This window comes from Magnolia sinica, chromosome 3 (genome assembly GCF_029962835.1).
Source record: "Magnolia sinica isolate HGM2019 chromosome 3, MsV1, whole genome shotgun sequence".
NCBI classification, from domain to species: Eukaryota; Viridiplantae; Streptophyta; class Magnoliopsida; order Magnoliales; family Magnoliaceae; genus Magnolia; species Magnolia sinica.
Genome location: NC_080575.1, coordinates 104,476,299 through 104,548,387, shown reverse-complemented (window position 1 = coordinate 104,548,387; position 72,089 = coordinate 104,476,299). Strand labels below are relative to the sequence as shown.

Below are 72,089 nucleotides of genomic sequence, written 5' to 3'. Positions count from 1 at the left end.
GAAAGCGTTTGGAAATTTTGGCTGAGGCGATTAACTTGCACTACAAGGTCCCTTAGTTCTAATGACCAGTTCACCTCATTTTAATTATCTTAAAAGAGTGAAAGTTTCATTAGGGAGAAGAAAACCTATGGTATAAGTTGACATGCTTGAAGTAGGTACTGTACGCATGGTTGGCACTTGGCGTATTGTCAGGAAGTGCTAGATATGTTATGCTTCACATCCAGGTCCATCTAAAATGTCATGACACTAGATGGAGACAAAAGACACTGATATTGAAATGAAATTTTCATTTCAAAAACGTGGGTATTGATATGGTCTAATAGCAGATTTAAAACATGAATGTGAGAGTTGATAGTATAGTTTCCAATAGCCATGTATGTAAGATGCGGTGGCATGCATTCCTTTCCCAATCTATATAATATTGTATTAAAACTTAGCATCATAGAAGCATCAGGGAATCAGAGTATTACCAAGGTAATTAAGAATAGATGAATGACAGGGTCCTTACTCATGCCTCAGTGGTAGACTCGCAAGAGTTTCAACACAAGGTTATGGGTTCGAGTACCCATGGTGGTCAAATCCCACTGTGGTGTGACTGCGTGGGTGTGTGTGGGGTGTGAGTGCGTGTGAAAAAAAAAAAAGGGTACAAATGACTGACCATAACGACTAGAACGAGGACCGTGGGGCACCACAATCCTTGTTACCATCGTGAAAGAAGACGAACTACTAACATTCTCACTTGCAATTTGCAGGCGGTAAATGAAGCAGGGATAAGAGGAGATCAGAATGCTATGAAGGTTGAAGGTAGGAAATTATCAACTAAATACAAGGAGTTTATCAACATACAATGACCATGTTTTGAATGATTCAAAACCCAAAAAAGATATGTGCTACCATTAGTTTGATTTTTGGACCAGTAAGACATGAACTTATCTGGAATGCCGCCCTTCATTCAATCTAATAAGACTGAATATATGCTGGCCACATTCAGTGGCATAGTGATTTTTAAACTATGAAATGGTAGTAGGGCCCTAAAATGGGTAAATTGGTATTCTTATCTTCTTTTTGGCTGGGATTGATCACATGATGACTGAAGCATAAATAGACGAATAGCAACTTAATAATGTGAATAAGATCTGCTGAAGTATTCTTACATTTTTTATGCAGGTCATTGTTGCATGAAGAAAATAATAAGCTTCTCAAAGTCTAAGATCCTTAGAAGACACTGCGGCACCTTCACCAAGAAGATCATGAGAATTCATTCACCAATTAAGATTCAGGGATTTGACCGATTCCGTCGAAAATGGTTGAAGATTCCTAAATTCACTTCCTTGAGAAAATATACCAAACTAGACTGATTGTGATGTAGATTTATCAAGAATCCATACCTTTGATTGTTGCAATAATCCCAAGGTGTATGCAATGTTGGTCTAATTTTTTCAATTCCCATCATAAAACAGAGGCTCCTACTGTTTGTTTGTATCTAACAGTGCTGAAGTACTTAAAATGATCAAAGTAAGGAACATGACAACAACTTTGTTTAAAGCTATGATTTCTTCAAGTTTGGATTCCGACCAAGGGAAGTACTTTGCTATTATCCCCACTTCAAGCTGATGTTGGTACTTGCCACCATTGTTCGAGTTGTCGGTATCGCTACAAGTTTCGCTGGCCAGAGATAAAGATATAATATCGTTATCGCCGATAATATCGCCGATAACCGGAAATGCAGGAAAAAATGGGGAAACATGGAGAAAATGATGAAATTTTTCTGTGAAACTTCAGGACATACATGAATACACATATTTACAGATTCAGGAATAAAAAAATTGCAAAAAAAATACATTACATAATAAATTTTCATTTAATGGGACAAAAAAAGCATGTGATGCCATAAAAAATCACTTTAATAACAACTAAAATGAGTTTATATATTACAAATGAAGCTGGCATACAGAAATTAAGACATGTAAAAGTGAATGAATTCAAAGATGCCAAATCAAGGATGGATTGGATTATCCAATTAGTGTGGTTTTTTGCATGATAGAGATGTATGTCACAAATCCACTCCTACCATCTGTTTTGAAAGGCCACAATAGGATAATGTTCTAAAAGTTAGGCAGATCCAAAAATCTGGTGGTGGGCCATACCACTGTTTTTAATGGTGGGCATTTAATCACCACTGTTTCCCTTAGTGTGGTCCACCTGAGATGCAAATCTGTCTCATTTTGGACTCATGCCTTAAAATTATCTATCAAAATAAATGGACGACATTGATAAAATATTTATCATTATGATGGCCCCACAGAGCATCGACCCATCAATCCAAAGATACAAACAAGTGACACATGCGCACCATATAAATCAGTATGCTTATCGTACTGAGTCAACTATGTGGGGCCCATTGTGATTTATGTATTTTATCCACCCCATCCATCCATTTTACAAGATAATTTTAAGGCTTGATCCCAAAGATGAAGCATATCCAATGCTCGAATGGACTACACCACAGGAAACAATGTGAATTGAACATGCCTACCGTTGAAAAATCATTAGGGGCCACAAAAGTTTTGGATCCATGTCATTTTTGTATTTTAACTTCATCTATCTCTGTGTGATCTTATGAACAACTTGGATGACAAATAAATACCACTGTGGGCCATAGCTCTTAGGAAGGTTTCAACTTGGATGACAAATAAACCTCCTTGGTCCAGCATGATGTTTATATACATTCAAACAGTTCATGGTCCCCTTCCTGTTGGGATGAATTGAAAATAATAATAAAAAAAAAATAAAAATAAATAAATAATAGCCCCCTCCCACCCACTTAGTAGTGCAAGGGAGTAAAGTGGATTATGTGCAACCTTAGCCTCCAGTAAGACAGTACAACACTTATGGTGGGGCCTACCTTGATATATTTATTGTATATCCATCTTGTTAATCTATTTTTAAAAATCAATTTAGAGTATAATCTAAAAAATGAAGCAGATTCAAATCTTTGGTGGACCTTCACATGAGAAACAGTGGTGATAGGCCATTAAAACCGTCTCATGGATTACAGAAGTTTCGGACCAACCTAATATTTATTCTTTTTTATAGAAAGGTTTACGAGACCTTAGGTTGGATGACAAATAAACATTACAAAAACATAAAAACATTAATGTAGGCTCAAAGAAGTTTTTAATGGTGGAGGTTCAACCAACACTCTTTCTTAAAATATGGCCCAGCTTAGATATCAATCTATTTCATTTTTTGGGCCAGTGTCTTATAATAATCTGAAAAAACCTATGGACGGCGTGCATAAAAAATAAATATATCAATGTGGGGCCCGTCGTGAGAGACGCACCACTGTTTGTAAAGCCCCGTAATTGCACCGAGTTCATTCTCTAAAAGGGAGCTTTCGTCTTGGCTGGTGTACCAAGTATCTGGGTGTACTGATGTCAGCAAGTTCTATGAGTCCCATCATGAGGTATGTGTTATATCCAAACCGTCCATTCATTTTATGAGCTCGCATTAAGGCTTGAGCTGAAAAATAAGATAGATATAAAGATCAAGTGGATCACACCGCAAAAAGCAGTGGGGGATTGAATGTATACCATTGAAACCTTTTTTGGGGTCACATAAGTTTTGGATCAATATTATGTATTTTTCCTCTTAATCTAGGTATTTTTGACCTTATGAACAGATTTAATTGAAAATAAACTTTATGGTGGGCCCTACGAATGTTTTAACGGTAAAAATCATTAACCACTGCTATTTCTGGTGTGGTCCATTTGAGATTAGGTTATGATTTATTTTTTGATTCATGCTCTAAAATGAATTTGAAAAATGAATGAACGGTATGGATGTAATAAATACATCAATTTGGGGCCCATTTAATTTTGATAACCTTTGAACCGTTCGTACAACTCGGAGCTCGAGGAGCTTCAGCGCTCGTCATCGCATGACACGTACCCACGTGGATGCGGATTAGATACTGACAGGTTGAATCGCGAGTCCGCCACGGAAGTGACGTCACCAAGTTATGTGGGCCCCACTATGATGTATGTGTTGTATCCACACCGTCCATCCATTTTGAGATATCATTTTAGGGCAGGAGCCAATGAATGAGGGAGATAAAAATCTGTACCGGACCCCGCCACAGAAAGCAGTGGGGAGAGTGATTCCCACCGTTGAAATTATCCTACGGCCCACCATAATGTTTATTTGAAATCCAACCCATTCAAAAGTTAAAAAATACATGAAATAAGGGAAAACATAAATATAAGCTTGATCTAAACCTTTTGTGGCCTTCAGAAGTTTTTAATGGTGGACGTCACTGTTCCCACAGTTTTCTATGCTGGGGCCCATTGGATCATTGGATTTAACTCATTCTTTGGATATTGCCCTAAAATGATCTCTCCAAATGGATGGAAGGCGTAGATACAAAACATACATCATGATGGGGCCCACGGAACTTAGTGACGTCACTTCAGTAGCTAGTCTAGCTACTCAACCTGTCAGTAGCTAATCCGTGCCCCTTTCGTCTCATCTTCACCGAAAAAGCTTCCATCGTTTTTTCTGCCTAAAAAAAAATTCCGATTATCTTTCTCGAAATTTCTCTCGTTTTTCAAATCCCAACCCAAATCCCCTTCAACCTCGTCGAAATTGGGTTTCTTTCGAACCTATTCTTTTCAAAGAAAAAAAAGAAGAGATTTCTTACCTCTGAAAATCCGGCGCTATCAACCGTGGTTGGCCCACCAAATCCATCCAAAAGCCACTCCTGCGGGCAGATTTTGAGAAAAAATGGTAAGAGATTTTTTTTTTCTATATCTGTTTTGTTTTTTTTTTTAAATAATAGGGAGAGTTGTTGCTGATAATTATTTTTTTCCCGATAAAATTGAAAATATCGCCGATATTTCGTCGACATTAGGAAGAGAAACGAATTTTTGGTGTTTCGGTGTCGCCGGTCCAGTGACACCGATAATATCGGTGATATTATCGATTTTTCGTCGACAATGGAAACACTGCTTGCCACAGGAGATCCTTCTTACATTCTGATGCTCATTTACTTTTAATGTAATTATCCAAAGCACTTTGTAGTTGAGTTGCATATGAATGACCATAAAACATGAAGTTCAAGTGTTTAACTCACAGTGATTGGAGGTAGAAAAGCCCATTCACCTATTGATTGGATCCTTACCTATTCAAGTTGATCGGGGTGGTTTTTATCTTCCCATTTCCTGTGATTTCTCAGCTCTCTTTTCTCGATTAGACCAGCAAAGTTGAGTGGAGCAAATGACCTGCTAAGTTGACCCGTATCAGTAACAATGGTAAACCAGCTTTGTTAGCAACGTTGGTTTCACCAAGAAACAATAACTGGACAGAAGTCATTGTTACCAGTACCAAAGGATCCAGAAAGTCATTATGCTTAGTTCTGTTGTAGCAAGGTCATTCCTGCAAGTGACTACTACTATGAAAATTGCTTAGATTTGAGGCCAAGGTGCAAGCATGTGGAGCTTGAATTTTGTGTCTTGGCCTCAGCCATCTCTTCTAACCACATTTATGGATGGTATCATCCACCATCCAGCAATAGATGTGATAGGCCCAAGCCCTGCCAAGAAAAAACAGTGTCTACCCGGAAATTTTTCAAGAGATGTTATCATTGATTTGGAGTTTGTGGAAACAAGTTCAGTCACTCCCCGTATTTCAGTTAACACATGAACAAAACCAAGAACAGCGACTTTTCAAGCACTGTAGTAGCATTGAAAAAGACCTTATATAGAAACTTTCATTTTAGATGGATTCAAACATTCCATAAGAATTACCAAGATCATTGAGTATAAATGCAAGAGCAACAGTTCTGCTTTGCTCAGACCTGTGATATTCTGTGTAATTTGGTCATCATATTCATTAGTTCCAATAAAAGAAAAATTCAAAATTCAGATGACTGCATCATCATTAAATCCACAAGCAAAACAGAATTTTTGGAATCAACACTAAATATATGAAAATTACACAGTAACTGTTGAGAATGCAAAAGATCAATCTGATCATTTGACTCAAAACACAGTTTGTAATACAAAACAAAATTCTCACTCTATTTCAAAATCTGGAAGCGAGCGCATAAGCATACTCTCTGATTCAATCTCCGCTGTCAACAGATTGCCAGCACCACTGGCCCTCAAATTCCTCTTGTAAGACAACACCCCAAACAACAAGAAATTCAAGATAAAGATCATGATTGCGTGCACAATGAACAAAAGATCAATTAAAGCCACACCCCTCAACCGATCCTCCTCGAGAACACAATCCAAGTCGCTTTTCCCATCGACTGGCAACAGTGGCATCTTATGACACCCTTTGGGTGCAATTGCATCTGAGAACAAATACAACCCTGCTTGCAAAACCCATGTACCTTTAAAAACGAGGCTCATAGACAGCACCACATCGGCGAAGAACGCTGTCGGTTTGATAGAAAGGACAATGCAAGAAGCCGCGGACACGAGCGTCAAGGCACCCAACAGCTCATACGTGCGGCCCGCCAGGCCAGTGTATCCCTGATCCGTTATAGAATATTCGATGAGGAACGAGATTCCGGCAAAGAGAAACAACAGATTCTCCTGAACGGCAAAGAAGTCGAAATTCACGTGAAGAACTACGGAAATGATGACGACCCAGAGGAGAAAAAGCACGGAGGATTGCAGGAAGAAGGTAAAACGGTAGGTGGGGTGGCCAGAGAAGGTGATAAACCAGAAGAATTCGGAGAAGGCAGCTATGGGGAGGGCGATGAGAAGGACATAGAGATCGATGTTTTTCCATGCGGGTTGGGATAGATGCCATGGCTGTGATCTGAAGAGATGTGGGGATTTGAGATAGAGAGAGAATGAGGAGAGGAGGCGGCGGATTCCTATTGGGAAGAGGAAAAGAAATGCAGAGAAATGGGTTGCTAGAGATCCCATGGCTTTTGGGTTTCTTTCCTTCTCCTCTCTTCTTCGTTATTTATTTATTTATTTTGATTTTGGGTTCGTTTGGTGGAAGAGGAAATCGAGAGAAATTGGAATTTTGGGAGATTGAGAATAGTGTTTGGAATGAATTGGGAGATTGAGATTTACCTTCTTGTAGGATGGTGGAGAGAGGGTGATGGAATGGTTTGAAAACATTGGATTGGGGGTTGGAAATGGCCTACTGGTGGGTTGACTGTTTCTTAAAGAGCAGGTGAGAACAGTGATGTGGGCCCCTGATGATGGACGGTCACAGATAGAGGTTATGTGGTGCCCGGTTGGGTGTGGCAAGCTTTCAAGACTCTACATAAAATCCTTAGCTTGAGGATGTTCTCAGCATTGGTCAAGTGGGCCACATGGTCCAGTGATCAAGAGTCCAAACCATTGGTCTGTTGGGTGCCTTTGTAGATGGACCGTTGAAAGTTTTCAAGCACGCAGATAGGTCGAGATGAGAAATGCAGCAACAGTCTACGAACGCCTGAGACGTGGTTTAAGATTGGTGGCTGGGATATGTGACCGTCCCCGCTCCGACTTCATTTCTAACTATTTGGTGGACCCCACAGTAAGGGCCACACCAAGAGTGAAGGCGGGGGGCACCTAATCCACTCCCTCTAAAATACTTCAATTGAATTTATTTATTTATTTTTAAATTATTTCTTCTATCCTCAACGGTTCCATCATGTAAATGATTTTCATTAGAAAAACGTACCTTTCCATTCAAGAATACTTAAATTACACACATACATTGAGTTGAAACTATCCAAAAGCATACTTAAACCATCAGTTCCTTTCATCCAACTAACTTGTTAGATGATTCGGGCGGGCCATGCGTTGCAAGGTCAGACAGTCGGGACGCGGATTAGATACTGACAAGGTCAATAACCAAATCGTTACCGAAGTGACGTTACCAAGCTGTGTGGACCCCACTATGATGCATATGTTCTATCCATACGGTTCACCCATTTGGAGGGATCATTTTACGGCATGAGAAAAATAATGAGATAGATCTAAAGTTCAAGTGGACCCCACCATAGAAAAAAGTGGAAACAGTGACATCCACCTTTCAAAACTTCTTAGGGGCCACAGAAGTTTCCAATCAAGCTGATATATATATATATATATATATATATATATATATATATATATAGGAACGCTCAGCTACGCATCGGTTCGCACGTTATTATGTGCGAACCTTTCTATCAACCATTGGATAAGGTAGACAGTTTGGATGAAGGCGCTCTTAGCGCAAGCTTAAAAAAGTGAGTTTCCTTCTCTCGCACGTCTCTTCACATCCTCTCCGAAGGATGCGGCGAAAGCCTTTCCACATAAAATTCTTTCGCTGGGATGCTAGGTGGGTCCCACCAAGATGTTAATGATAAATCCATGCCGTCCATACATTTTTAGAAATAATTTTATGGTATGAACTCAAAAGTGAGGTAGATCAAATTCTCAAGTAAGCCACACAATGTTGATTGAACTCTCACCAATAAAAACTTCCTGGGGCTACCGAATTTTTGGATCAAGTTGATATTTGCTTTTTTTTCATCATTCAGGTTTGCATGACCTAATCTACAGGTTGGATGTCAAATAAATATCACAGTGGGCCCTAAAAAATATTTAACGGTGAGAATCATTATCACCGATGCTTCCTGCGATGTGATCCACTTGAGATTTGGATCTGCCTCAGTTTTGGGATAATGCCCTTAAATGATAAGGAAAAATGGATGGATGGGGTAGATTTCTCAAAAAGATCATGGTTAGCCCCACCTAAATTTTCAACAAACTTTGCAAATTGCGAGTGTAATTAGGGGGCATATTTGATTTCCCGTGAAAGCCTTTCGCAAGACGTTCCTGCGCAAGGATGCTGGGTGGGGCTCACTACCATGTTTTTGGGAAATATACTCCGTTCATCCGTTTATAGAGCTCATTTTAGGAAAATCGACCAAAAACGAGGTGGATCCAAAACTAAAGTGGGCCACACGAGAGGGAAAATTGGAGAAAGAAATACCTACCGTTAAAACCTTCCTGGGCTCTGCCTTGATGTTTATATGCCATCAAAACCATTTATAAGGTGATTAACATAGGGATGAAGTGAAAATATAGAAAATTTATCCTAAAAAAAAGCTTTTAAAAATGTTTCAACGGTTCTCACTGAAACCCCACTGTTTCCTCTCGTGTGGCCCAGTCGAGTCTTGGATCCACTTCATTTTTTGTCGGTTATCCTAAAATTAGCTTGCAAAATGGATGAACGGAATATATTTTCCAAAAACATGGTGGTGGGCCCCACCCAACATCCTTGCCCGAGAACTTCTTCTGCCGAAGGCTTTCGCAAGAAATCGGCGTCACCACAGAGGTTGACGCAGAATGGATACTGGCGTAGGTCGATTAGCCAGAGACGACTGGAGTGACGTCACCAAGTTCTGTGTGCCCCACATGATGTATGTGTTGTATCCCCACCGTCCATACATTTGGAGAGATCATTTTAGGATATGGTCCAAACAATGATGCTCAAGGCAGTACAATGCTTGATGTGCAGGCACTCGAATGGATGAACATTCCTTGTCATTAAAGTAGGACCAATAAATATTTTTTCAATTCAAAATGTCATACTGTGGAAAAAAAAAAAAAAAAACACTTGAATGTGGCTAATGTAGGTAAAGTTAAAACAGACAAAAAGAGTCAGACAAAAGAGTAAAAGCGGAAAAGCTAAAACAAGAGCCAAGAGGTGCATGGATTTCTAAACATGGGCCCACTTATGAGAAATGAAAACCTGAGTATACTTTTCAAAGCCTCTATATCTTGTGAGATAGAGAGAGAGAGTAAAAGGATTAGTGCGTATTACAAAAGAAATTACCGCACGCAGATTAGCTACTGACCGGTTGAGTAGCATGATGACGTCATCAAGTTCCGTGGGATCGATCATGATCTATGTGTTATATCCATCACGATTTTATATATATATATATATATATATATATATATATATATATATATATATATATATATAGAAGGCTCAAGTGGACCACACCATAGGAAGCAGCAGTGATAATAATTCTCACCGTTGAAAATTTTTTAGGGCCCACCGTGATTTATATTTGCCATCCAACCTATTCATAAATTTACATAGATCTGGATGAAGAGAAAACACAAATATCAGCTCTATCCAAAACTTCTTTAGCCACCATGAATTTTTCAACGGTAAGAGTTTAATCCTCACTGTGTAGCCCACATCTATCTTGGATCTGCCACATTTTTGAGCTAATAGCTTAAAATGATGGAAAAAAATGGATGGACGGTGTGGATAAGACCGTAGAAAACATTACCGTGGCCACTCAAAGCTAACTCCTGTTCCAGGGACGGGCAGAGGTGGGACGCGGTACGCGTCCACAGACTCCCTGACGAACTGAAAGTCACCAAGTTCTGTGGGCCACTCCATGATGTATGTTTTGTATCTACACCGCCCATCCATTTGGGGACATCATATTAGAGCATGATCCAAAGAATGAGTCAGATCCCAAGATCTAGTAGACCCCACCACAGAAAGTAGCGGGGAGAGTGACGCCGCCATTAAAAAGTTCCAAGGGCTACCAAGATAATATTTGTGTTTTCCCTTCTTTCATGTCTGCGTTAACACATGAACAGATTGGATCTCAAATAAAAATGATGGTGGACCTTTTGAAGGTTTCAACAGTAGGCGTCACTCTCACCACTGTTTTCTATGGTGGGGTCCACCTCAGCCTTGGACCTACCTCATTCTTTGGTCAATATCCTAAAATGATCTCTCCAAATGTATGGACGGTGGGGATGCAACACATACATCATGTGGGGCACACAGAACTTAGTGACGTCACTCCAGTCGACTCTGGCTACTCAACCTACGCTAGTATCCATTCCGCGTCAGCCTTGTGGTGACGCGGATTTCGTGCGAAAGCCTTTGGCAAAAGATGTTCCCGGGCAAGGATGTTGGGTGGGGCCCACCACCATGTTTTTGGAAAATATATTCTGTTCATCTATTTTGCAAGCTAATTTTAGGATAACCGACAAAAAAAGAGGTGGATCCAAGACTCGACTGGGCCACACGAGAGGAAACAGTGGGGTTTCAGTGAGAATCGTTGAAACATTTTTATGATCATAAAAGCTTTTTTTTAGGATAAATTTTCTATATTTTCACTTCATCCCTATGTTAATCACCTTATAAACGGTTTTGATGGCATATAAACATCAAGGCAGAGCCCAGGAAGGTTTCAACGGTAGGTATTTCTTTCTCCAATTTTTCCTCTCGTGTGGCCCACTTTAGTTTTGGATCCACCTCGTTTTTGGTCGATTTTCCTAAAATGAGCTCTATAAACGGATGAACGGAGTATATTTTCCAAAAACATGGTGGTGAGCCCCACCCAGCATCCTTGCGCAGGAACGTCTTGCGAAAGGCTTTCACGGGAAATCAAATCTGCCCCCTAATTACGCTCGCAATTTGCAAAGTTTGTTGAAAATTTAGGTGGGGCTAACCATGATCTTTTTGAGAAATCTACCCCGTCCATCCATTTTTCCATATCATTTCAGGGCATTATCCCAAAACTGAGGCAGATCCAAATCTCAAGTGGATCACATCGCAGGAAGCATCGGTGATAATGATTCTCACCGTTAAATATTTTTTAGGGCCCACTGTGATATTTATTTGACATCCAACCTGTAGATTAGGTCATGCAAACCTGAATGATGAAAAAAAAAGCAAATATCAACTTGATCCAAAAGTTCGGTAGCCCCAGGAAGTTTTTATTGGTGAGAGTTCAATCAACACGGTGTGGCTCACTTGAGAATTTGATCTACCTCACTTTTGGTTTTATACCATAAAATTATTTTTAAAAATGTATGGACAGCATGGATTTATCATTAACATCTTGGTGGAACCCACCTAGCATCCCATCGAAAGAATTTTATGTGGAAAGGCCTTCGTCGCATCCTTCGGAGAGGGGGTGAAGAGACGTGCGAGAGAAGGAAAACTCGCTTTTTTAAGCTCGCGTTAAGAACGCCTTTATCTAAACCGTCTACCTTATCCGACGGTTGATAGGAAGGTTCGCACATAATGACGTGCGAACCGGTGCGTAGCTGAGCGTTCCTCTATATATATATATATATATATATATATATATATTTCAATTCATCTATATCTACATTAACTCATGAATAGGTTGGATCTAAAAAAAAAAAATACATCATGGTGGGCTCTATAAATGTTTCAACGGTGGGCATGACTGATCCCACGGTTTTCCGTGATGGGTCCACTTGAACTTTGGATCTATGTAATTCTTTTTCTCATGCCATGAAACTATCTCTACACATGGTTGGACGGTATGAATATAATACATGCATTATGGTGGGGTCCACGGGGCTCGGTGACGTCACTTCAGTGGCCATTTGGCTACTGACCTTGTCAGGATCTAATCCGCGTCCGGTCAGACATAGCGGAGGCAGAACACAGGACCTTGATTTGAAGCCCCAGCATGCCAAGTTCATCTGCACGAGCCTGGGCCTGGAGGCCCTCATCTTGCGTGCCACGACTCACGATCGAGCGTGTAACCACCCATTGTGGCCCACATGCTAGATGGTCGGATGATTTGAACTGTCCATGTTCCATGTACTACTGTAAATAAGCCATAATGAGCGCATTTCCTTGGTGATCCGCGTCTCGAGTTTTAGATTTGAATGGAGTCGTTGAAAATTCTCTTTTCATTGTTCCAAACTTATCTACTGGTAATGATAGTTACAATCACAATTTTAGGGTGATTTCTTGAGGGGATCTATATTAGAATAGAACCAACAACATGGACGGTTCTGATCATGGAGCCACTCAGCATGTAAGCCCGACTAGGTGGTGACACACACCACACGCGCGATGGATCCTCAGTCTCAATAAGCGCGAAACATCCTCGGATCGAGGAATCTCGATCCCGAGTGATTATTACAGGAATCAGGACCCCAGGATATCCACAGCATACTTGAGTTCTTATATTCTATTAGTGGGGTCCACAATTCGTTGATCCAGGCCATTAATACGTTAGACCGCGCTGTAATGAACATTCCACTTCAATAATTTCTTCCATTGGACGGTTCTATCCTTTCACTCTCTCAGCCACAGATAGACGGTTAATTTAATAACAGAAATACAACAACCGTCCACAATGAACTGAAATATCATGCGTCGCGTGATTCTTCTTGATTCTTCAATCACATATAATCATGGGCCCACTCGTACAAACTGTATATTCTGCGTGTCCACGACCACTTATGAATGAAATGGAGATAAATCCACTGTGCGTCCAATGCCATTTAGTAAACGGCACTAACACTGGAAATAGGGAATTGGTGCATTCTGGAGATGAATCCGGACCGCCCAATTAGTAGACCACTTTGTACATGGGCTGTATCCTTAAAATTAAATTTAATGGAAGTTCATAACTTATTAAATCGATCATGCATTTTTAGGCAGTCACAAAATCTAGGGTAGCGGTCTAAAAATAGTCCTTAGATTAAATGCTAGAAACAGACAAATTCTTAAAAATTTTGGCCGTTGACTCATTAATGAGCTGGCCTCTCAGTTGGTCGGCTCGGATTGATCGATACCTTTTTCCAGTAGTCTCAGTTGTACAGCTGGACCTTGTCCTAGATGGTGGGGTTCAAGTGGTATTATGTTAAATGGAGTGTGTGTACTGACATGGGTGTGTGCTAACAAGCTAACCCAAAATAGATATATATATATATATATATATATATATATATATATGTTAAATGATCCAAAAACGAAAAAAGAGAATCCATGGTAAAGAGTATATGGTGAGCCCCACTTCAAGAACACAAACGACTGATTATTATTAATAGAAATACGCAAGTGACTCGAAATTTGTAAATGTGGCCCACCTAACGATTGAGAACTAGCCGATGCAATCTTATACACGTGTGCCGGTTGTCACGTGTGAATTGCTCAAAGTGCGCTCGAGCGAGTGCGATGAACACTTCTCCCTGCCTAAACCAGCCCACGCGATGTCAACCGTTCGATAAGACTCATCGAATCTCCAAACGGTCTTTCCCATGAGCAACCCATGGGTATACATTTACGTTGGCTCTGCACAAATAAAAAATGGTGGAGATTCTTCAACGGTAAATATATAATTGTTTTCCCATCAGTGATTTTAGGGCGTGTTTGGCTGGACCGATCCCATGGGATTTGGTGGGATGGGATCAATTTTAAGGTAATGATGATGGTGTCAGTGGATTGTCTCATGATCCATCGGATGGAACGAATTCCACGATGAAAAGCCAACGTGTTTGGGATGGTTGTTGGATTCGGTTCAAACCACCGATTTGTAGCCGTTCGTGTATGGGATGGCCGGACCAATCCCATGGAACTAGACGTCTGCGGTTTCCAACGCCCGCCCACTTCTTGCACAGTATTCCATGCAACGAGGGAAATGGATTGGGTCGGTGCTATGTGGGCCCCACCATGATGTTTGTGTCTCATCCATGCCGTCCATCATCCTCTAAATACATCATTTTATAGGATGAGACTGGATCAGAGAGATGGCGTCGGGCCTAGTGAGAAATGCATTGGAGTCTGATCGGATGGTCAAGGAGAAAGGGGTCAGGTTGCGAGTTTGACAGCACTGTTTTACAGTCATTCTCCATCTTAGCTATTTTTTTGGGGTGTTTGGTTTTCTCCATGAATGATAGAGTGCCTGGTATATATTCTGAACATTGGTGTATACAGTCATCATCTTCCTTCCCTTTTCATTGGGTCTACACGTCCAACATACACCCATGTTTAGTGTATACATTGTATACATTCTATCATTCCTTGGTTTCTTTGAATCTGATTAGACTCCTGTGATAGTTTATCACCATCTAAGAGTGACACTGACTCGTCCAAGTTAATTCTTGTATGGACATCCAGACCGTCCAGGTCGTGAGGCACATTGTTGATGGAGCGTATGTCAAAAATTGGACTTGTTAAGCAATCCTAACCATCCAGTTTATAGTTATAAATTGGATGGTTGGAGCTAAACTAGTTCGTGCAGTTACGGTGATTTTGAGAAGTTGTGGTCCATCAATTGGGTGGAGAATTGGGCTGTCCAGATTTCGGAACAACTATGGTAGTGTATGGTGGAAGAGGCATTGCCATTTGTTAAACATGCGGTGAACGGTCACATGTTCTCAGATGAGGTGTGGGGTATAACAGTGTATAGCTTTTTTTCTTCTTTTTTTTTTTTTTTTGGTTTTCATTTTTGTTTCTAAAATGAGACGAAAAAAGAGAGATGGCGTCGGGAGTTGTACTCCATCCATAAGGATGGTCCTACCTTCTATATGTTTTTTCAAAAATAATATCTGGTTCAGTCTATGTGTATGCCACAGTATTGGAAACAGGGGAATGAGTTAGAAACCTTCAACAAAGTGTTCTACTAACATAGATTTGCTTTGCAAACTTTGGCCTGAGACCTATCATGCCATGCCAATCCATGTGTAGTGCATACATGAGCTTTATTGAACCAACACATGGGCATAACGAAGGTCTCTTTCAAAATAAAGAGATTTAAACATGTGATCAACTCTTTCAAAATCCACTCCATCTATCAGACATACTCCTGCGGTCAGGTCTTGGGTCCAAGAATCATCCAGATGCATAAACTCATATGAGCACCAACACAGGGAACAATTAGGATGAAACACCAACCATTTTTGTTTATGTGGGGCTACCATGGTGTCTCTTTTATCATATCTGAATCACTGGGACTGACTCTTCACGATGTAGGGGAATATGAATTAAAAATCATACTCTAATCCAAAATACAAAACTCAGACTTGTTCGAGCATGCTATACTATAGGATGGGTGGGACCCATTTTCATGCTATCCAAAACTAGGCTCCATGGTGTCGGTCTGGACTTACTAACTTTACTCGCCATCTATTTCACGGCAACATATTACTGTCATTCAATTGACTTTAATGGTAGCTGCATCAATTAAGATAAGTATATCAGCAAAAAGTTGTAGAGCAGGAATTGCATTCCATGTAACATAGTATCATGGTATGCTTGATTAGTACTGAAATTGTTTACTAGGGAAATCAAGTGACTAAAGTTTGATGACAATATACAAAATAAAAAACACAACTACAATACCCGTTAGCAATGCAGCTAACGTTTCACCCCTTGACACGTCGGCATCATCCGTTGAAGTCGCACGAGAAACCACTGTTCGGGTCGTCTGTTGGGTCGACGACCATGACGTCATCCGGGAGGCGAGCCCTTCGTTTGAATGGGATGCAGGTGCCTTGGTGTGTGGTGATACTATACTTGCTTGAGCAATGGTGCCAGAATGATAACTCTCCCAATAAGCTGCAGCTTCTCTCCAGTTTTTGAAGGCCCGGAACCTACTGTTTCTGTATCCTTCTACTTCCAATCGGGCCTCTTCCCAAGATAGATAAATCCCTGCACGACGACCAACTAGAACAACGTAATATTTTTCCTTCTTCATCTACAGAAACAAATAACACTCAATCAATTCAGGAGATCGCATAGTGAAATGAAGATAGCGGATACAATAAGATACATGTAGATACAAATGTCTATATCTAATATTGAAGAAAGAGAAGTGAGATGAATTTCTTATTTACACTTGCCTTAGTGGGGCTATTGCATTGCATTGAAACCCATATTAACACGTACCTTGCTCCCTTGTCGAAGACCTGTATTAGAGCTTACATGTGCCAATTTTTGGGAGTTTAATGTCATCCACAAAATGTTTAATGTTATCGATTGTAAGCAGTTTAATGTCATCCACAAAATGTAAACCTACCAGGATCAAACCAATCCCAAACCAGAAAAGAAATCCACACAACCAAGCCAAAAAAAAAGAAAGGAAAAAAATATTAGTTATTACAATTCTAGAAGCATAAACTGTATCATCATCGGACGAAGCCCATCAAACGGAACCACTAGCACCATCACCAAACTTCTCTCGGAGGGTTTGTTTTAACCAATCCACGCGGCGCTCAGGGCGTAGGCTAACAAAGAAGGATGCCATGTTCTCGTCTCTACTTAAGAGCTGACCAACTTCAATGAACTCAGAGTTGGTTAGGCCCTGCACCTCTTCGAGGACATCCAAAACTTTGCTAGTTCTGTTGACCTTTCCTAGCCCAAAGTCGCGCATAACGTTCGCAACAGACCTTAGAGAAACGCCAAGTACATCACATGGTCAAGGTGGGCGTTGTCGTTTTTTGGTGCTACTCCCACTCCCACTGCGGCCATGATTTGTAGCAGATGTCTGAGTGGGAGTGCCGCGATAGCATCGATTTGGCATGCTCGGTGTGTCCGAGGAAAATTGACCACGCATGGTCCCTATAGAATCCCCTAACGTATCATCAGAGAGGTCAACATGATCGTCAAGATCGTCATCTAACTCCGTCCAAGTCTCATTCAGATCTCGATTAATCCTAGATGACGATGCAGCCATTGTCATGGATCCCTTTACATAACGTCCGGTCGCTTGATTAGAGCCGACGATAACCCCTAGGTCATCCATTCTCTCGATCCTCTTGCCCCTTAGTCTTGCAGCGCGTGGGTGTGACTACAGAAACAGAACACTACGCATTATTTCCATGTATTCAGATTTATATAATCAGAGGTTTGGGTTGAAAGCTAATACATGGAATATACAGATATAGAACAACTAGATTTAATAGTACCTTGAGATACTCTTCCCATACTTCATCTGGCGCAGTTACCACCATACGCTCATTGTCCCAGCCGAATCCACTAGCAGCAAGCATGTCCCTGACAACATTGTACTCTCTTTTGTGATATCGGAGTCTGTTTTGTACGTTCTGCCAGGTGACAGGCACCCCTGTTTGTCTTGTCACTTGCTCGGCCGCAACTTGATATGCTTCTCTTCTGAAGCTATTGTCGGCTTTCCTTCCCAGCGCGATTTGTTTCAATAATTTGTTACATAAAACCTGATCCATTTGAGAGCTCCACTTGCTCTTTGCTACCCGGAAGAGGGGTTCTGCAAGGGATTTGACTGTCTTTTCTCGCGGTGAACATCGCGTAGGTATAGCAGGGGACCGAACGGGCGACTGTATAGGTGTGGATGTATCAGATAGACAATTGTCCGACATTTCACCTACACAGAAAATAAACTATTATATGCCCTGTTATTCAAACAATCAAACCACCTAAGTTCATGTGTAAAGAAAGTCGCAAAGTTTTAGACAAATTATACGGTTGATTAACAGGTCGCAAAATAATCCTTGTCCGCTCCATTTAGTTACAACACGTTTGGTGTAATATACTTTATACGTCAAGACAAAACTTGCAAAAAGTAAATAATAATGTAGCGACTATCTACTGTGCTATCTTATCCTACTATTACATTGCGCATCTGCCCACATTCGCTCTGCGATGGCATCGCGCGCCCTAATCCACGCTTCTTTCTCCATTTGATTCGATCGAAATAAACACTATTGCTCGTCATGCGTGGAGACCTCGGTGGGTGTAGGGTTACCCTCCACCTCGCCTACTGATATACCAGCAGCGTGTAGATCTTCACCGCAATCAATATCAGATCGAATGAAATTATGTAAGACAAAGCAAGCAATGACCACTTTCACTTGTGTTTCAAATGCATATTGGATCGCTGTCTTCAGTATCGAAAATCTACCCTTCACTAAGCCAAAACAACGTTCAATTGCATTCCACACCTGGGCATGACGATAATTAAACAGCTCCCTCATGTTCGACGGTGCTCTGCCACTTCGATACTCTTGCAAATGGTATCGAACACCGCGGTAAGGAGCCATAAATCCTGGCGAATGGGCATATCTAGCATCGACTATGTAAAATTTTCCTACACATTAGAACTAATGTTACATTAAGCGTATCAGATTGAACCATTAACTATCAAAATGTATTCCAGTGTAACGATTATAGTGATCTACCATTTGGGACCGTCAAAGGATCATCGGTTTGAGTCAATGCATTGTGTAGCACCCTCGCGTCTGATGCAGAACCTTCCCAACTGGCTAACAGATACAATATTTTCATATCAAATGAGCAGGCTGCAAGAACATTTTGGGACAAAGCCCCTTTTCGGTTTCGGAAGCAAGCATGATCGGGTGCTGGAACATGCGTTGGAATATGTGTACCGTCAATTGCACCAACATAGTCCTATGATGTGTTACATGTGAATTAAACCGGCGTGTATTTGTAAATAGTTGGACAAAACTGAACAGTATAGTAGGTAAGAGACCTTCAGAAATACTTATACCTGGAAATATGAAGCCCAATTTTGATTTGTTTGGAGGTCGGTGGGTGGCTCTTGTCCGGCCTGTTTCACGTAAACAGGGTACAGTGATACCACCGCATCAAGAACGCGATGAAAATGCCGGCTAACCGTTTCGCCCGAACGAATGAAACGATGTCCTATGACACGATTGCGAACATTATAGCTCACCGTATGAAGAAAAATAACGACTTGTTCTTCAAGACTGACGTTTCGACTATCACGAAGAAGTGTCTTCTCACGGAGTTGAGAACATAGTAAGAAAAATGCTTCTCGACTCATCCTGAGTTGGGTAACACAGTCCCGATCAGTGGCCCGAATAATCGAGTTGATGAACCTTGCCCGCTCATCATCCCCAAAACGTGTCGGTTGTTTAAACATGTAAGCTCGGCAGTATTCTCCAACCGCTGCCACACAAGTTGCCACCGCTTGAACGACCACGGCCCTACGTTCGTCCTCCTCCTCTTCGCTACCCATTTGGCTAGGTCACCTACACCTAGATGTACAACGTCGATGGTTTAATAAATATCTTCACAACTCCTACTCTATTTCTATGTGCATTGTTATTTTGTATAGTTACTTGCAATTAAAATAATTTTACGTATATTGAAACAATCAAACCACCCAAGTTCTAGGTGAGAAATATCTATGATTGATCCGATTCTTCTTCTTTTTTAATAGAACACAAACTGTATTATAAGAAATTAAAAAAGAGCATGAGTACTAACTGTAAGACCCGTATCCTAGTCCGTTCTGTTCCATCGAGTCCCGCGATCCTTCCTGTCGAATTTCGACATCCTGTGACGTATAATTGACGTTGCGATCGACCCTAAGTCGTATGTTGTAGATTTGAGTCGGCTTAAATCAAGACTTGTACCATTGCGACCGCACCGTCGTCGCGGTTCCGACGCCGCGTCTCTCGCACCGATCCGATACCCTGGTAGGAAGATGTGAGCCGGCGTTTATTTCGAAGAAAACGCCGCGCGTTTGCAATCCCAAGAGAATCTCTACAATGTGTCAAATCAATCCCATCAATCAATCCCATCCATCACCTCATGTCAAGTACAAGCAACCCATGCTTTCTCTCTCCAAAGTCAACCCTTTCTCTCTCTCTCTCTTACACACCCATGCTAGTCAAGTACACATCACCTCACCCATCACTCACATCCATCACTCTCTCTCTTTACATCCCATCTCTCCCTCTCTCTTTCTCATTTCTCAACTCAATTCCAAGCAACCTAAGAGAGCTCTCACGTCCAAGCTTCTCCATGTGAGAGAGTGCTTGTGTGTGGCCCACTTTCCCATCCCAAACCCTCCATCCTAGCCTTTCATTCCCCATCTTCCACCATTGAAGTGAAGCCCAAGGAGGTCGGCTTTCCATCGGACCAAGAAGATCGGACGGTGGGTGCTTATTAGACTAGATTTTTCATGTTTTATGATGGGCCAAGTGAGGCCTACCGATCAATGGTATGGATCTCACTTTGGACCCTAAGATGTGGCCGATGGCCCATCTTGATCTTCATGATCATTCCATGATGGGGCCATTCTCCATGGACCCCATCATGATGTTTATTTTCTAACTTGAAAAGAGGTCATCTGGACCGTCCATTTGAGTGGAGAAGGGATCTCCACCGTTGATCCTTGATTTGGTAGGCCCACATGCAATGGGACCCACTCGATGTATGATTGCTTGTAAGGGAGGGCTCATAGTGGCGGAGCCCTCCATCATGCGTGTCCCATTCCTCTCTCTATCTCTCTCTCCTTCTCTTTTATTTATTTCTTTATCTTTGTGTGTGATGGGGTGGCCATGTGACCCACTTGAATGGGCCCCACCTTAAGGTATGTTTTATCCTTACCGTTCATCCATTTGGTGGCCCACAGGAGCAAGGCCCACCTTGTGCATGCAACATGCATAGGCCGTCCGTGTCCAGGGACGTCCCTGGACTGAAATGAAAGCACAAATATCAGCTTGGTTCACACCCCATTGAGGTGGTCCACTTGTGTGGACCCCACATTGATGTATGTGGCTAATCCACACCGTCCATTCCATTTTCCAAACCATTTTAAGCGTTGAGCCAGAAGATGAAGCTGATCCAAGCATCTGGTGGGCCATACCTTTCAAAACAGTGGTTTTCACCGTCTTGCCCTGATGTTTTTGTACCCCAAACCATATCCAATATTGGACTTGATGGACTTGTCATAGGATACAGAGTCCAATGGCTGGGGTGGATTTTGTTGATGCGGGCCCTACCACCGAAAAACCACACAAAAATGTGATTTTCAAAAAATAAAAATATATATATAAGGGCAGCAGCTTTCGCTGCTGCCGCTGACAGCGCCAGAGGCGGAGGCGCTGCCTACGCGTGTAGGCGGGCGTCCGTGCAAGGACCCACGGCCCCTCATGTGGGCCCCACCATGATGTATGTTTTGTATCCACGCCGTCAGAGGTGGACCACCCCTTGAGGTGGGTCCCCTCCAAAATTCAGCCATCCAAGACTCGGTTGGCCCACGCCAAAGGAAAGCAGTGGGATTGAACTCTACCATTGAAACCATTTTTGGGCCACAGAAGTTTGGATCAATCTGAAAATTGTTCTCACTCTTCGTCCAGGTCTATGTGACCATATGGGACAGATTGGATGGTGAACAAACATTATGTTGGGCCCCACATGGGACCCACAATGATGCATGTGTTTTATTGATATACCCTAGTGGGGGACGGTTGGAGCCCACAGGGACGTGTGTGTTTCATGGGCACCGTCCACTGTCCCCCCTGCGGTGGGACCTGCAGCTGCTCCATGTGTGTGTGTGCGTGCGTACGTGTGTGTATATTGCATTTTATATATATTATATATATTATATATATTATATTTTTAATATACTCAATGGTGGGCCTTCATGTGGACCCCCCACCATGATACATGTCCAATCATTTTGAAAGCCCCTTTTAAGGCTTGAGACTAAAAATAAGATAGATCTGTAGTTCAAATGGACCCCACCTTGGCATATGTTTGGGGCACATCTTGATTTACTTATAGCCGTCCATTGAGGCTCACCTTGGTATATATCTAGGGCCCATATGATGAGGCCCATTTGGCATGAATGTAAGGCCCATGTGATTAGGCCATCTTGATGTATTTATGGCCCATATTTATGGTCTGTTGTTGAGGCCCATCCTGATATATGCAAGGCCCATTGTGATGTTCTCAAAGGCCCATGGGATATGGCCCATTGCAATGTACATAAGGCCCGTTGGTAAGGCCCATTAATGCGGCCCATTTGATGAATGTAAGGCCCATGTGATACGGCCCATTTGATGTATCCAAGGCCCATGGGTCAAGGCCCAACGGGATGTCCTTAGGATCCATTGCAATGTGTGATTCCCTATGGTTTGCGTAAATATTTTATGGCGGGCCATGCCTCGGGAGCGATGTTGGTTTGACGTCCACATTGTAAATACAATGTTGGTTAAATGTCCGCATTGTAACTCTCCTTAAGGCCCATTGATAGGCCCATACTTGTTAATAGTTCATCACTTTATAACATGCTTAGTGTAACTCCATGATTTATGCCCATACGCATCATATGTATGCTTGATATGAGGAATGTTTGATCATAGCATAAGCCGTTGGGCTGAGACATTTACGGGACTCCTTATGAGACGGAGTGTCCCACATGATCGCGTGGTACGCGCGGGATTGCTGCATGATTGTACGGTGTGACTCATGCATCTCGCATTGTGTGTCATGATCACTGCACGCCCTAGCGACATCAGGGCCGTGGCTCCACAGACACATCGTGGATGGCCGTATCGGATACCAGAAATGCTTGGTTCTAGCACTGTGGGCACTTAAGATGTCCTTGAGTGAAAGTCCCAGAATCTTTTTGGTATCAGGAGATGCTCCAACGTCTAAACTGAGTGGATACACGAGTGCCCGAGTGCCGAATACCAGTAGGTCGCGTCTCCCACTATGTCGTGGTCGGTTGGAAGGGGGTGTGGCCTTATCCGCCCGAGTGAGGGGGCTATAAGCTAGGCTGAGTTTGACCAGCTCGTAAATGAGTCCGCTATCGACGAGCCGGGTAGGTATTGGCAGACTACTGGTCAGGCAGATGGTAAGGTCTCTTCCACTTGCTTGACTGTGCAGCTAGGGAGGAGGCAGTCAGTGTGAGGTGTATTAGACCCCGGTGATATCCAGAGAGGAACTGTACTGATATGTGTACTTGATGAGGACTGACATGCTTGCTTTACATCTCGCATATGACATTTGGCTACATAGGCCTCGCATCGCATGGCCTTGGTATGGCCGATAGCATTCATGTCTTGCACCATATAGCGTGGTACAGTTGATAGCATCCATGGACTTATCGCTTATTTCCGCATAACTCTGATATTGTACACTTGGCGCTGGCCTTGCACACACACTTGCACCACCCTCTAAGCTTTTGTAAGCTTATGCACGACTGTTGCGTGCAGGTAGTGTTGGCGCTGAGGCAGGAGTGCACATCAGTTTATTTTGAAGCTTTTGATCACCCTGTATTTCCCTTTCTGCATTGTACTTAAAGTTTTTGATTTAGTGGATATGTGGTGATGTTGTTTTGTGACTTGGTTATGCTTATGGTTATGCTCTATTACAAAAAAAAAAAAATTTCTACTGAAAATCCTCCTTGTAGGATCCCAGGATCGGAATCTGGCATGAGAGTGTCGGAATCCGAGAATGGGGGCAATCCGATTCTTCTTCTTTTTTAACAGAACACAAACTGTATTATAAGAAATTAAAAAAGAGCATGAGTACTAACTATACTAGAAGGTAATGGATAGCTGTCAGTTATTAAAAATCACTCTAAAAAAGGTTTGCCCAGCGGAAGCCGTAGCCTTAAATATCATATACAATAGAGTGCATACAGCGTATTGGTATGCCTATTGATTTGCATGTGTTAACAGATTAGTATTTGATGGATTTTCTATGGTGGGTTACAACAGACATGTCTCCTTATCATGAATGTAACATCTACAACAACAACAAAGTTACCTAATAATTTTTGCTTGGAATGCCTATTGATTTGCATGTGTTAACAGATTAGTATTTGATGGATTTTCTATGGTGGGTTACAACAGACATGTCTCCTTATCATGAATGTAACATCTACAACAACAACAAAGTTACCTAATAATTTTTGCTTGGAATGCCTATTGATTTGCATGTGTTAACAGATTAGTATTTGATGGATTTTCTATGGTGGGTTACAACAGACATGTCTCCTTATCATGAATGTAACATCTACAACAACAACAAAGTTACCTAATAATTTTTGCTTGGTATGCCTATTGATTTGCATGTGTTAACAGATTAGTATTTGATGGATTTTCTATGGTGGTTACAACAGACATGTCTCCTTATCATGAATGTAACATCTACAACAACAACAAAGTTAAATGATAATTTTTGCTCAGTGAGACAAACATGCTACCACTCTTAGATAATATATAAATGATCGTCTATATTTTGCACATGAGCTTGTTAATATATGCGCACATGAAAAACACATCACGCATGTTAACTCAGTGATTGCAATGCATAGCTACTTATGTCACACACGTTAACTCAATGATTGCAAATGCATAATTATCTGTTTCACCAAAGCCAACACTATCAGTCAAAGTAATTTAATTTTAAGGTAAATGTTCCACTGTTGAAAAAACGATTCAACATCTACCTAATGGTTGCTCCAAACTAGGTCATTTTCCTAATTAAAATATTTACTAACCTGTGTATTAGGTTTAATGCATCTTAACACTACCCAACCAGAACAGATGGTGACAAGCTTTTTGAACCAATTATCTGTTGACAGTCATCAGTATGCTACTACAGCAATTTGAAGTTGCTTGATCTTCTAACAGAAATTGGATTGCCGTTTATTTAACCAGCATCACCAAACTTCAATCTTTAAAAGAAAACAGCAAAGAAAAAAGATGACAAGGGTTTGAACCATTTCACATTTAATAGTTAGCCTTCTGTATGTTGCGTGACTTATATCGTGTTTACATTGCCTTGCTTGAAAAATGCAGTTGTGTAGGGCCTATTCCATGTCTGTATCATTTGCTTGAGAGATTTGTGTTGTAGGAAACTAAAACATTGATGTCAGGATAAACATTGCGATTATCAGTAATATCCACCATGAGAAGTTATCATGTTGGCCCAAGAGTTTGGGAGACAGAGATGCCATTCCAATGGAATGTGTAGGCCGAGGCCTGCTTTCCATCCAAAAAGGTTGTTTGATGAAAGCAAGATGGCATCTTCATGGGAATCCAAAGCCATAGCACAACTGTGGTATTTGAATGGAGGATGTCCTAAAGGCACCATTCCCATCAGAAGAACAAAGAGTAGATATTCTAAGAGAAAGCTCCGTGAAAAGATAGGAAGAAGCAGAAAATATCATTTTGAAGCCTCTTTTTATTTACTTTGGTTTGCCTAATTGTTCTGATATTTTAAAATTTTAGTTTAAGAGTAGCATGCAATTGCATATGTAGAAGAAGAAAAAGACATAGAATACAAAGTTTTTTTTGGTTTCCCCGATAATGCATGGGTACACATTTCCATAAAAAATATTATAAAGATTGTAAAACAGAGAAAATTCATATGTATTGTTCTGAACTCCAAAAATTAATTAGTAGATGTATTGTATAGGCAAAGAGCTATTTCACGTCCAGGTGACAAACCATTGAAATACTTCAAACAACCAAGTTCAAGTTTGAATCCTACTTTAAGTTTTTGAAGGTCATTGACAACGGATTAAGACCACATACTGTGAAAAGTACAAACAAGGAACTATACATTGTTTCATGTTTTGTGCTTTGTACAATTTACCAAGAAGAGAAATATTAACAGCTGCAAATATTAAGCAATCAGTGCTTTCAATCAAGATTAATTGACAATTACAGATTGATCAATTTGAAGCAAAGCTTCTTTCACTTTATGTGATTATTAACTATAAAGTAACACTCCATCTAAACTTGAATGCAGTTACAAATGCATTTCAAATAACCATATGATCTTCCAAACAACAAATGCGTTCCAAACAGCATACCCATTTAATTTCATATCCAATGAATTTCTATATGTCCAGCCTTGCAGTTCATATTCATTGGCCTAAAAACATGCCACCTTGTTCCTCACACGGGCCACACCATGCAAAAGAATGACGACAACAATTATTTCTATCAAGAATTTCTTGTACATCCAGTCCATTTGAGGATACATCCAGAACGTCAGGCATACCGTTACCCACCTGATGCAAAGCTTGGCAAGCATTCCTGTACATCCAGTCCATTTGAGGATACATCCAGAACGTCAGGCCCACCGTTACCCACCTGATGTTAGCATGCGTGCTTGCATGTGGATGGACAGGGCTCCATAGGCGTGTGGGTTTAGGAAAGTTGTGATGGGCAGCGAGATCGATTTTTCCAGGGATGAAAAATGGTTTATGAAATCCGAAGGGTAAATCAGTTATTGTGATTTACCCAACGAATCCACACAACCTCAATTATTTTAAATTGGGCCATCTTGGTCATGTGGTGCATTTTCATGATAACTGGTTTCCTCTTCCTCAAGAGAAGCTAAAAATCCCAATCCAACAGTGAACCCATTCAAAAAATGATTTGAAGACATGTTCATCAGCAACAATAGGGAACAAACAAAACAGAGGTTGGAAAAACCCATTTTCTAAGAGTTGGTTCGGTTACCTACCTGCAAACGCTGACCGTCAATACTCTGCCTACAAACGATGGGGAAGAAGAATGAGTTGATCTCAACCAGCGCGCCAGTGCCCGTCAACACCCAAGCTAGTGAAGGACGGGAAGAGGACTCACCTCTCGATCTCTTATCTATCCCCACCAACCAGCACCTCTCGATTTATAATCAGCTGCACGGCAGCTGTCGATTGGAGTCGTCGCTTCCATCACCCGACCAGTCTCCTGCGCCCGCCGTCTAAAGACTGTCCTTCCATATCCATTCATGAATCCCATGGGATATGGAGGGATGGCGAAACTGGCCATGGGATTTGCCGAATCCGACTCATGGATAACCCGCATGGTTTACGAGGGCGGCGCCAGTTGACTGTCCAAACAGTCGGTGAGATGGGATGTTAATGGATAACCCTCGAAAGTCATCGTAATCCCACATCCAGCGCCCGGCCAAACACGCCCTTAGAGTCGTGCTCCTTCCACGTGGGGGCCCACAATTTGGATGGCCGCAGCTTTGGTGGATCCAGCATCCCTGACCGTGGGGCCCACCGTGATATATGTGGCTTATATCCATTCATCCGATTTGAAAACTCATTTTAGAGCTTGATCCAAAAAATAAAGCAGATCTAAATCTCACCTAGTGGTAATCGACAGTTAAAACTTCCCAAGCAACAAAAGTTTTAGATCAAGCTGATATTTGTGTAGTCTTTACATCTAGGTTTTTGTGACCTCATCAACGGGTTTGGATGGCAAATAGATATTCTGGAAGCGCTCATGAAGTTTTTAACGGTGAGGATTCGATCACGACTGTTTCCTGTGATAGGATCCGCCTATGATTTGAATCTGCTTTATTTTTTGATCATACACTAAAATGAGCTGTCAAAATGGATGGGCTGTGTGGATGTAAGGCGCATTCATCACAGTCGGCCTCATAGTTGGGGATCCACCCAAACTGCATAACTAATGCAGGAATCTATTCATCTACTAACTCCCAAGAAATTGTACTTCGCGCTCGGGGTTTGTCACGTCCCAAAATTCGAGTGCTTGAATAAGGTCTTTGGGACCCGAATCCTAAGGTTCGTGAGTTATAATATAATGACATTTATTACAATCCAGTTGATTTAATCAAATTCAATCAATATTCAACGTCATCTAAAAGAAAATATAACTGAAATGTTTATTAAATTCAACTCTTTTGATAATTTTTCATTTTTATATCGAAATTTGAACATAAACTAAACCTAAATAAGAGAAGAAAAAAAACCCGAATTGAATTAAAACTAAACCTAATTTTCTAGAAAATAAAGCTAATAGTAGAGGCCCGCTTACTCGTAGTATTCCAATTATGCACTTGGGCATTTTTTTAAGTAGGATGAGCATAACAGCCCAGTAGAGTCATTTCTTACCCAAAATTTAACATGTTCAAATAATATAAATTTTATAACAATGAAGAAAAATAGAATACAGATAATGAAATTTAACAACAGAATTATGAAAATGCAATGCATGTGATATTTCCATGAATACTCGTAACATTTATATCATTTCTTAAAACACCGTAGCCAAGTGGATGGTCACGTTGCATTAACGCCTACACATTGGTACCTCATGGTGATGGACCCATTTATACGTTAGCTGGTCAGACTAATGCTGCAGTTATACCTTTGACGTATGTCTACGCACACAATTATATTCATACGCCATACATAAAGGAGCCTCTAAAGGATCCAGTGGGTTCTAAGGTTTTTCACCCAAGGGACACGATTGCCTTACTTGTTGGCTTTAGGGTCTCTCACCCAAGTGACACGATTGCCCTACTTACTAATTTAGGATCTTTCACCCAAGGGACACGATTGTCCTACTTGCTTACATTACATCCAACATATTAAAATTGATGTTCAATGAATGATAGACATACATGTAAGATGAATAATTATTTCACAATCAAATATCAACAATATAAATCTAATTAATAATTCTAGATTTAAATTTTATTGAAACTTTAATAACTCAAATACTTAAATAAAATATTATTTTACTATTATTTAATTTAGGAATTTCTGTGAAATAATGTATAAGAAATTTTAATTTCAATTTCAAATTTTTAAAAATTTTCTTAAACTTAAGTTCATTTAAATTTAATTTAATTAACTCTTTCAAATTTTAGAATTAAAATTTGGATTTTAATCTTTACAGAAACAAAAATATTACACTGATTTCTATAATATAACATTAATAATATAATTAAATTATTATTTAATAATTTAAGTTAATCTATCTTTAAAAAATTTATCTAATTATTTTAAATCTAAATTCAGGATTTTATTATTATTTATTTCTATATCTAAATTTAATAAGTTTAAGGAAGTTATTAATTTGGACTTTGGATATTATTATTATTATTTTTTTTACATTCAAATTTTAATTTTTTTAAAATTAATTCTAAGTATTATAAATTATTGGAATTTAAATTTTTAGTTTACTTTTTAAGTTGAATTTATATATTTTAATTAATTATATTTATATGTATATATATATATATATATATATATAAAATTCAGATTAATTAAACGATTAAATTTAATAACTAACATACTCATTAATTAAAAATATTTTAAATTTAATTCAAATTTACTAATTTAAATAAATTCATAAATTAATTTGAATTTAATCTATTTTTAATAATTTACTTTCATATTAATTAATTTTAAAAAATTTAGAAATAATTCATATTTAATTTTTAATCTTAACAAAAATTTAAGAATTATTAAGTGAAAATATAAACTTAGATAAATTATTTATTTTATTTATATATAAATATATATATATATATATATATAAAAAAATTATTTTAGCATTAAATATTAGAAATATATAAAATAGAAATTGATAAATGAGGAGGATTTTCTACATAAAAATTCAACTAACAATAATATTCCTATCAAAATTTTGAATTAAATAAGCATAATAAATAACTGAAAATGATAAATTTTAGGATAAGATCACCTAACTTAAAAGTCTGATGATTCAGCCCCGCTTTAATCTCTCTCTTGATCTACAGAGCTCTCTCTCCCTCTCCCTCTCTCTATTTTTGATTTGATTATTTCCTCTGTTTCTTTCCTTTTTTTTAAAATTTTTTTATAAAGGAGTGCGTAATGGAATGGAAGAGTGGGGATTATGGGACGGTTTCGGCGCCCATTACCATATGAAAAGGAAGGAAGAATGGAGAAAGTGGTTTAGTCGGCGTGCAGAAGATATTTTTATTTATATTTTAAAATTTTTAATTTTTAAATGTGGTGGGTCCTACTAACGATGACATAAATCTACTCCATCCATCATCTCGGCCTGGCCAAGAGAAGATATAAGGCCAAAAATGAGGTTTATCCAAGACTTAGGTGGGCCACATAGAAGCGGACAGTGGGGTTAGTTCCCACAAAAAAATGGGTTATTACAGGCTTCCTCCACAGTCGTCCTGAGGTCGATTCAAATCCAACAGCCTAGATGGCCTATCTTTGTTTAAGTAGCGATCAAGGACTGGAATAGTCTGCAACATCATATGTTAAATCTACTCCATCAGATTCTCTTTTCAATATCAGGTCTTCTGCGAAAGCCTCGGGAGGAAGTCACCTAGATGTTTGAGAAATCTTCACCGTCCATCCGTTTTGCAAGCTCGGACTAGAGGTGGGCATCGAGTTGAGTCGGATCGTATTGGGTCCAACTCGACTCGATCCAAATTTTTAAGTAACTGATTCGAACTCGATCCGATCCGAACCGAGTCCAGGTCAGTTAATGTAACATTCCGTCTTTTTTTAAACGGCGAGTTCCACTGTTCCCTATGATGTGGCCCACTTGAGCATTGAATTGCCCTCATTGTTAAGCCCTTGCCCTAACTTGACCCGATAAGATTGATGAACGGTGTGGATTTGTCACATCATTCCTGTGGGGCCCATTCTCTTAAAAAAAACAACAAGTGACGTGCCGAGGCACGTCACCTTAGAACCAAATCTCCTCTACAACTCTCTCCTTCTTCTTCGGGTTATAGTTGCACTAGTAAACCCATCTGACCACTCATGCCATCATCATGGTGGGACCCACTCCTCAATTTAAACCGTCTAATGAACCCAGACCCTTAAGTAACCCTAGCCCTTGAAATCTTTTGCCTAAAAACCTTTGATGCGGCCCACTAAAGATTCAGATCTTCTTTGTTTTTAAGCTCACAATCTATCCTTATCTTGCAAAACTGATGAACAACTTAGATCTCTCTAACCATCACTAGTGAACCCTGCCTAGCCTAGCCATCAAAACTGGAAACTTGAACATCCAATGCAAGTTCCGTTCGAAGCGAAAACTCGTTCCGTTTTTGCAGGCACAACCTTCTTTCTCCATAATAGTTTTTGATCTCCACCATTCATAGCCTCAGATTTAACCTACATTTAATGGTTTGTGATCCTCCAACACTCCTCATTAACAAGCAGTCAATCCTTATCATCCACGCAAAATCAAAATGAAAGAAAAGTAATCGATCTTGAACCTGCCATTAACAGTCAATCATCTTCCACACCAAGAACCCATCACAGGCCATTATTTGCGAAACTTGTTTCAACATCCAAATTATCACATGAGGCCCATCTAATCTGAATATGATCATTAGATCCATTAGATCAATCTCTTGTTGGAGATATACTATTCACAAGTGCAACTTAGTTTTGTCCGCAAGACGTTAAAGACTCCTATTACCACCCAACTCTAGAGCCATGTTTTCCAAAGACATGTGTACGTCCATTGAGACTTTAGATAGCCTCCATCACGAGAAAGAGATTAGAGATAGAAATAAAAAGAAAAATGAAAAATGAAAGAAAGCGAATCAGTGAGAGGAAGAGATAATCAAGCTTTCTGAGTCACCTGGCTCATTGTTTTATCCCATCTGAGTTGTTATTCAAGCATATTTTGGACAAGATCAGAAGAATGAATCAGAAGAAAAAGATAGAGGAAATGAGAAAAAAAGAAAGAAGGAAGGTAGTTCCATCAAGTTAACTCAAGAAGTCAACCAGATGACTTGCTGTCCCGATCATCCGAACTGATTCTAGGTTCCAACTTCGAGCCATTTATCAGCTAAGTTTTCTATCTCAATCCTTTGATTTTATACATTAGAATAGCTTTGATTCGAGTCGACTCACTGAGTTAACTCAGTGATTTAACGTGTTATATTTCTTATATTTTAAATATTAGATAATTAGAAACCTTAGTATAGGTCTTAATAAATCAACATGTATGATTTGTGTAGGGACGCAATCATTTTACGTTAAAAACATTTACCGAGTGATACTAGTTTAAATGTGTCGAATTGAGTTTATGAGAAATCGGATTCAAACCATTCACATGTAGAATCCATCACCATATCAAATCTATCATTCTAAATCAGGTAAGTGATCTTCCTTGTTGAAAATTTTATATTAACATATCGATTAATTTGATTATTTATTATCTATTAAATTTATTTGAACATTGTCATCAGTTGCATATTATTTTATTTGATTTCTTGGTTGCATATTGTAGAGATAATTTATTTGAGTTATTAATTAGCTTTATTTTATTTATCATGGCGTGCTTAGATTATAACTATTTCCTTATTATTACATGATGAAGAATGTATTTCAATTTATGAGTGCTCTGCCCCAAAATGATCACCATGTTACTTGTTTATGGGTGCTCTGCCCAGGGTCAAACACGAAAGGATCGGCACGGGTGCTTTGTCCTAGGCAATTTCCTAAAATGATTAAAACATACGGGTGTTCTGCCCTGGGTATTTACCTTAAAAGTTTATTCACCAGGTGCTCTGCTGAGGGTCATTCCCTAAAAGGATCAACACTAGTGCTCTGCCGAGGATCATTCCATAAAAGGATCAACACACACGCGTGTTCTGCCCTAAATTGAACCAGAAATGATTTTAGATGATTGTATTATCTTATTTTGTTATATGAAAAACAATTTGTTATTGATGTCACGTAAAATGCCGATTTAATATTCGTAATTAATCTTATTTATTTTATTGAGTTGTATTGGTGTTAAAGTAAAATTTTCAATTTTGGGAATGATTTTACCCTACGAGCCGTCACGCTCATACCCATATAGACTGTTTTGTAGGATCTGTATATGAAGAACCGATTGGGCAAGATTGAAGACTTTTATCTTTGTTTATTTATAAATTAATTAAAATTCAATGTGCGTTGTTATTATTTATTTTTGAATGTGAATGTAATTAAAGATTCAAGGATTGATTAGTGGACAATATTTAATAACAATGATTAGTATCCTTTTAGTTGCTTTGATTGTCCTGAAAATGCATGAAATAATGTGGGTTGTGATATATATTTTATTTAAATACAACTCATAGTCCTGAAATTTGGGTTCGAGCCTGGCCAACTCGGGTTCTGATTTTCGGGGCGTGACAGTTAACTCGATCCAATCCGATGTACTGCTAGCCTAATTCAAACCGAGTCTAACTCGGTTAGGGAAACTAAATCGGATCGGGTTGGGTACCATTCGGATCGGGAGAGAGAAGTAGGTGATACCAAACCGAAAGCGGATTGGTTGGTGGTGTATTGACATCAGCAAATTCTTTGGGTCAAACTATGAGGTATGTGTTATATCCAAACCATCCATCCATTTAGAGAGCTTGTCTTAAGTCTTGAGCCGAAAAATAAGACAAATCTAAAGATCAAATGGACCACACTACAAAAACCAGTGGGGAATTGAACGTTTACCATTGAAACCCTTTTGGAGATCACAAAAGTTTCGGATCAATATGAAATTTGTTTTTCGTCTTCATCCATGTATTTTTAACATTATTAACAGATTAGATGAAAAATAAACATTATGGTGGGGCCCATGTAACTTTGATATCATTTGAGCCATTCGTATAACTCGGAGCTCAAGGCGCGTTTGTGCTCGTCTTCACACGACATGTATCTACACCAACTATATAGCTTGCGTGTGATACACGAAATCAAATTAAGGTTTATCCACAGGACCAGTATAGCTAGCGTATGATACAACGTGAATGCATGTGGGCCCACAGTGAATGCATGTGGTTGATCCACGCTGTCTATTCATTTTTCTAGATCATTTTAGGGGTTGAACCCAAAATTTATGCATATCCAAAGCTCAAGTGGACCATACCACATGAAAAAGTAGAAGTACTGATTTCCACTGTTGAAAACTTTATAAGGCCCCGGTGATGTTTATTTGTCATCCAACCTGTTTATAAGATAAAAAAAACATGGACGAAGGGAAAAAAACAAATATCAGCTTGATCTAAAACTTCTTTGGCCTCCAATAATTTTTCAACAGTAGATGTTCAATTTACACTGTTTTTGGTGGTATGCTCTACTTGAGGATTGGATACACTCCATTTTTGCGATGAACCCTAAAATTATCTGTTAAAAGAGATGGACGGAGTGGATAATTTGCATGAATGACATTTGGGCCTACGAAGTTTACTTAGATCTGCTTTCGTGGTACACCAGTTGATTCGCTTTTGAACCAGTTTCAAGGCCTGGTGTGGTATACCTGCCCAATGTTGGCCTCATCAATACGCCACCCAGATTGCCCTCACGTCACCTCTCTTAGGAAATGGTTTAACCTTAGCTCTTTATTTCTCGACAATTAAAGATGCAAACATCTAACGGCTCTATTTTAACTTCATACTACATGACCGGATCGGATTCTGGATTGGATCGGTCCGAATTGACATTGATCCGAACTCGATTTGATGAATGGTCGGATCTAACTGATCCTATTCCAACCACGCAAATCCAGAACTTTGGTTTGGTTTGGATCAGGTCGATTTCTGCCCAGCACTACTCAGGACATGTGAAAAAAAAAAATGAGATGGATCCAAGACTCAAGTGGGCCACACGAGAGAAAAAAGTGAACCACGTTGAAACATTTTCATGGCAACCGAAGTTTTAGTTTTTTTTTATTAGGATAAGAGTTTGTTTTCAATTCAGCACAGTAGGAATGACCTTAGAAACGGTTTGGATGGCATATAAACATCCAAGTGCATCCCATAAAGTTTTCAACCGTAGGCATTTCTTTCCTTACTTTTCCCTCTGGTGTGGCACACTTGGGTCTTGGATTCAGTTCAATTTTTTTGAAACGTCTTAAAATGATCTGGCAAAGGTATAGACAGGGTGGATTTCTCACCAACATCAAGGTGTGCCCCACCTACATTCTCAGCGCACGAATCCGGGTCTCAGGTCCTCCGGACAAAAATCAGATACATCACAGCGCAGGTGGGCCACACCGTAAACAGGGGGAGTGGGATGCCAACCACAGGTTTATTTGTGTGCCCACTATAGTTTTTACCTTTCATCAAATTCTGTTAATCAAGTGTATCTCACCGTATAATAAAGAGATGATCCCAAAATCAGCATGATCCAAAACTCAGGTGAGTCACACTACCTCAACTTCGAAGTTTCAATGGAGTGGCCCATCAGACTATTCTACAGGGATGATGTTGTATACGTACAGTGAAAATAACGTTTTTCACCAAATAAACAGAGTGGATTTTACATATACACCATGTGGGGCCCATGGGGTTGCTGTGTCACGAGCTGGGGGTGATGTAGACGATTCCGTTCCCGCGAACGATGAACATACCGCGCACCGTAGCAAAATGCCAATCGCTTGTCTTGTAAGAAGACGCAACAAAAACGAAAAAAAAAAAAAAAAACAAAAAACAAAAAAACCAGAGGTGCCGAGTTTTATTGGATTCGATTTCTCGTTTTCTTTTTCGTTTGATGCTTTTTCTATTTTGAGAAATTCTCAAATCTTAGACGATTCCAATCCATCTTTTCTTAATCGATTCATCGGCGATACGATCTTATTTTCTGTTGAATTTGCTTTTCGTTTTTAAATTTTCTTTGGTTTCAGACGGTGAATGTGTAGGAACGTCGAAATTTTCTCTTTAGATCTTTTCCTATAATTTCTCCCCCTTTTCATCCTTCGATTGATCGTCTCCGTCTCAATCACAGCTAAAAACCGCAATCGAATTCAAAGTCTTGAAGAAAATGCGGAGATTTTACGGTAGAATTTAGAGATCCACCTTCGAAATGGATTTCCTGATCGTTCATCGAATTCAATTCTTGCAATCTTGATGGGTCGAATAGGCTTCGAATTGAGCAATTGTGTAGCGATCGAATGGATCTGGACGTTACAAACCCTAATAAATACAAGAAGAACCCAGCGAACAATGCCGTTGCTCAGAAGGAGGTCGATTTTGGTAGGGAAGAAGATGAGGAATTGAAGTCGTTGTTGCCGCCTCGAAGGGGCGGAATATCAACAAGACCGAAGAATATGCGGCGGAAAGTGCAATGGAATGATCGGAATGGCAACAAGCTTACGGAAGTTTTCGAATTCCAGCCAAGGTAATATCCGGCGACTTAGATTTAATTCAATTCTCGTTTAAATTTTATTTATTTTCATTCATTTCATTGCTTGAGAACAGTTTTCAGAATTTTGCTGTCTTACCGTTAGTTTAGTACATTTCTCTTTCCTGCTCATGGTCTTGTGAGGAAAGTTGTGGTTGAGGAATGCTCATTTACTTATTGCGTGCATTTTGGAACCCAAATTCATGGGGATATGCAGCACTATATGTGTGCAAGATCTGGACCGCACATCCAGCAGGACACACCATATAAGAGCCATGACTCAACAATCAGATCGATCAGATGATCCTAAGTGCTTTGTTGGAACAGGTCTGAAAGATGGGTGGTTGACCTTTTTTCCTCAAATAGAGCTTAGGATCTCCCCAACCACTCTGATTTTGGGCCATGGCCCACGTACATTAGTACTTGCTGGAAGAGTGGTGTTCCGATGGGAACTCTTATCTGAAAAAAACCTGTACAAGCTTGCCTCGTTGCGGCTATTCTATGAAGAAAACATTTGTTCATGTATTCATTTGAAGCCAAACAGAAATCGATTTAGTGGGGTAGGAGTATTGGGTTTAATGTCAAGTTAAGGACAAGAAAAAAAATGCATATCATGTTGTTGGCAGGTGGAAAACAGGGGGGTAATGAGACTATCTCAAATCATGTCTCAAAAAGTTCAAAGGTTGAAACAATGGTTGTGATATGATGTGGAAAGGCTCTGGTCCTTAACAGCGATGAGTCGTGGTTTCTCTCTGTTGAAAACAATAAGGATATGATTTCCCCATTCTCCTTCTCAAATGTCTAAGTACCTCATGATCTTTTTTCCCTTGACTTTCAAGGGCTGGTGCCATTGTAACTATTGCCTTTACGTATTTTGCCCTGCCATTTTATTCTTCTTCCAGAATACTCTTCTATAATTCGTTCTTGATGGTGAATGTATACTTTGTACCTGCAACTATAACACTTTAAACCTTGTACGGTTCCATCTTTCATAGTTACCTGTGGACATAATTTACCAAAAAAGAAAAATAATAATTTCAGCCTTTTGAAAGTTTTAAAAAAGAAAAAGGGCCGTCTCTTCCTGGTGTATAGCTTTTGTATTTGGTGTCAAACCTGTACCAATGCATTATGTTTTAATGATGCAGGCCCATGATCCACCATAGGGCCCAACATGTGCTGATTTTGGACTGACTATTTATAGATTTGTGGGCCTAAATAGAGATGCAATTTACTATTTATGTAAGATGTGGGAGTTGATTTAAAGATATGGTTGAAGATTTTGAGGATTATTTCGAACATTTGCTTTTACTATTATTAGGCCTGTTGACATTTTAGGTAGATGAGATTGATTTGAAATAAATTATGATTGATTTGAAATCAATCTCTTAGTTGGGGGAATTTTCATTAGAGATTCATTTAGGGGTTATTAAAGGGAGTATAGAAGTTAACCATTCCAAAGTTTTCTAAGCGTGATTTTTTCTTAAATATTATAAAAGGAGGTTGATATCAATAAACTTCTCTCCCTCTTTACTCAAATATTCTTGTGAGTGTACTCTTGTCCGCTTCTTTGCGATTTGAGTATGGAGGTCTCATTGACTCGATAATCAGGTTGCACCATTTTTAGTATCAGAGCTGGCCATTTTTGGGGTTTTCAACTCTATTTCATCTCTTAATGGCTTCTAAGGGGGTGACTGACACATGAAGAGTTTATGCAAGTAACCCAGTTGATCTGCGAACTCTAATGATCGAATCCTTTAATTGTTGGAACATCGTCGAGAGCTCATAATTAAGGTTGAAATTCTAGAATTCTATGGTTGGTTGCATGCTGACAACTTCATGGTTAAGTAAGGTAGAAAAAGTGTTCGAGTACAAGGAAATCGTGGACAATTGGAAGGTGAAGTTAATAGTTATGAATTTTTCTGGTTGCGTGTTAGCATAGTGGGATGATCTCCTGGCTAAACGAATCTGTCAAGGTAAGGAGAAAATAAATTCTTCGAAAAGATGAAAGAGAAGGAAGAAGAAGGAGAGAAGGAAGAAGAAGGAAAGCAACAATAGCCCAAGAAGGAGAATATCTGAAGCAGGCCCCCCCCCCCCTTCCCTTTTTTTTTGTTTTGTTTTGTTTTTTTTTTTCTATAGGTTTGTTGTGCGTAATAATTGTTACGGAACCATAATAGCCATTATGGCCCCGTAATGGCCTTACCATTTAAAACAATTGGGGGTTCCCATTTCAAACCCGTATCACGTAACGGATCAAGCCGATACATAACCGTTTTTGCACACCCTGGTCTTTTCACTTGGAAGGCGAAGCGAACCATTGGATAGTACCAATGCATCAATCTTATGATGACATAGGTCACATTTGCCAAGACTTTGCTTGTGTGATTTGAACCGTCGAATTATGAAGAATGTGATGAGGCTTTGTCAAAGTTGTGCCAAATGGGGATGGCTTGTGAGTATCAAATGCAGTTTGAGAAGTTAGCAAATCGTGTGGAAGGATGGCTTGAGAAGGCATTGGTTGGGTGTTTTTTCTTGGGCTTGAAGTTGGAGATTTATGCAGACATTAAGCTTTTTTGTATAATCACGATGCTGTCTATGGTGGATTTGGCTCGCATATAGAAAGATTGATTACAAAAATTGCGTTGCAATTCCAAACCATTTGTGCCAAGGGTTGCCACACCTCTACTACCTTTGGCTTGTGTTATAGTTGTGAATTGTAACGAAAACTTTGCACTGGGACACCAATGTAAATCGCAACAATTATTTTTCTTAGAGGTAGACTAAGAGTGCAAAGCCATTCCTAAAAATGAAAAAGCGGAAGAGGAGGTGCCTAAGATCTCCATACCTACCCTCTTGACCCAACTATCCTATTAAACCTTGCATGTGGTCGGGTATATCAAGCGACATAAGATTTCCATCCTCATTGACAGTGGGAGCACTTACAATTTCATCAGCGGAGGGCTGGCACTACGATTGAGATTGCCTATCCATCATTCCCCATCGTTCAGTGTGTTGGTGGCCAATGGAAGCAAGCTGGAGTGCTTGTGTGGATGGAAAGATATAGAGATCGGCATCTAAGGCTACTACTTTAAAACCGACACATATTTACTACCCTTAAAAAGGGTCCGATATGGTGATTGACATCTAATGGCTGCAATAACTTGGTCTTGTTCTACGGGATTTCAACAAACTTATCATAGATATCTCAATTAGATGCCGAAAGTATCATCTTGAAGGCAACCCCAGTATGCCACTAAAAAAGGCAAGTGCTTACTCTATGGAGATAATGCTTCAACAACATGTTGGTGGCATACTCATGTAATTGATATAACAAAAAATGTATTGAATCTTCAATCCATCCTAACATACAACATTTACTTAATGATTTTTACCACCATGATGATCGAAGGACCACCAAATTGAGATTTTACTGGGGGCCACACCAGCCAAGGTGAGGCTGTATCAGTATCCACACATTCAAAAGAATGTGATCAAGCACATCGTGAAGGAGACGCTTGATATGGGGATTATTCAACCTAACAACAACCCTTATTTATCTCCGGTCTTGCTCGTGAAGAAGAAGACAACTCTCAGAGGTTTTACGTTGACCATAAAGCACTCAATTAGATCACCGTGAATGACAAGTTTCCTATTCCCGTTATATATGTGGTGCTAGATGAGCTACATGGGGCTCATTACTTCTCCAAGCTTGACCTTCAGCTGGGCTGTCATCAGATCCATGTTCGAAAAGGGGACATAACGAAGATGTTGTTTTGTACGCATGAAGCCATTACGAGTTTCTAGTGATGTTGTTTAGGTTGATAAACACGCCATTAACATTCCAATGCATCATGAATGTTGTGTTCAGGTCCTTTCTCCATTGGTTCATATTGGCATTCTTGATGATATTTTAAGTCAGTCCTTTATGGATGGATCACTTGTCTCATCTTCAAATGGTTTTGGACGTATTACGCCAACATCAATTATTTGTGAAAATCTCCAAATGCACATTTGGTTAAACCATAGTTAGTATTTTGGCCACATCATTTCCCATCATGGGTCGCGCCCCGATCCTAGCAATCTGGGATTGACTGATTACTACTGACACTTTGTTCAGGATGATGGAAGTTGGTTGCCCTACTTACCACCTCGTTATGCAAGAACTAGTGTTGTTGGACAGAAGAAGTGAAATTGGCATTTCAACATCTCAAAAGTGCAATGACCTCTACACATGTTTTGGCACTACGTCATTTTTTCTAGACATTTGTACTTGAATGTTGATGCAGACATCAGTGGTGCACTCTTTAGAGTGTATTAGAGGAGGAGGCGTCGTCGACAGAGTACCGGAGTGGAGGAGTTGATGTGGATGGATGCCGGGTCCTTTGGACCTATTTTCTGATGCGTTATGAGTGCAGGAATAGCATAACTATACTCTGACTGCAGGCCTGTGGGGTGGATTTCACATCTTGTTGTGCGGGTGTTTTTAGTTTTAGGTGTTTTTTGTTATTTTCCTTGTTTTCAGGGGCTTTAGTCCACTTTTTTTTTTTTTTGCCTTTTTCGTCTTTTTGTTAATTTTCTTGTTTTCAAGGGCTTTAGTGCACTTTTACTTTTTCCATGCCTTATATATACATCATGAGAAACTTTATTTTATTATTATTGAATGAATGAGATTCGTATGCTTTCTTCCTCTTTTACTAAAGAGATTAAGGTATTAGGATTGGCCTTTGGGTATTAAGGATTCCCCCCAGTTTCAGATTGTCCTTCTTTCCAGATCTTTGAGATGCAGGAAAAGATAAGAATCAACCGTCTTTTTCTTTGATGCCCTAGATTTCATATTCCCTCTCATTTTGAACCCATCTCTCTTCTCCATCCATTTTGTTCCTCATACCCTTTTGGTTTGAACGGAAAAGAGAGATGACTAGTCAGGAGAATCGGATCCCAACTTGACTGTGGACTGACTTATGCTAGATCTGGGATATCCTCATATCCCCAGATCCTCCATTTTTACCGTTTACGTGATTTTATGCTAAGGGGCATGATCCTGACGGAATGACTTCATCTTTATGTTGAGATTTGCTTAATTGATGTGATTAATAACATTTACTTAATTTTATTATTTGAATCTCTTCAAACTGATTATACATGCATATATTGTTAGGCCATCACATGTCCCTGCATCAAATGTGATGCATCATGAGGTGGGATTGGGGTTGCCCTCATGCAAGACTGATGATTAATTGCTTTATTCGGGGGCAAACATTGGCTTTGTTAACCTATGAGAATGAGATGATTGCAATCATCCAAGCGGTCATGGAGTGGTGTCCCTATTTAGTGGATAGCCAAGTTAACATTTTGACCAATCATAAGAGCTTCAAGTTGTTCCTAGATTATAGAGTGCCAACTTTAGAACAACAAAAGTGCGTATCCAAGTTGTTGGGATATGATTATGAGAGAATTTCCCCTACAATCATTTGCTTAATTGTAAGGGAGCGACGATCTATACTTGAATTTGGACTAGTTATCTACGCCATCTGAATACAGTCTTATCATTGTCATGGTCCATAGTTCAATTAGTGGGCCAAACCATTCAGGTGCACCTAGCAGCTCCACTTAAGATCTACGATAAATTGTTATCTTTTCAATTTAAATTTGAAATAGTTTGTTATTATTATTGTGGACTGCCACAGTTATTTATATATTTCTCAATCATTGATGAAGGAAGATGAAAATTTTCTTCAACAATCGTTTGCTCAAGTGAAAGGAGGGATGGTTCATCCTCGAATTTGGACTAGTTATATCAATCAACCGATTACAGTCTTACCACTCAGTATCAGAGCAGGTTTGGGTGTTGCCAAAGCACAAGATGGAAGACAAAAGTGGAGATCATCAAGAAGGATATGGGAGAAATGAATGTGATAACTCATGGAATCTATGAAAGCTCTCTTAATCCAGAATGAGGTCTTTCAAAATCAAAACTGCCACAACTGCAAAGACCATGAAGAAGTGGTTCAAATTGCAACAACTTCAACAATGGAAGATCGATTCAAGGGCGATATGCTTGGATTGATTTTTCAAATTTTGTTTGGTCAAATCCAATGAAATGGGTGCATTATGCAAATTTCAGGGTACATTGGAAGAGGATAATGCTCCTTGTGTCTTTTCACTTGGAAGGCAAAGCAAACCATTGGTTCCAATGGTACACGAATGCATCAATCCATGATGACATGGGCCACGTTTGTCAAGGCCTTGTTTGTGCGATTTGGACCATCAGAATACAATGCCTTTGACGAGGCTTTGTCAAAGCTGTGCCAAACGGGGGTGGTACATGAGTATCAAATGTAGTTCGAGAAGTTGGCTATTCGTGTGAAAGAATGGTTGAGAAAGCATTTGTTGGGTCTTTTATCGCAGGCTTGACGGAGGAGATTCATGTGTACATCAAGATTTTCCGTCTAACCACGATGATAGTCACAATGGGTTCGATTCTTATGTAGGAAGATCGATTACAAAAGTTGCGCCACAATTTTAAAACCCATTGAGCAGGGGGTTGCTGCACCTCCACCACCCGTGACGATCAATTCAAGGGAGGGGATTCCTGTGAGGCGCTTCAATTGGCCCGAAATACAAACTAGGTGTGAAAAGGGCTGTGTTTAATTGTGATGAAAAGTTTGCACCATGATACTGATGTAAAACGCAACATCTGTTTTTGCTAGAGGTGGGTTAGAAAACCAAAAGCCATTTTTGAAGAGGAAAAAGCAGATGCTTCATGAACTGAGCGAGATTGTCTTTTGCAGTAATTTCCTAATGACAACCTTGATGACAAGGTTGTTACTCAAGGGGTGAGGAATGTTAGGATCTATTGGTCAATTAGTGGGTCAAGCCATTTGGGATAGTAGAGTGGGCCTCAACTGGTGCACCAAACCATTTGGCTTAGCAAAGTTGGCCTAGCAGCTCCACTTAAGATCTAAAATAAATTATTATCTTTTGAATTTAAATTCAAATTTTGAATTTGGATATTTTGTTATTATTATTGCGCAATGCCATAATTATCTATGTATTTTTTCAACTGTTTATGAAGGAAGATGGAATGTTTTCCCTAACAATCTTTTGCTTGATTGCGAGGAGGGATGGTCCATCCTTGAATTTGGACTAGTTATCTTAATAAACCTTTTACGGTCTTATCAGAAATATGCTGGTAATATATATATATATATATATATATATATATATATATATATATAAACCAATAAATGAATGTTGTCTGCCCAAAACAACATCACATTTAGCTTGAGGTTCCTGATACTAAGTGGCCATGGATCCATGGTTGGTGGGTGTAAACTAGGGATGGGGTCGAGCACTTAAAAAGGCATTATACGCTTGACTGGTGCTTCAATTTCATGGTTGATCTTTTTGGTCTAATGGAATCAACTCACAAGTTTTTAAGTGGAAGAAAAATATGCTGTTGAAATAAACAGATAAAGGTGTGTTTGGGCAGTGGGATTAGAAGGGATTAGGTGGGATGGGATTCATCTGGTCCTGTGCCAATTCCACTCCATGTTTGGGAAGAATGGAATTAGCTTAGATGGAATTGTATTGGGTCCCGTGCCAATTTCACTCAATGTTAGCAAGTTGTGTAGGTCCCACCATGATGTGTGGGCTATATCCACACCGTCCACCCATTTTTCGAGATTATTTTAGAGCATGGGCCAAAAAATCAGGTAAATCTAAAGTTCAAGTGGACCCCACTATAGAAAGCAACGGGGTTTGAATACTTACCGTTGAAAACTTCTTTGGGGCCACGTAAGTTTTGGATCTACCTCATTTTTAGGCCCATGCCATAAAATGAGGTTACAAAACAAATGAACGGTTTAGATATAACACGTGTGTTATTCTCAGTAATTTCAAATGATGGTGGGTATATCCATTCAATGTACCACCGTATTACCAACAAAGCATGACATTAATCTTATCCCATGGCAAGAGGGGACAATCCCTGCCATCGGTAATAATTATGTTTTTTGAATCCCATCCCACCTAATCCCTTCTAATCCCACCGCCCAAACACGCCCTAAGCAAATTAATCAATGTTGCACCCATGGAAGTTTCATTTTCTTCTTGAGGTTCCTGGTATTGAGTGGTAATGAATCCTTTTGATTTGTGTGAGAAACTGAGAATAGTTTGAACGGGGTCAATGTCAATCACTTAAAAAACACGAGATTGGGCACCTGACTGTAGCTTCATTTTTCTTATGTTTATGGTCAACATCTACCCTCTACTCTTAAGATGATTGACTACCAAGTCATGTTTTGGATTTAATTTCATGGTTTGTTTGGTCCATGAAACCAGACAATCCCAGATTGTTAACCAATGGATTTTGAAGGGTAGTACTAGTAAACAGATTGAGTTGAACACTCAGGATTAAGAATGATGTTTTATAAACCAGATTTGTCACTGAACCGACAAGGTCACTGGTTTTGGTACAGCCTGCTGTAAGCAGACCTGTGCAAAAGGGAAAAAAGAAAAGAATAGAAAAGAAAAGAATGGACTGGAATACGTTTTTTGTGTTAATTCCTATTTATTTATTTATTTATTTTGGAGTGGTAGCTGCCAATTTATTGAAATGCAAAAGAAGACAGCTACTCCAGTATACTCTGTGCGTCATTTATTCTGAGATACAATTTCAAGCATGGTTTCAGAATTTCCTCCTAGAAAGAGCTATGTAGATGTGACATTTAAAGTGAACAGATAATCTTTAATAGAAATGTTAAACTGGTATCAGTTCATTTATTCCTTTTTTTATTTAATCTTTTATATTCTGCAATTAGTAGTTTTAGTATTTGTGGATGATTTGTATTAATCTATCGCTTTGGGTTGACATTTTTGAACTTCTATCATTCTTATCTACTAATGAAAATATTGAAAACCCGAGGGTTCTAATACAAAGTTTTAGAAATGAATCATGTATTGTTTCCTTTCTTTCAAAAAAAAAAAATTTTAAAAAAAAATTATAGCATTTTTTCATTTGGGGTCTTTGTTTTGTGGCTATCCTTTGGGCCATTTGGTATAAGAAGGAAATCACATTTTTAATAGCATCAGTGCATCGACCACAGATTTTTTAATGTTAAACGTCTCGTTTGCTCTTGGGTGGAAGCCTTGGGTTTCTTTCTTAATAAAATCTCCTGTAACCAATAAAAAAGATTTGTAGAGCTTCCTTCATTTTAAGTTCATGGGACAACATTTTAAATCTTTATATAATAGTAAAATAAAAAGAACAAAGTGAATATGAAGTGTTATTCTTTTCAGAACGCAGGTGTTACTCGTTTTAGAAGTTGGTATTATGGTTTTAAGAATTGTGTAACAAGTAAAAACTAACAGTGGTTGGCTAAGCCCATAATGCATTTACAAGGCTGCCCATCTACATGCTACCGAATGTGCCAGCATGACAAATGGGCACGAGATCCAAGATGTCAGGTGGGTCTTGAGTTTTTATGTCATTTGTTCATAAACTGGGAACCACTTGATGAGTGGACTGGCCTGCATTTGGGTCTAGGCATCTACACACCAAGAGCCACTTGATAACGGCTTGGATCTCATGCCTGTGAATGACGCTGGCACATGCAGTGGCATGTGCATGGACTGCCTTATACATGGCTGTGGCCTCAGCAAGCTCATTTATAAATAATAGGTCCCCATCTCTAAAGAACTTATTGTGACATGGTCGTGTGCTTTTATCTGTTCTATACCCATGTGCTTTGGAATGGATCTCCCTCCTGAAAGTCCTGATTTTTCTGTCACAGAACCAAAGATACTAAAGAATTTTCCGAAATCATGTTCATCTGTACAAAGTATGTTTTAAGAATTGCTAAACAAGCCTCATTTCAAAGTCTCTTATATAATTTGAGAATTTGATATGCAAATTCTGGAGAGTTTTGTGTTATTGGATATGTGTAAGTCGTCAATGTGACGGGAAGATATTCGAACTTTCAGAAACTGCAATGGTGCCTTTCATTTCTAGCGACTGGTATAACCAGAAATAAATGAGCCATATGGCAAGGCCAAAAAAACTTTGGGGGGTTATACGGAAAGAAATGCGATTGATTTCTGACTAAGATGACCAAAGTTCTTGAAGCTTGAAAATAATGAGTTGGAATAACAAACTCTACCAGACTTAAACATTTGTCAATTTCTTGAAAGTGACTGAAGCATCCGCTTTGATCAAAACTTATTCAATTGGAAAAGGAGAAGATCAGGCACTGGGACCTGCAAGACTGGTTGTAGAATGAACCACTGCCATCTTGCTTTTGATGTTTTATTGTGTGCCATTCTTCGGGCAAGCACAGTTAGTACTACAATCTCTTAGACAGATGCTGCATGCGTCATTTTATTCTAGCCTCACTGCAAGCTAAAAGAATGCTGAGGAAGAAGCATGGTTTTAAGTATCCATTACAATACGGCCATATCATATGCATATCGGCCCACCCTGATACACGATACTGAGGTGAGCCAGTCTGTTAAAGGAGGGCCATATCGACCACTATCTGCGGATATGGCTGATATAGGATTGTATTGGTGCCGACACTGGGCTGATACAGGTTGATGCAGCCTTAATGGCCCCATTAGTTTTGGTTAGTTTTGGATAAAGCTTTGATGATGATGAAATATATAGATACAAAATAATTTATTTATTTTTCCTTTTAACTTGTATATAAATTCTGCATTAAAATCATAATTAATTCACTGTGAAATTGTGAAAAAAAAAAAACTTATGAGATATTGAAAATCCTGATATCAACGTGATAATACCGTTTAATTAGTTTTCACAAAAATATTGTGATATTTTCAAAATCTCAGTGAGATTTGTCACACTGCTATGGGTAAGGAGACCCTTTTGAGTATTTTGACTTGCTTTACTTCTGGTGGTGAATGAAACACAATAATCTCGAATCTTCTTTTTCTCAGTTCATCCATATTTTCTCATGCAAGGTACTTGTTTGAACTGCTAAATTGTATTGCTGCGAAATGCTTGTTAGGTTTTAGAACTTTTTGTATTTTTTTTTCTTTTCTAATGTAACTTCTCTTTTGGGTTTGCTTATAGTGATCCGAGCGACTCTGACGATGACGAGGGATTCGATTCGTGTATCTGTACCATAATGTAGACTTGACGCAATACATCCATTCAACGGCATTTATCGGCCATATTGGACAAACATAACCAAAGCCTGCAAAATTTTGGATTTGGGACCTTGCCAATGTCAAATATTGGTATCGAAGGTCTCACCAGTGGAAGGGCACCAACTCTACCATAGTGACATCGGTTTTATTTTTATTTTTAATTTTCAACAGATTCCTTGGTGACCATTTGATTGGGTGGTCCATATATGCACCGTCTTTTCAGGATGGAAGCAGATCAAGATGAAGAAAATGTTGTCACCCTCACTGTAAGATATCTACTACATACAGTAGAGCCTTCGATTCATAATTACTTTATGCTTCCATCAATGTTCAGTAAGGTCAGAAAAATGTTGGCATTCTTGTATCTAAAAAAAAGATGAGTATCAGAAAAGCTGGTTATTGCTAATAAAATCCAGATTATGCTGGAAGTTGAAATATTATTGTTTCAACAAATTGATTGGAAGTTTATAACACCTATTTTCGTTCTTCCTTTCTTGTTTTTGTTTTTATTTTATTTTATTTTTCTTTATTTTAGGAATTCTACTGTGTTGTGAATAACGGTGGCAATGGGCTAGGCTGACCTTGGGCCTCTAATGGCCTGAGGGCCAGCCCAGTTCAATCTGTGCCTGATGTCTGGGCTGGACCAGGGCCGATGATGAATGGTCCAGCCTGACCCGTTGCATTGTTCCAGTCATCAAGTGAGTCACTATTATATAAAAGAATGTATGATTTGAAGACACTTCTAAATGTTTCCATTCAATGTACATGTTTAGTTTAAAAACACTATTGAATTCTAGGTCATGTTTTTATGATGAAAACCATTTATATGATGTGATTCATCGAAGGTGAAGGGGATACTGCAAAAGTTTCATAGATTCAGACTTTTCAAACCTTCGTGTCACTCCAGGCATGGCTGTGTAGGGCTAGGGCAGGCCTGAGGCCTTTTTAGCTGGATAAGGCCATGACTAGAGTAGGGCCTAGCCAGGGTTGGGCCTGGCCTATTGCAACCCCTAGTTGTGCATCATGGAGTTTCACTTATGCAGTGATGAGGATTATTGGTTTTTTGAACTATCATCATGTTGATGGGCCTCAGCTCAAAAATGAATGTGAGTGGTCATCCAAACAGTAGCTGCAAAGGGATAGTTTTCTCCATGTCAATAAGAAATGAGCAATGGTCTGCATTAAAAAATCGAATGTCATGGTGATGAGATGGTCATGATTGTTTATCACCTCAATTTTGCATATGGTCCACTCGTTCTGGCCGACTAGATCAAAAGATCCTGATCACTATAAATGTATACTTCTCAACTTCATAGAATTTCTCATGATACATCCCTCACTGCTATTTGTTGGCCATGTATTGAAAGTCTGAGATTTTCCCTGTTGGAGAGATCTTTAGTGCTCGAGACATCTACAATGGGGCCCATTATATCAGCTAGTAGGATCACTGCAGCATGAGCACCTGGCCTCCACTTGGATAAACTGAGAACCCAGAAGGTATCGAACAATCTTCTGCTGAGCAATGTAGAAAGAGGCATTATCTAGCTCTCCTGCCCAAAGGTTGTACGCTACAGTTTTGAGTTTCCACTTTCCATTTTGTAAAAGTGGGGTCCATGGCCGAATGATCCAATCTGTTCATATAGAGGACCTCTCTAGGACAGTCCACACCCACTAAAAATTCCCCGAATGGGAATATCCCAGCTGCACAATGTTTAAGCCTCCTCCTTTTTGGTTGAAACCATTGCTCAGTTTTCTGTTAGCTGTCTATTGGTTGATCACCTATTGGAATGCTAGGATTTTTTCAACCTGGGGTATTTTTTGGTGCATTAACCCAAAAGATAACTTCCAACCTATTAAGTGAATGCTACATCCATACCTTCCAATAGGTTGATCGGACCATGAGGACCACCTTACAAAAAAATCAGCACCATTTACTCATCAAGGGGCCACACCATAGAAAATAATATCTAAGCTATTAATAAATAGAAAAATACAAATGTGATCTACTCAATAACTGGATGTGGCTGATTTTTGCACAAGGCAATCCGTACAGTGGGGCCAATCCATTGGATGGGTTCGATGTCACATGCACATGAAAGGTTGGAAGTTTTCTGCTGGGTGAAATGTAACCTGTGGTTCAACTAGTTAGACACGAGACCTCTCACCAAAAGCCCCTTGTTTGGATTCTTGCATTTGTCAACTTGGCAATTCAGGGATTTGAATCAAGAACCTAAATTCGGCAGTCCTATTTTGGGAGCTTCCAAGAATGGCCAATCTGTAGATTGATGAGCATGGGCCCACTTTGGACCACCAAATCTCCAAAAAGGTAAGAATTGATAACTACTCCAAAAGAAGGAAAGATTTCACCAACCATGATTTGCGTTCCAAATTCTTCCTCTTAAAAATAAGATCCAAGGGTCCAGATTGTTGAAAGCAACATCCGACCGCTCAAAATAAGATCCACAATCCACATTGTCCATACAAACATCCAACCTCTCAAGATAAGTCCAACGGCCCAAAATTTTTAAATATGACATCTGATGATACGAATACAATAAGGTCGGCCAAGGCAAAGATCAAATGGCATAGACAAACAATCGACGGGATCCACCAACAAGAGGTCCATATTGGAGATGAATGGTGATAAATGGTAGATCAACACCATTGATAGATAATCAATGGTCAGATCTAATTGTGATGGATGATAAACGGTAGATCAACACCAATTTACAACCAAAAGTCAGAGCCATCAAGCAATGATATAAGATCAATGGTCAGATCTACTAACAATGGATGATTAAGGACCAATTCTTCAAGTGATAAAAGATCAATGGTCAAATCTAATCATACTGTAAAATTAATTATCAAACCTATTAAGAATGGATGATCAAAGTAGATCTAGAAATAATACAGATTAATGACTAGTTATAGTATGATAGAAGATCTGCACCCTACCAATTATATAGAGGTGTTATGGTCCATCCAGGTGGGGCCCATGGTGATCTCTTTTTTATTTACCATTTGTCAGTAACTGATCCAACGGTTACCGTAAAAATTCTCTATACCCTAACTCCACTTTATTGCAGTGGGGCACTGATAAAGGAATCCCATCAATGGATTGTGATCAATGCAACCTAAACCCTTGAGTTGGGGCTCTTTGAACCATGATGTACATTCATTTTCAGGTTAGGTTAGCCATGGCCCATGTGCAACAGTTTCATGTTAATCTCATTAATGGCATGCAACCAAAGTGGTTGAATGTTCCCAACCATTCAAACAGTGGGCCTCTGCATTAAAAGCAACTTTCTAGTAAGTGTGAGGAGGTTTCCGTCCATGCGAGCCCCAGAGCTATCTTGGCATCGTCACCCGTTTAGATTTGTTGGGCCCCACATCTCCAGCATTGGATGACTCAAAACTTTAGTTGCGTGTAAAGGTAGCTAATTGACCTCATCTGCCAACATCTCTGGCTAGATGACTCATCATCATCATCTAAGCTTTATCCCAACTATTTAGAGTGGCTAGATGTATCTTTTTGTCCTTTAATTAGTTAGACGTTAGGTTTTTAGATATTTTCTTATTATCTCCACCTGCATTATTTGAGGTTTTTACCTTGTTCTTTTAGAGCCTTCAACTTGTACAAACTCACTTTGATCTAACGTAGATCTTAGTCTCTGTTGCACGTGACTAAACCACTTAAGTTTATTTTATCTTATTTTATTATCTAATGGTGTTACTACTTAAGTTTCCTTGAATGCATTCATTTTTAATTCATTCCTTTCATGTTTGACCACTTATCCATCTTAACACCCTTATTTCAATTAAACATACTGTGGCATAGAGCATTGCTGGTTTTATAGCAATTGTACGAGCTTTCCCATCACAATTTGAGTGGTACGCAATGATCACATAAAACTTGAGAGGTACATCTTCATTCCTTCCACCTCACTTGAATTTTATGGGCAACACCTTTCTTAATATGTCCACTCTCATGAATTATAGTTAAGAATGTCGAAAGTGGTCAATTTTAGAAACCTTTTAGTCAACTATATTAGTTAATTCCTCCTCCTCACTCTTGTTGTTATTAAAATTACACTCATGTTTTGTTTTATCTTGACTAATTTTAAATTATTGAGATTCTAATGTACTTGTCTATAAATCTAGCTTTATGCCTACGCCTTCTCTTATCTTGTCAATTAAAATTATATCATTTACAAACAACAGACCCCATGGAATCTTTTTTTTCCAAATGCCAGGTTAACTCTCCACAACCAAGGTGAACAATACGGCTCAATTCTAACCTTTGGAGCAAGCCTAAAATATTTGAGAACACACTTACCTCTTCGCTAATAATCCTCACTTTTGTTACTTCTCCCTTGTACATATCGTTAATTATGTTAATATGCCCTCTTAAAGCTTCTTTCTTTCCCAATACCCAAAATAAATAACTAAGGATCCCATCATAAGTTTTAAGTTATATATATATATATATATATATATATATATATATATATATATATATAACGATACCAAGTTGATTTTATAATACCTTTCATTTATCCTACCATGTTGTTTGATAACTTTGTTAACCAAAATAACTCCAATATCTCCGGTACATCTTCTTATCTATATTGGTATATATATTTTCACTTCAGATATCCTAATCCTTTAAAATCATCTATGGACTCCATCTTCATTTGAGTTCACGGTTCATTTTGTCTATATGATTTTAGAGTAATTGGCATTTTTTAAGCTCTTAAAGTAACTTTTTTTTTTTCCTTATATTTTTCATTGATCTCATTGTCTTTTACTAATATCCTTTAGACAACGTCATATATTTAACATGACCTAGGTGTCTTTACTCTCTCTCTCTCTCTCTCTCTCTCTCTCTCTCTCTCATTTTTATAAGTTTGAAGATAATTTTCTCATATTCTCTTATCTCAAATCTGTTGTAAAAATTATCATAAGCCTTAAGTTTAGCCTTACTTGTCACTTCTATATCAATCTTTTTATTATTTCTCTATGGTTCAAAAATTTCATTATTCTTAGTCTCTTATTGGGCTTTGAAACATAAATGTTTCTTATAAATAATATTTTGCACATCATCATTTCACCATCAAGCTTCGTTATATGATTAATTTTTCTGCTAGATAATTTTAAAATATCTTTTTATCACTTTTTTAATGTACTCAACCATTTCACTGCACATGCATTTGCTTTTTCCTTAACATTTCAATTTTTTTCTTAATAATTTATTTTTTAATATCATTATTTTCTCTCATTTTAAATTATATCACATAGTTTTTAAATACCTATTAGTTCCATTTCCTTTCTTTTATCTCTTAGGGCTTATTTAGATACACTCTTATAAGTAATTTTTGTTTTTTGTTTTGTTTTAATTTCTTTGTTTTTTAATATTTATGACAACAAATAAGTTACTTTAAAAAAAAAATAAAAAAAATAAAAAAATAAAAAATAGTTTAGTTACCACCTTTGTGAAAATAACTGATTAGCTTAATTATATCCATGCATGCATGCACGCGCGCACACACATTACTTTTTTACTTTCTATCTTCATATTTCTCTCTCTCATCTTTCTCTTTCTCATATCTCATCGCAATGGATGGTCCATATCAAAGGTGGCCCCACATGATGGACGGTCCATATCAAATATGAGGCCCACACGATGGACAGTGCACATGGAAGATGGGCCCACATAATGGCAGTCCGCATCCAAAAGCATGCTTTGAAGGTGGGGCCCACACGATGGATGGTCCACATCAAAGGTGGGTTCCACACGATGGTCAGTGGACATTGAAGGTGGGCCCATATGATGGATGACCCACATCAAGATAAACCCCACATAATGGATGGTCCACATCAAATGCCATTCCTTGATGATGAGTGGCCCAGCTTCTTCTACTTGAAGAACCATATTCCTACTTTAATTAAAGCTTTCTATTTGGATCTTATTTATATATAATAATACAGGCATATAAAAATACTTTTTCCACTTCATTTTTAGTCCAAACTGTATTAAACCCAAGCTCTAATTTTTGTTGTTACGACTCATTTGATTCAATTTAATCTATTTGCAGACTGAAGTCGAGCAAGAGGCCACATCCACTGCTAAGTTAGCATACAACATGATGTGTGGGCCCACCGTGATGTGTGAATGACACCAAATCCTTTTATCACGGTGTGCTCTCGTATTCTCCTTGGTGCCCAAAAAAATCAGGCCCATTTAAAACTCAGGTGGTCCATACCATGATTTTACATGCCTAAAACCTCTAACATCAATCTGGCCCACCTGAGTTTTGGAATGGCAGGAATGCATCTTATCAATGGATTGGATGGCACATACAAAGCACAGTGGACGCCAAAAGTAATACGAAAGTTTTATAATGGTGCATTCCTCATTCCATCTGTTCTCTTGTGGTGTGGCTTACTTGAGTTTTGGATCAGACTGATTTTTGGGTAGCAAGGAGAACATGAGGGTGTTCATATGATGGATGGATTAGATCTTATGTATACACACGGTAGGCCCCAAAAACACTTTTGGGTACCGTTCGGGAAAATAATAACCGTCTAATTTCAATGGGAGAAAATTGCATCAATTGGGAAATTCGCCTGGTCCAATGACGACACTTCTTGAGTAGAGGCCCATATGGTTCCGTGTTGCTTGGATATTTGCCACATGGATGGTGGATGGGAAGATTAGTAGAGCTGAACGCGAACCGCTCGGTTAACTTGCTCCGTTCATCCTAGATAAGCTAGACTTGGCTCAATTCAAAGTTAGGTTCCGACGAGTCAAGTTGAATTTTTGAACTCAGAAAGGAGTTTGATTTGGCTAAGTTATAACAAACACACACACACATATATGTATATGGAAATGGTTCTATGCGATTCCCATGAGGTAGACCTATGTTAGCCCACTGTGATGCGTGTCAGATGCACCATATACAAAAGTGGAGAGGGGTTACCCTCCCATTAAAACATTCATAATCATTTGTTGGGCCCACCAAGATGTGGTTCACAAATCCAGCCCATCCATTATGTGTGTCCCACTTAGATGAGGGGCCAAACCAAGTTTCAGATGCATCCGAGTTTTAGGTGGGCCCCACCAAGTGCTTTTATATGTTATAGGCATGTCTTCACATGATTTTAGATGGTATGGTCCACCTGAGTACCGTATATGGCTGATTTTTGGGATATCCCATAATTTAAAGGGGTCCCATCAAATGCACGGACGTTGATGTTCAACACGCATCATGGTGGGGCCCACACAGCTTCACCTCATGGGAAGTTCCCATGCGGTCGACCTCATGGGAACTTCCCATACGGTCAAGCTATGTGGGCCCCATCCTGCTGCATGCCAAACATCTACCCCATCAGGCGGATGCACCATTCTATGGTGGGCCTTGGACTTAAAATTCAAGTCAATCCATGACTTGTGTGGGCAACACCACGTACAAAAGTTGAGAGTGGTTGCCCTCCCATTAAAACATTCATAATCATACGTTAGGCCAACGAGATATGGTTCACAAATCTAGCACATCCATTATGTTGAGCTCGACTGATCGTTTGACATCTACAATTCTATTTCCATTATATTCAATATAATATATATATATATGATATATTATAATATATATCATATATATATAATAATTATATATATATATGGCATGAAAAAGAAAAAATGATTGACTACCAAGGAATCAAAATGACAAAGTCTTAGTTAGATCCGAAACTCATGTGGGCTAAGTGCTTTTATAGTTTTAACGGTGTCTTCACATGATTTTACCAAAAGTCATGGATTAACTTGATTTTTAAGCTCGAGGCCCACCATGGAATGGTGCATCTGACTGATGGGGGTAGATGTTCAACACACATCACGATTGACCAACATAGCTTGACCTCATGGGAAGTGGAAAGCTGTGTGGATCCCACCGTGATGTACGTCGAATATCCACCTCATCAGTTAGATGCACCATTATATGTTGGGCCATGGGCTTGAAAATCAAGTCAATCCATGACTTGGGTGAACCACCCCATATACAAAAGTTGAGATGGGTTATCCTTTCATTAAAACATTCATAATCATTTTTTGGGCCCATTGAGATGTAGTTCACAAATCCAGACCATCTATTGTGTGTGTCCCACTTAGATGAAGGGTCATAGAAAGTTTCATCAGTATCCAAAACTCATGTGGACCCCACTAAGTGCTTTTATATGTTTTAGGCATGTAATCACATAGTTTTAAATGGTATGGCCCATTTGAGTTTCACATACAGCTGATTTTTAGGATATCCCATAACCTAAATGAGACTGAGACTCATCAAATGCACTGTGTCAATGTTCGACACACATCACGGTGGGGTCCACACAGCTAGACCTCATAAGAAGTTCCCGTGATGTCATACTTGAAAGCTTGAACTCGATTTGACTAGTCAGGCTTGAGGACTGGCTGTACAGCTCGTGTACAGCTCTATATTTAATGATGAGAGAAAAATGGCCGTGTGAGATGGCCAGCCTCGTCGGTGTTGACCAAGAAGGAAAGGTGTCCCATCGTTGTGGTTTCCATCCATAAAGGCCACCACGTCCACCGGATGGATGGTCTGATTTGCTGGTCGTCACACCATAACAAACCAACTTGCATTTGTGTTGACACTTATGTTCCGGACAGTCCGGTTTCACACCATAAAATCTGGGCCCCATCTGACGTGGAACCGTTGCTGGCCTTAAAAATGTACAGTTGAAAATTTAAAAAAATATATTTAACGTCATAAGTCCTTTAAGATTGTACTCTCAGTTCGCAGCTATGAGCCATCCACTGTGGGGCCCACCAACAGAATAGTATACAAGCGTGGCATGTGTAAGGTTCGGATACGTGGTCTTCTGAAACGATATTATAGTCCGCCAGCTTAGGGCCTGTTTGGTTCTACATTAATGGAAGCGGATTGTGGTACTAACTCAGAGTTTACTGAGTAAACTCTGTGGGCCCACCTCAATGTGTCTTATCTACGCCATTCATCCGTTTTACCATCTCAAAAATGAAGCATATCCAAAGCTCAAGTGAAACCACCGCTACAAGAAACGGTGTGAATTGAATGCCTACCGTTGAAAACTTCTCAGGGGATACAATTTTTGGATCAAACTGATATATATATATATATATTCATTCAAATATGTGTGATCTTATAACATCACTGTGGGCTTTAGTAAGGTTTCGATAGTGGAGGTCAATATCCCATTGTTTCTTGTCGTGCAGGCCACCTGAGCTTTAGATATGCTTTATTTTTGAGCTTATGCCCTAATAAAATGAGTTGGCAAAACATTTGGATGCATGGATAGAACACATATATCCATAGGAGGCCCGAATGTTTACCCAGTATACAATCCTCTTCCCACATTAATATCCTTCTATTCAAAATCTACACTAAATTGGCTTTGGTGGTTATTTCTTAAGAAATGAGTTATATTTTTATCCTTTTTCACACTTGCCAGCTGGGCACTTAATGTGAGATCTTAATAGTTCAATGTTAGGTGAGGACAACATGTCGGCCAGTTATGAGCATGTTCATAAGATGAGTTACGTACATGAGAAGAGGAGGTTTTGTTGAATGCACGTAGGAGCTGGTGCAAGTCGAAAGCTCTAAAAGAGCAAAGAAAAAGGCTTAAAAGTATGTCATTGGAAGTAGTAAACAAAGATTTGGGTGTTATTAGATTGGAAATTACTTTATATAAACAACTTATGCCTCAAATAGCTTATCTTAGTTTTTAATTATTTACTAGATAAGTAAGTTTGGTAAACAACACATTTATAAACAAAAATGTAGAAAAGTATGTTCACTTTTGAGGATCATATAAGTATTTATATCTTAATTTTTCTTGGTCCACTCTTAATATCCATCGTCCATTATGTTGCTAGCCTTTGATACAAACCATTCATCATATTGGGCCTACCTTGGCCTTGTCTTCAATGTGAATTGTCTATCGTGTGGGACCAATCTTTAATGTGAACCATCTACCTTACGAGGCCCACCTTTGATGTGGGCTATCCATCATATGGGCCACCTTGGATGTGGGCCGTTCATCATGTCAAACATTAGATGTGGGCCGTCCATCATGTCGAACATTGGATGTGGACCATCCATCATGTAAGGCCCAACTTCGAAGTGAGTCATCCATTAGGTGGGGCTACCTTAGATGTGAGCCATTCATCATTAGGGGTTGACCTTTGATGTCAATCATCCTCGTGTGGGGCCCACCTTAACATGGATCATACATCATGCATGGCCCACCATCAATTTTACTGTCCATCATGTAGGGCACACCTTCAATATTCACAACCCATCACGTTGAGCACACCTTTAATATTCGTTACCCATCACATGGACAATCCATGTGGGCCTCACCTTCAATGTGAATTATCCATCATGTGGGCCTTATTCACAACCCTAAGCATAGAATTGAGATGTAGTAATAACTCGGCAAAACCAATGTCGAATCCATGGAGACTAAACTTGTACATATTTTGAAAATAACTAGAACTAGAACTAAAAAAAGATCTAAATTGAAATCTGAATAATTGAGGGTAATGATGAATAATGTTGATTAAAACTTATGAATTTAAAGGTGGAAACTAGGGTACCAAGGATCTACTTGTAGCTATCAAGATTACCTTACTTGATTCAAAGAACATAATTGGAATTAGAGTCTTATCCTATCCAATTGGAAGATAAAATAATTTAAATCAAATATGAACTTTTCATTGACCTAATTTTCAATGTAAGAGAATTGTGATGATTGAAAGAGATTCCATAACCCTACCATGGCCAAGAGACGATGGTGAACAACAAGATTTACCAATCTTACAATCTCAAAATGATAAAAGAAGATATTTAAACCTATCACAACATCTATTGTAATTCGAGTTACAATAAATCATAGAAAATTAACAATATTTATTTAATATCAAACTATAAATCAATGAGGTTCAATAGGAATAAGAATTAAAGTAAGATAATCATCCAAACACACTACAAGCTTCACCTCTTAGCCCTAGCTAAGAGGTTTAGTCAACCATAGGCATGATTGAAACTAAATCTCTTAAACAAAGTATGAAAAATAAACTAGAGAAGAAAAAAAACTCATTGGCGGCTGCTCTACCCTTATGTATATTCCTTGAGACCTTTCTAAATCTTAGAAGATACTTTAGAGCATTCTAGGGAGTCCTATTTATAGTTATAGAATTTCAACTTTCGCACCGAGTTCGAAAAAATCTAGAAACTGCCTCAAATTTACGCACTTTGCTCAGTTTTCTAAAATAAATTCAAAGTTTAAACCGCCTCAAATTTACGTACTCTATGCAGTTTTTCAAAATAGATTTAGAGTTTCAAAATATACTATTTAAGGACAATTTCAGGAATATGTTTGTTTTAAGGACAATTTCAGGATTCATTTTCTTCACTTCGAATAGTTTATTTTTTTCATTCCTTACTTGGTTTCTTTAGATCTTTGACATGTGAATTCTTCATTAATGACTTCCAAATCTCTGACTCTTCATTGAGTAATCTTTTGAGCATACATCTTCCTTTTAGCATCAATTTCATCTTAAACTATCAAAATCACCTCGCACATGAAAACATGCATATTTAAATCGATTAAGCTCTATCATGTTTATAAAATCAATGTATAAATATAGAGAAATATGCAGTATTTCACACTCAACGGGCCTCACCTTAGATGTGGGTCATTCATCATTAGTGGCTGACCTTTGATATGGATCATCTATTATATGGGCGCATGTTAAAATCAATCATCTATCATGTAAAGCCCGCCATTGATGTGGGGGCCCTACCAATGATGTGGACCATCCTTCATGTCGGGCCTCATTTGATATAGAGCATCCATCACATGTGGAGAGTGATAAGTAGAAAAGTAAAACTTAAAAAGCACCAAAAAAATAAAATAATAATTATAGGGATAAAATCTTTTATCACATAAGTTACTCTTACACAGCATAGGTACTTACCGAACTAATTTTAAGTTAAAAGAGTAACTTGTTACCTTATATAAGTTAAAAAAGTTATTTATGGGAGAATATTTGTAACAATCCAAATTCAAGTAGCTAGTTATACACACTGATTGAGTCACAAATCTACCTCATAAGAAACACAATGAAAACTTGGGCACTGTAAATTGGAATATTATCACTAGAATTCATGATAGAAAAGTTGAATTTCAAGAATGAATTTATTTTTAAAGTAAATTGTAATATGTCGAACTTTTTAATACCCAAGTATTGAAAGTCCTCGAGTGTTACCATAATAAATTGATTTAATTTATATGTACATAAGGACACAAAATCTACATGCCTATCAATCTAGCTTTAACCATTCACCTATAGTCTAGCTTAAATTTAACTATTGGGAGTAATCTTCATCTATACATCAAGTTATCCAACAATTGATTTTTAAGATGTATCATCACATCATTGTGAAATAAACTATGGACACAATCAAAGCCTTTAAACCCAATCACCAACAAATCTAAACTTTAGATTATGATCATGATACATAGATAAAAATTTTATACAATCCTTATACATAGATAAACATTTTATACTATTGAAATCCAATTCTAATGGGTATAAGTATATCATTAGATCATTTATAACTTTCTATAGTGCATGTGTTCACACCCGACAATGAACCCTAGGAAACCTACTTTTAAGAACCCAATTGCGATGAAATTTTAGAAAATGTCTATTCAATCCAATTTAGTAGTATACTATCAATTTCAAAACTTAACTCATACGATTCACTGCCCATCAAATTTCGCATCATATCTACTAGATGATCCGTCCGAAAATCACACAATAACACACTGAACGATCTATAGACAATTCTTAACGAATTTAACGGTTTGAATTTTAGATTAGAACATGTTTGGATCTAATTCCAAAGTTCCTAGAACATTGAGAGGAATCCTACATCATCTATAGTTTCTAAAACTAAAGATTAGAACAATAGTCACATGTATATACTACTTTATACACTTTCATCCTAACAAAATACTATCTAACCATTGATTTGGGAGACCACTCGAATATCTACTCCCGGACACCCGTAGGGGTCATTTGGCACCAATTCCCTGGTATGTTTGGCACCATAAAGTAACCGGGAGTTTTAAATCCAAGGTAGAAGCTTGGGTTACATAAAAAAAAATAAAAATCCATCTAAGAGTTGCATGTGTAAAATATGTGTCACTATAATGCTAATTTATTGGGCACATGACCCACTATAATTACTTTAATAGGATAATCTACATCATCCAAATATCCCAATTTTTTTTTTTTAAATTATCAACTGCATCGTTATAATTACTTTAATAGGATAATCTGCATCGTCCAAACATTGTTTATGTAAATCAACAGTAAAAATTGTTGGTTAGTCACTCGGATGTGATCTTGTGCTTGTGGCCCATTCGAGACTTGGAATTTCATTATTTTCAGGCAAAGTGTATATTTCAAAAGGCTTTCTAAAAGCATTGTGTCAAGTATTATATGAAAGTTGATTTAGTAATTAAATTCAAACCCTTGTAAATATACTATACATAACTACTTTTGAATTATAGAAGATTTTGAATCCAAGGTGTTAAACACAACGGGAGGATCCCAAATCCGGCAGGGTTCCAAATCCAGGGGGTTTCAAATCCACGCTCCCAAACAGGCCCATAGGGAACTTTAAATCCATTGATCAATTATTTAAAAACAATTTGACCTTTGAAGTTTGAGATCAACTTATACAATTTAAACTAGACTATTTAAATTAATTTTCAATGATCAAAACCGGTCATTGGCGGACTACTGGATAACGTGACCAATGAAGAAGATTTGCATGGCTGTGGAGGCCCACATAGGTTAACTCGACCTTCGGACCGTCAGCACATGTGTGTATGTGTGTGTGTGAGACTGAAACTTGAACAACACTGGGCGCAGACACCTCCCAACAGATTTTTCTCAAATGAATTCTTTGGAAAACTCATTTCACCCACAATCTGGAGAGTCTTTTCAACAATCCATAACCGTCCATCTTCTAGTGATCCAAAATGTCCATCATGCTGGACCCCAGCATGTTTTCCTTGGTAAAAAAATTACCACTTTGTTTCCTATCAATCTTCCCACTTGTTTCCTTTGTTTTGTAGTAAGAGACAACATGTATGGCACATTGTATTACATGAAGGAGCGTTCATGTATGGAAGAGCTAAATGCTACAACCAAAAGCACATCGAGGAACTTATAGCATAAGTGTAACACCCCAAAAATTGACGCCCGAGTATCACTAACCCATGTCTTGAATTCGAGGGTGTTAACTAATTAATTGGCAAATGCTCTCAATAACACACCATATTTTTTATATATTTTTTAGAAATCACATTCACTTGGTATGCCTCAAACAAAGGAGAGATAAATTGAACCGGCAACTAGAGTCCAAATATTATATAATCAACTCAAATCCCAAAATATTCACCCATCCGTGAACTTATTACAATATGAAATAAAATATTATATTTCAGAATTTTGCTAAAATGAAAACAATACAAGTATTGTTTCAGCTTGAGAAACTCTATAGCATAGCGCTCCTCTAGACCTACATCACCTATTGTTAAATATTGAAATTGTGAGCGGCCATCTCAGTAAGAAATACCCCTCATAATTACCATCCATCATAATGGTCAAGCATCAGCATAGTTCACAAATGATACATATAACACAATAAACAGTTCAAAATTTCAATCTCATTTATTCTCGTACACATGTAAAGATACATATGTGGTGAAAAACGTAACTCAAGTACTCCACTTATTTAATGGTGAGTAGTTCACACACGAAGATACACCACCCAAGTATTTATATTTTGTACATATACATAAATAAAAGAAAATCAGACCTTCCAAATTCAAAATTCATTGTAGATAGGTCACCATCTGAAAAGCAGATTGATTGAACGGTTCCAACCTGTGCTGCCCCAATACTAAACTTTTTCTAAAGAAAAAGACTTGGAACAAAACTGCTGGTATACGGTACAGCCACATGCATCATACAACATGAAATGTGGCAAGGATGATTAATCAGGTGGGGTCAACCATCTACTCGGCCATGTTATCTATCTATCTATCTATATATATATATATATATATATATATATATATATATATATATATATATATATATATATATATATTCTTCAACAGTAACACCAGTCACATTGAATGATTCATCTTTTAATTTCAACCGTCTCTCTAATACAATAGATTATATCAATAGAGTCACGCCGTCCATCTGTATTTTTGTACGGGAGAAAAGCTTTGAATGGTTGATACAATACGAAAATATTGTATCATGTCTCCTATAATACACATTAGTGGACGGTTGAAAATGTGGAGATGATAAACAAACTCATAAGAATTAGAATCTTTCATTAAATCTCATTTTGGAGTGATTATCTTTAACTAACAATGGTTCCACAACCATTTAATCTGAGTTAATGAATGCATTTCTATGTGCCTGGAGGACGCGACTTAGCTGCGACCCAGAACCAGCAATGTGGTTGGGACCCTGACTATGGGGCCCACTTCTATGCATTGATATACGATGTTGTCTATCCATTTCGCCAGCTCATTTTATGCCATGGTCCCAAAAATAAAGCAGATTAAAATCTCAGGTGAACCCTACCACAATAAATAATGGTGATTAGCCGTTGAAAACTTTTTGTCCGCCATGAAAGTTTTGGATCAAGCTGATAAATATCATGTGTTCTCACATTCCAAAATACAGAGATGGAAAAATTCTAGCTCTAATCCATAGACTTTTTTTTTTTTTTTTTGAAATCTGGCCATTAATTGGATGATTCTTTTAGATAGGGCCGAGTAGTAAAAAATAAATAAATGAGAAGCCATTTTTGATAGATTTAAACCGTTAATCAGGTGTCCCACCATGTAAAATGGTAACATCCTTCACGTCCCTTATCCAGCATATAAGGTGAGTCAGATGTTATTGGGAACAGATGTTATTGGGAAAATTGGACGGTCACAACTGACCATGGGTAGTTTGATCTTTTTGAAAAATATGGTAATGAATGTAGCAAAAACAACCTTGATGGGTAAAATAAAGACAAACACGACTGTTGACTTTTAAATTTTAATGATATTATTTTTATTTTGGGTCGTTTTATTTAGTTAAGAAAAAAAAAGTAGGTGTTTTTCATAAGAAAACATCATCATCATAGTCTGGCAGTTACCTCACGGTACTCTCTCTCTCTCTCTCTCTCTCTCTCTCTCTCTCTCTCTCTCTCTCTCTCTCTCTCTCTCTCTCTCTCTCTCTCTCTCTCTATATATATATATATATATATGGAAAGATTTACTTGTATTGTATATGAACTAACTAGCCCTAATGTAGAAGAGTGCTTCTTATTTTCTAATTCTACGGCATTACAACTCTAAAGAAATTAAAGAAGTTTCTTCACAATCACTTTCTTGACTAGACTCAACAAAAACTTGTTTAATCTAAGTAAATTAATTAAATTAGGATTTGTCAGTAATTCTCAACACCCCTTGGATAAGTAAGATTACCCGAGTCTACTCATGATATACATATACTTGAGAGAAACATATCATCAAAATTCAATTTTTTATTTCTTGGATCTCCTTAAACAATGAGAAAACATAGCTCCACACAAACATGCTGCGAGAGTGCAAAATTACGTGAGGGGAGTTATTTGATAATCCAGCTGCACATATATTCTCTGAGCAAATTAGACCAAACAAACTGTGAAACTCACTGTTGCTAAGGTCCCAAAATTATATTCTCTGAGCAACTCTAACCTCCAAATGGTAGGCACCTGTTTGTTAAAATAGACAATTATATACTTTTCATTCATAACCATCCAATTATTGTCCAGTAATTCACCAATCAGATAACTGAATAAAAGTTTTAGGTAATGATACATCTAGATTGAGGCCCATAGTTTGGACAGTTAAATTTGAAATAATTACTTTTCTATGCAATTTCCAAGCGCCTGTGTATCATTCATCACATCATGCCAGAGTATTAAATTTTTTCTTATTACATGATTAGCAATCACTTGGGTTAGGATCGAAACAACTACATCAGGGTGCAGTTTAACACAAACAGCTCCACTAAGGAGGTGGATGCACCTTAAGACCCTAAAAACTATTTTGTGGGGCTGCTGATCAGCACCACCAGCAATGGCCTCTGCGTGTGAATATGGTCCAATTTGAGTTCTACCACAGTACAGCTGCGTGCTTCCTCAATCAAGAATAGGACTGATGAGAACACTGTCGGGTCTTAGTAAGGCCACAACCATACTTATTATCAAGTTGGTGGTTTTAAATGAACGTGTAGTTGAACTCATCCACCCCCATAAATATCAATAATTCTTTGACGTGGTGGATGAGATAAAACTATGTAATGTTTTTCGCCACGTCATCTTTGTAGTACCTAGCTTTTGATAGGATAGGCCACCCTACACGGATTGTATCTTAAATGATAGTCATAACTGTTCATGTTCTCATTAGTAAGATGATATAGAAGCTATGATCTATCATCATGCTTCATATTTGATTCTTGGATTTTAATACAAGCCATTAAAAAATAGTTTTTAGTTTTCCATATTCATCTTCATACAGAATCATCCATTCAAGAAATATTTCTTATATGATGGCTCATGTAGCATAGAATCCAGAACATGAACGGTTTAGATCATCATTTAGGATGCAAACCGAGGTGGAAACCCAACCCATATGGTACGTTGATGGGAGTACCAAATCAAAGCAAAATCCAGTACGCATGCATATTTAGGTAAATATTTAATACAAGCCACACCAAGCCACAAGCTGGGAAAAGTTGGTATGGAACTCTCCAGTCATGACCATGTGATCAAATTAAACTGTTCAAATTGTGGGGCCCATTTTAGATGGTAGATAGCCACAGGAATAAGGATGTGGTGGTGGATGCATTGTATCCAGCACCAATGAAAAGGTTCCTGGGGTATAATTTGTGACCTTGCAGTGAAAAAGTAAATTTTGTTTAGTAAGAATTGATCATCATATGTATTTTTACTCTTACATATGCATATGCATGTGATGCTTTTTATTAGCAATGGATGAAATATCTCCATGCATTGCAGGACGCAATCTACATCCAAGAGTTAGATAAGTTGGATGATCCTCACCGTCTTGCAGTGGGCTTTTGTTTGTTAGATTTGTGCATGTGAAACGTTTTTTCATTTTGAGCATCCACTTGAGGGCTACCAATTAAAAAAGAAAGGATTATAGTACTTTTGTGCTAGGATCATGCCAGGTGTACATATCATCCACGTGTACGGTGGCTATGTGCATGGGTGTGAATGGTCCCATCTTTCCAGCTACCTGCACTCGTATGGTAAAGTGAGTTTTGTTCATGTTGGAACAATGGACAAGTTACCATGGGTTCGAGCTGTGTGGGTCTCATCATCAAGTGCACCTAGAATCCACACTTGCACCTGTTATCCCAACGTGGTTAGATCCAAAATTCAGCTTGAGCTATAAATCGGGTGACCCACAACAAAGAAAGTAACGAAGGATGCTGAGAGGTTGATGCTTATTATAGAAATTTACGGATGAAGTACATGATATTGTTTTGGCTGTAAGATTTTCTTAATGCGGAAATCCTAGAAAACTGCTATGCATAGAACATGGAAATCAAGGGTTTGGATGGCTTACCTAAGTGGGACGCCATTGCTGAGAATAATAGAATACCAAAGTTATAGTCTTCCTCTCCTTCACACCAATACACAAAATAATAGATGAGACTTAGGTTCTGTTGTTGTGTAGGATTGGGGACCCAACTCTTCTCTTATATAGAAGCTGGGAGATGAGAGTTTGAATCCCATCATAACTCTCTCTCCCCTGCTCCACATTGCTGTGTCGTAGCTCAACTCAAACAGCCCTGCACATCCCTGCGTAAGGCTATAGCATTCCAGCCCTAATACCTATTGCTGCGCAATCAGAGTTGCGCTGTGGATCACCTGAAGTGGGGCCCACTGGTTTACTAAATCACATAGTCCACTGATATGACAATCCAGGCCGTTGATTAATAAGGCCCACCTCATAGAGTTCTTATATTCTCCCACTTGGGCCTCATTGAACAATGTCAATGATTATCATATAGAATAATATTGAAAACAAGTTTTGATTTTAAGAAAACATCCAAATGGTTAACCAATGAAATTGTTGGATTATATGAGTAATGCTATTCTGTAAGACCCATATCCTAGTTCGTGCTATTCCGTCGACTGCCGCGATCCTTCCCGTCGAATTTAAGCAACCTGCGACGGATAACCGACGTTTGCACACGACCCTAAGTCATATCCTGTAGATTTGAGTCGGCTTAATCCGAGACTTGTACCATTGCGACTGCACTGTCGCCGCGGTTCCAACGCCACGACTCACACACCAATCTGATACCTTGGTAGGGAGATGTGGGCCGGCGTTTATTTTGAAGAAAACGCCGCGCGTTTGTAATCCCAAGAGAATCTCTATAACTTGTCAAATCAATCCCATCAATCACCTCATGTCTAGTACAAAGCAACCCATGCTTTCTTTCTCCACAAGTCAAGCAAACCCAAAAGCCAACCAATCCATCACCTCACCCATCACTCACATCCATCACCCATCTCCCATCACTTTTCTTTCAACCTCTCTCTCTCTCTCTCTCTCTCTCTCTCTCTCTCTCTCTTCACAAATTCCAAGTAACCAAATGAGCTCACGTCCAAGCTCTTCCAGGAGAGAAAAGTGAGTTGTGTGGCCCACTTTTCATCCCAAAAATCCATCATCTTAGCTCTTCATTTCTCATCCTCTCCATCAAAGTGAAGCACAAGGAGATCGGCTTTCCATCGGACCGAGAAGATTGAATGGTGGGTACTCATTAGGCTAGATTTTTCATGTTTTGATGATGGGCCAAGTGAGGCCTACTGATTGATAGTATGGATCTCACTTTGGACCCTAGGTGTGGCCGATGGCCCACGTTGATGCTCCTGATCATTCCATGATGGGGCCATTCTCCATGGACCCCATCATGATGTTTATTTTCTTGCATAAATAGGGTCATCTAGACCTTTCATTTTGGTGGAGAAAGGATCTCCACCATTGATTTTCAATTTGATGGGCCCATGTGTAATGGGACCCACTTGATGTATGATCGATTTCAAGGGAGGGCCCATAGTGTCGGGGTCCCTCCATCACACACATCCCACTCTATTTCTCTCTCTCTCTCTCTCTCCCCCTCTCTCTCTTTCTCTCTCTCTCTCTCATTTCCTTTTGTGTGATGGTGTAGTTGAGTGGCCCACTTGGATGGACCTCACTTTGATATATGTATTTCCCATGCCATCCAACCTTTTCTTTTGGTGGCCCACATCTATAGGTGGGGTCCACCTCAAATGTATGTACTATGCTGAAACTGTTCAGCGTCCAGGGACGCTGGACGTTGAAAGGAAAACATAAATATTAGCCTTGGTTCAAGGCTATTTGGGTGGGCCACTTGTGTAGGCCCCACCTTAATGTAAATATTCAATCCACTCCGTCCATTCCCTTCCACGACTCATTTTAGGCATTGAGCCGAAAAATGATGTTAATCCGATTTTTCTGGTGAGCCATAGCATAGAATATTGATTTTTACCGTTAAAAATCGACTAGGACCCACCTTGAGCTAAAACATACTGGATATTGGACTCCTTTAGACGGTATCGGGCCATGGAATCCAGTGGCTGGGGTGGATTCAGCTTAAACGGGTCCCATGTATGGAAAACCATGATAAATCAAGTTTTTTAAAAAAATAAAAATAAAACCAACAGCAGCATTACTGCTGCTGCTGCTGTCAGAGGCGCTTGCCCCAGCGCCAGCGGCGGGCGGATGGTAGGCAGGACCCACGACTTCAGCTGTGGGCCCCACCATGATGTATATTTGTCATCCAACCCGTTCATATGGTGGGCCACTTCCAGCAGTGGGCCCCCTCCAAAAATCAGGCTAATCCAAGTCTCAGATGGCTTACATCAGGGGAAACAATAGGGTTGAATTGTCTGTCATTGAAACCCATTTTTGGGTCCACAGAAGTTTTGGATCAAGATGAAATTTGTTTTCCTTCTTCATCTAGGTCCATGTGACCTTATTAACGGACTGGATGGCATATAAACATTATGGTGGGCCCCACATGTGACCCACTTACAAGTGGATTGGCTGACGCGCACACACAGCAGCGTAATAGCTGCTGTGTTGACGTCCCTTGGCCTCCCAGGCCATGTGGGCCCCATGCACAAGGTATGTGCTATATCTATGCCATCCATCCTGATGGGACCCACCATGATGCATATGTTGCATCTAAACCATCTATCCATTTTGAAAGATCATTTTATGGCATGAGTTAAAGAATGAGGCAGGTCTAGGAACTAGTGGACCACATAGCAATTAGTAGTAGGGATTGAGTCCCTGCCATTGAAATCCTTTGTTGTCACAAAAGTTTGGATTATTAGGAAATGTGTTTTCCTCTTAACCCAGGTCTGTGTGACCTTATGACCAGATTGGAAAGAAAATAAATGTTAGGGTGGGCTTTGGGAACTTTAATGGTGGAAAAATCACTATCTCCACTTATATTTGGGTGTGGCCCATTTGGTATGCATGGGGCCCAATTGGTGTGGTCCATTTGAGATACATAAAGCCCATGCGATTAGGCCTATTTTGATGTATTCTAAGGCCCATGGGTTATGGCCCATTGCAATGTACATAAGGCTCGTTGGTGAGGCCCATTAATGCGGCCCATTTGATGAATGTAAGGCCCATATTATGTGGCCCATTTGATGTATCTAAGGCCCATGGGTCGAGTCCCAACGGGTTGTCCTTAGGGTTCATTGCAATGCATGATTTCTCCATGGTTTATGGCGGGCTATGCCTTGGGAGCAATGTTGGTTTGACGTCCACATTATAAGAATAATGTTGGTTTAATGTCCGCATTATAAATCTTCCTAAGCCCATTGATAGGCCCATACTTGTTGTGCGTAGGCCATCTAGGCCTACCTTCGTTGTGAGGGGAGTTCATTACCTTATAACATGATAGTGTAACTCCATGATTCATGCCCATACGCATCATATGTATGCTTGATATGAGGAATGTTTGATTATAGCATAAGCCGTTGGGCTGAGACATTTACGAGACTCCTTATGAGACAGAGTGCCCCACATGATCGCGTGGTACATGTAGGATTGCTGCATGACTGACGGTGTGACTCATGCATTTCGCATTGTGTGTCGTGATCACTGTACGCCCTAGAGACATCAGGGCCGTGGCTCCACAAACACATCGTGGATGGCCGTATCGGATACTGAAAATGCTTGGTTCTAGCATTGTGGGCACTTAGGATGTCCTTGGGTGAAAGTCCCAAAACCTTTTTGGTACCAAGAGATGCTCTAACGTCTAAACTGAGTGGATACACGAGCGCCCGAGTGCCGAATACCAGTAGGCCGCATCTCCCACTGTGTTGTGGTCAGTTGGAAGGGGGTGTGGCCTTATCTGCCCGAGTAAGGGGGCTATAAGCTAGGCTAAGTTTGACCAGCTCGCAAATGAGTCTGCTATCGATGAGCCGGGTAGGTATTGGCAGACTACTGGTCAGGTGGATAGTGTGGTCTCTTCCACTTGCTTGACTGTGCAGCTAAGGAGGAGGCAGTCAGTGTGAGGTGTATTAGACCCCGGTGATATCCAGAGAGGAACTATATTGATATGGGTACTTGATGAGGACTGACATGCTTGCTTTGCATCTCGCATATGACATTTGGCTATATAGGCCTCGCATTGCATGGCTTTGGTATGACTGATAACATTCATGCCTTGTATCACATCGTTTTGGTATAGCTGATTGCATTCGTGGACTTACCCGCATATTTCCACATTACTCTGATATCATACACTTGGCGCTTGCCTTGCGCACACACTTACACCACCCTCTAAGCTTTTGTAAGCTTATGCACGACCGTTGCGTGCAGGTAGCGTTGGACAGCAGCAGCGCTGAGGCAGGAGTGTGCATCTGATCATTTTGGAGCTTTTGATCATCTGTATTTCCCTTTCCGCACTGTACTTAAAGTTTTTAATATAGTGGATATGTGGTGATGTTGTTTTGTGACTTGGTTATGCTTGTGGTTATGCTCCATTACAAAAAAAAATTTATACTGAAAATCCTCCTTGTAGGATTTCAGGATCGGAATTTGGCATGCGAGTGTCGGGATTCGAAAATGGGACATTACGGAGGCTGTCGGCGCCGGATTCGGTGATTGAAAATTTTGTGAGCCCATTTTCCGAGTTTGAGGCATGACATATTCAATCTGGTCCATTAAGACTGTCAGTATCGAAACGCGGTAGTCGTCACAACATTTAATTTAGGCGAAGTGAGGCTAAGCGCGATCACAAGTACTTTTAATCTAATTAATGACATAGATCAGTAATTAGGAAATGTGGTATAAGGATTACACGCTTTAGTGTGATGATATGTGCCTATCCTTAAGAGGTCTTGAAGCTTTAACATGTCTCCAACGAGACATGACTATAGTGCTACTTACTTAAAATTTGTGTATATATATAGAGAAGTAGAAATAAATTTTTATGCCAAAATCATCCAAAAACAAATTGCATAAAATGAGATCTCTAAATGTCTATGAAAATTAAAATATGCTCAAGTCCCTTTAACTGAAAACATCTGTGGGATTAATGATTCTCATAGATGTCACATGCCCCTGAAATGACGTGATAGGGAGCCCTTTAGTGAGCGGATCTGCAATCATCTGCTTAGTGCCGATGAATTCCATGGACACTTCTGATCTGCAATCAAGGAATAAGTTGTTACTCTTACAGTGGGGTGTTGAGGGTCAAATATTGCATATTAAACCCTAGTTATTACCTGAATTTACCAACATAATACTATTTGACGGCCCATTTTAATCGTGTTTGTGATGCAAGGTGTATTTAGGAGCTTGGACTGAAAAAGGGTACATAAATGATGAGGGTCAAATATTGTATATCAGACCCTGATTATTGCAAGATTTTACGTATATGATAATGCTTAATGGAGTATTTTAATTGTATTTTTGTTGCAGGATGAAATCAGGAGCGTTGATTGAAAAAGGATATTAAAAGCATGGATTTGACACTCTAAAGTCATCAGAGCAGGGGACGGACTCCAGAGGTCTAAGGCTGAAGGATTTACACACCAGGGATCCGAGGAAATAAAGTCGTTCACGTTAAAGAAGCCCGAAACTGGTGTAGAATGCAAGATCACAGGGTTCCCGCCATCCGATTGGCTTGAAACTTCATACATGGTCTGCGGGCCATAAATTAACCATA

At 39.1% G+C, this 72,089-nt stretch overlaps 4 protein-coding genes across 5 annotated transcripts in view; 2 read left to right on the top strand and 2 right to left on the bottom strand.

Annotated features, from left to right (window-relative positions):
• The window catches only part of LOC131240523 (actin-related protein 2/3 complex subunit 2B), a 9,490-nt gene extending 7,878 nt beyond the window's left edge, over positions 1-1,612 (top strand). For both annotated transcript variants that reach the window (XM_058238801.1, XM_058238802.1), the window contains exons 8-9: positions 1-804; positions 1,168-1,612. The exon at positions 1-804 is cut by the window's left edge and continues 31 nt beyond it. In XM_058238801.1, the coding sequence (XP_058094784.1) occupies positions 1-56 (56 nt within the window). In that variant the 3' untranslated portion in view covers positions 57-804; positions 1,168-1,612. The remainder of the gene's footprint in view (positions 805-1,167) is intronic.
• A 4,009-nt stretch (positions 1,613-5,621) lies between these two features.
• On the bottom strand, positions 5,622-7,169 carry LOC131240525 (uncharacterized). Its single transcript, XM_058238803.1, has 2 exons — positions 6,076-7,169; positions 5,622-5,864 (listed from the first exon to the last, which is right to left on the bottom strand). Exons 1-2 carry the CDS (start codon positions 6,936-6,938, stop codon positions 5,849-5,851), a joined length of 879 nt encoding a protein of 292 aa, XP_058094786.1. The 5' UTR covers positions 6,939-7,169; the 3' UTR covers positions 5,622-5,848.
• A 10,055-nt stretch (positions 7,170-17,224) lies between these two features.
• LOC131239019 (uncharacterized) lies at positions 17,225-19,783 on the bottom strand. Its single transcript, XM_058236581.1, has 5 exons — positions 19,292-19,783; positions 18,963-19,191; positions 18,530-18,871; positions 17,715-18,148; positions 17,225-17,596 (listed from the first exon to the last, which is right to left on the bottom strand). The coding sequence occupies exons 1-5, from the start codon at positions 19,781-19,783 to the stop codon at positions 17,225-17,227; spliced, it is 1,869 nt and encodes a 622-aa protein (XP_058092564.1).
• A 15,864-nt stretch (positions 19,784-35,647) lies between these two features.
• LOC131240522 (uncharacterized) lies at positions 35,648-48,130 on the top strand. Its single transcript, XM_058238800.1, has 2 exons — positions 35,648-36,472; positions 47,565-48,130. Exons 1-2 carry the CDS (start codon positions 36,246-36,248, stop codon positions 47,623-47,625), a joined length of 288 nt encoding a protein of 95 aa, XP_058094783.1. The 5' UTR covers positions 35,648-36,245; the 3' UTR covers positions 47,626-48,130.
• Positions 48,131-72,089: the final 23,959 nt, after the last annotated feature.

Excerpts from the sequence above, each read along its gene's own strand:
- LOC131240525 (XM_058238803.1), bottom strand. The coding sequence starts at position 6,938 with ATGGGATCTCTAGCAACCCATTTCTCTGCATTTCTTTTCCTCTTCCCA.
- LOC131239019 (XM_058236581.1), bottom strand. The coding sequence starts at position 19,783 with ATGGGTAGCGAAGAGGAGGAGGACGAACGTAGGGCCGTGGTCGTTCAA. Across the intron at positions 19,192-19,291 it reads ATTGGGCTTCATATTTCCAG|GACTATGTTGGTGCAATTGA; the intron begins GTATAAGTATTT and ends AACACATCATAG. Across the intron at positions 18,149-18,529 it reads ATCAGTAGGCGAGGTGGAGG|GTGAAATGTCGGACAATTGT; the intron begins GTAACCCTACAC and ends TTTTCTGTGTAG.
- LOC131240522 (XM_058238800.1), top strand. The coding sequence starts at position 36,246 with ATGGATCTGGACGTTACAAACCCTAATAAATACAAGAAGAACCCAGCG. Across the intron at positions 36,473-47,564 it reads GTTTTCGAATTCCAGCCAAG|TGATCCGAGCGACTCTGACG; the intron begins GTAATATCCGGC and ends GTTTGCTTATAG.